Raw genomic sequence first — 72089 nt, 5'->3', positions numbered from 1 at the left:
TCCCACCAAAACATAGCCTCTTCACCAAACGACTGGGTTGCATAACCTACCGCTTGATAAGGACGACACTAGCTAATTCGGATAACCTTGTCCATTGTGGTTATCCACTGGAGAGTAGCGATTGCATCTCCTAAACCAGTCAGCTTCGGTGGGTCGCAGCCTTTGAACGACTTGTAGTTACACCCACCTCGGCCCCTCTTCCTTTCATCAACCTTCACAAACCGAACTTCACTCGAGTCACCTCTCTCACCCCCGCCACCCTTCTTACCACTCTCCCCTAACTTCTCAGCAGTCCTTGCATGCCTTTTAGCAGACTTACTAGGATGTATATTCTTCACTGCAACAGCTACAACTTGAGCAATGGCGGCTTGAACAACAAGATCCATTTGATACCCCTCATTGTTACTTTGATCTCGAATAGTTTCGCTTCCTTCCTATCTTAATTTAGAAACTGGTTCTTCAGAAGGTTCCCGAACAATACGTGGCCTGTCAAGACGTCCAGTACGACCTCCTTGACCAATAACATTTCTTGCTCCAGCCATTCGTATTCTATAAGGAAACACAAACGTCATCACTCATGGAACTATTTAGTACAATGATAGTAAGGCTAGCAGGTAATAATAATGGCCAATTGTGATTAGCTTATCACGTTACTCTTTGTGTCCTATACACTTCCCTTTGTGAGTCCACTTGTTCTAGGTTCTACTTTAAAACGGTTAAGCAGTCAATCAAACAATTCTCAAACAATCAAATACTCATATCTCTAGAAATTAACCTAACTTCTTTACACGTTCTTACATTACACATGAAATAAATCATGTATTTTACTTTTACTTAGCTTGCTTCAGCGACATATGGCTTACTTGAACTGGCATCTCCTTTCTTTTCTTCTTTAAGTCTCATTCTCTGTTCGAGTCAAAGCATATATAATGCTTATTTCTCTCGAACTTATGCTATAATACCAACTTGTAAGGCCCCAATCTCGGTGGCCTACTTGGACGTTGAATTTACTCATAAAGACAGCTCTAAAGATCAGAGTGAATTAAAACTTTTCGCGGAATATAATAAGTCAACCATATATTACATAACCTTTCAAATCTTGTCTTAACATCATTCAAATTTGTCTTTAAAAAGAGAAACATAATTAAATATGACAACATAACGTTCTTCTCAAGATGCCATTATCTTTGGTCCAATGCCATGTGTCTTCGCTCAAGCCAACTGTCTTAGCCTATTCACCTGCGTGCATACTAAAAGTCAGTTACGTTGTGTGAGTTCTAGTTAATCAGGCAACATACAATACGTTCATATACTTACTTATACGTATTCGAAGATACATATTACTTACTTAACATGTTTATCTTTCTTTCATACATACATCAGTATATACCTCCATTCTTACTTTCTTTCATACTTTTATATTTTAATCTTACTTTACATACATACTTATACGTTTTAAAGAGCATTTCGCCCTATTTCCTCGAGTATTATTTGGGCATGGTTCCCTTTCTGCCTTGGATATTATTAGGGTCATGTTCCCTTCTTCCTCAAGTATTATTAGGGCCCGGTTCCCTTCTGCCTTGGATATTATTAGGGTCCGGTTCGCTTCTTCCTCAAGTATTATTAGGGTCCGGTTCCCTTCTTTCCATACAACCATACTATACCTTTCTTTATATTTATTTTTATAAACGTTCATACATACTCTCAATCTTTCCTATAGCATACATATATCATTCATACATCCAATATAAAACAATCACATGTCATACACTTACCACTTAAAGTAAGTGTATTAACTAATCACATCGAGTATGCACATAGCCCCGAAAACATAACAAAGAAATGGGGCTAGAAACTCACCTGAGCTCGGTTCCTTTCATAGTTAATGGTAACTCATTTCCTTAACTGGGCGCGACTAACTTAGACGAATCGGTTTCACAAACACAATCTAGTCTTGGTGTGTATCTTGCTCGTCAAGATGCTCTAACACCCACGAGCTTGGGTCTTTACCTTCGGATCTTGGTCCGAGACAAAGGAGGGTGTTTGTGTGTGTTTTTGAGAGTGTATGGTGGCTAGAAGATAAGAATGAGGGTTTTAGGGAGGTTTAAGGGGTTTATATACCCTTAAGCTCATATACCTAAGACTCATCACCATTCCTTATTCCATATTTTATTGACCAAGCTCACACTCCATATTTTATTTATCTGAACTAGATAATAATACATTATTAAATAAACAAAATTTCTTTTATTAATATCAAAAGTAGGTTGTTACAATATATTTCGTTACTCGTTAGGCTGTTAGGGTCTACGGGCCTTTTTATTTCCGCCCGACTAGTGTATTAAAATTCTTGAAGACGGCCCTGATGGTACGGGTCATGAGCTGAGTCTTGGGCTAGGCTGTACGTATAAGGAGTCATGGACTTCCGACTTCCATAGTAACATTATTTTTAACAGCTAAAATAGGTATATTATTAAGAAGGCTATTAGCAGGTAGTACTTAATGCATTAAAATCCCGTCACTTTCCCAGTCCAATTACATCTACTTTTTAACAAAAGATAAACAAGATTTTTTTTCTCTCTTCCATAACCTTAGATTGTAGAAACCTTGTTGTTGGGAGCCTTCCAAATTAATCATAGAACCGACAGAAATTTTGGGAGGTTCTTTCGTATACAGTGGGCTGACGAGACCTGTCCAATCGGACCTTAAATAATAGGTCTATACTGCGTTATTATTTATTGTTGTAATGAGTCAAATCAATAAGTTATAAGTACTAATCGAGGAACTATTTATGACTTGGAGTGTTAACATGTGGCGACCCAATCATTTTGGAGGCCCAAAGTGTAGGAAAAATCAGATCCTTTATCAAAAGTTAGATAAGTGAAATTACAGAATTTATAAGCTTAATTTGTAGAATTTATAGAGTGATTGTCGTGTTTTGTATATGAAACTACAAAATTTTCAATTTTTATTTTCTAAAAAGAGTTTGAATTATATAGATTTATTGAATTTTAATAATCAATATTAAATAATATTTTAATAGTCCCTATATATTTTCAACTTTTGTTTTAGAAAAGGAGTTTAATTGGGAAAAATTTAGAAAAATATCTTTCTCAGTGGAAACTGAGATTGGGAAAAAATTAGTAACTGAGTGAACAAATAAAATAAAAAGTATATAATAGATTCATAATTCGAACCTGGGTTGGGAAGACTTTAAACACGGAGGCCTCATAGTGAGTTAGTGACCACTAGGCTAATATATAGTTTATGTTTTACTTTCACTTATATGGTTTAAATATGATTTTCAACAAATATATAAATATTAGTTTCTATAGTAAAATATGGTTTTCGTCCATGTGGTTTGTCGAAAACTGCGTTTTTAGTTCAATAGTTTCAAATTTGCGATTTTCGTCCCTGTGGTTTCTTTTCACTTGCAATTAAACCCGACCTCACTAACCCCGTTAAGTCTGGTCGTTAAACCCACCAGCGTGCACCACACGTGAGGGGCATTTTTGTCTTTTTCTCCCCAAATAAAACCCAGCCCCTCACGTGAGAGGGGCTACGAATTAAGGCTGGGGTTCATTTGGGGAGAAAAATGACAAAACTGCATGTCACGTGAGGTGCACGCTGATGGGTTTAACGACCAGACTTAACGGGGTTAGTGGGGTCGGGTTTAATTGCAAGTGAAATGAACCACATGGACGAAAATCGCAAATTTGAAACTATTTGACTAAACCGCATATTTCGACAAACCACAGGGGTGAAAATCGCAGTTTAGTGTTTAAACGGGGGCCTTATTTTTTCTGGAGACCTCAAACCCTAACTTCACCCGATATCACTATAGGGCCACCCCTGGTGTTAACCCCCTATAATATTTTTATAATTTAAAGAGTGATTTATGGTGTTGTGAGCTAAGAGTTTTTATAATTTAAAAAATGAAGTGTTTTTTTTGTATATTTGAAAAGATATTGTTCACCTACTATAATTTTTTAATATTTGTTGAATGTGGTTATAAGTGAATGAGAGAAACAATAATGATAAAGTATAAAAATATTATTTAATCGTAAAAGTGAGAGAAGATATTGTATGTTTTAATGTAATTTTTGGATTGAAAATATATAAAAGAACGGAACGGTTCTTAATCAACACGTAACAATCTTACATCTTAGGCCCATACCACATGATTATTTATTGTTGTCATGAATCAATATGTTTACTCGCTGGTGGAGGAAACATTTATGACTTGCATGGTTTGTTGGTGAAGTTATGATAACAATAATAACGAAATGGTGCTATTCAACGTATCATATTTCATAATGGAACGGTTCTTAATCAACACGTAACAATCTTACATCTTAGGCCCATACCACATGATTATTTATTGTTGCCATGAATCAATATGTTTACTCGCTGGTGGAGGAAACATTTATGACTTGCATGGTTTGTTGGTGAAGTTATGATAACAATAATAACGAAATGGTGCTATTCAACGTATCATATTTCATAAATTTTTACTAAATATAGTCCCGTCTTTAAGTTTTACATTAATACGATTTGTATATTTTTGTTGTTTGTTTTGTTATTTTGTTATCTTTTATTATTATTATTTTTATAAAAGCATTTTTTTTCTATTTTTATTTAACATTTTTTTCCTATTTATCTTTTTATGTATATCTAAAAGCCTTTAAAAAATGGGAAAATTCCTATAATAGCCCATTTAAAGAATGTGTTTACAAATTATCCTCAATAATTCAAGTTTCCAACTTTGTCCCTTTGTTATCTCGTCACCGACGACATGATAGCGAATATCGACGACGCGTTACTGAAACAAACAGGATAACGACACGTGGCCGGAATTTGGCCGGAATAGGTCGTCGACGATGCGTTAGTGGATAACGCATCGCTCCTACCCTACGTTATCAACATAACGCATCGCTGCTACCCTACGTTACGTCAGCAACATAACGCATCGCTTCTACCCTACGTTACGTATAACATAGGGTTGACGATGCGTTATGTTGCTAACGTAGGGTAGCGGCGATGCATTATCCACTAACGCATCGTCGACGACCTATTCCAGCCAAATTTCGGCCACGTGTCGTTATCCTATTTGTTTCAGTAACGCATCGTCGGTGGTCGCTATCATGTCGTCGGCGACGAGATAACAAAAGGACAAAGTTAGAAACTTGAATTATTAAGGATAATTTTGGAAACACATTCTTTAAATGGGCTATTATGGGAATTTTCCCTTAAAAATCATATTTTTTCTTACTTAGAAAAAAGTTTTTTTTTCTTATCTAAAAAACGGTTTTTTTTCTTGTTTTAAAAAAATGTTTGTTTTTCTATACTTGTATTAATCTTTTTGGAGAGCGTTTTTTTAAGTTAAGAGATAGTTTACAATCTTTTATAAAAAACATATTCTATTTTATAAATAAAAGGGTTAACACATACAACTTGATAAACAAATATGGCTCATTTCTCTCGTAAAACTAATCTCATGTATCCAAACCTAACAAAAAAAATCAAATTGTTTTGAATACATTATAAAAAATAAAAAACTAGCTAGAGAAAACATACAAAACTTTTTAATACATATAAAAAAAATAAACAAACTTTTAATAAGATCTTAAAGAAATAAAATAATAAAATAAATAACAAAATTATATAAAAAAAACTGTAAAACAAATATAAAAACATTTTCAATTACAAGTGTTAAGGGGAAATTAAAGTTCAGGAGGGGTGGTTAGCAAGAAAGAGGGGTACGTTTAACCTGACTCATAACAAAACTATATGTCCCATCAAATTTTAATGATTATGTACGATGAGATAGTTAACCAATTAAAACCTCTTTACACATAGCGAATATGTGTTCCCGAGCTCAATTAACGAAGAAAAGGATAACATTTTCATTCATTTCCTTTCTTTTCTATTCTACTTCTTTTCTTTTCCTTTCCTTTTACCCAATTCTTTCTAAAATAGAAAGAAAGAATTTGCACTACAAAAGCCTCCACTTTCTTTTTTTTTCTTTAGATGAAACTAGAGAACACAATTTTTACTTTTTCTTTTCTTATATGATCGAGAAAAGTAACGAAGGAAAAATGATCGGGTCTTGGTATTTAATACGTTGTATGAAAACCCGAGTTGTTACACTAAGCAGCTATAGAGAGAGCTTTTGGATTCTTTCGTGTTTTAATGAGGTAACGACGTAGATGTTAGGGTTTATTCGTGAATCAAGTTTGAACCTCCACAACACACGAGTTCTTCAATTTGTGTTAAATTAAAACGTTATACTTTAAAAAGATAATAAATTTTAAAAAAAATTGACTTTGAAATATTTTTAGACTTAAGCATTATCCTATAACTTTGATTTATATTCAAAGTTAACCCTAAACTAAACGTTAACCCTATTTGTAACCACTATAATAGTTTGGAGACTTAATTGTAAAAATCTGGATATTTTACCAAAACCCGTTTTCCCGTACCCGATGACCAGTTTACGTTTCTTGAACCTTAATACTCTCTCTAAACTTGGAATCAATATATGCGTTTGTTTATACTTGCCCAAATCGGCCAACCGACGTTTTGAATTTTAGGGAAACAAGATTAGAAAATATACGAATTAACTAATAAACGAACCTGCCTCGTATCATATCACGGATATACCCTATAACGATCATAGTAATACAATTAAATATGCAAAAACCTGCTTCTGACGTGACGATCAAAAGCCCTAACACCAATTGCTTTAAATTGCATCCTAACCCACTGTTCATAAGTGTTTTCTTGGCCGTCGGGTTGAACTCGTCGTTGGCCTTCAATCCAATATTGTTTCAGGTAACTGTATGGTGCTTCTGATTCGATTTTAACTCTGTTTCACTAACCCTAACACTAATTGGATAAACAATGACTGGTTTAGTCGAATTGCAGAATCTAGGGTTTATGTATATTTGGGGTTTTAGCGGTAATGGGATATAAATATTTGTTTGCAAGTTTTAATCATCTAACACCCCAGCTCAGCTGTAACACCACGTCCATAGCCCTTTTAATTTAGGCTTAAATATACTAATTTAGAAAGTACAGGGACCAGAACTGAAAATTCTAAAAATATTGTCCCGTCGCGGTACGCGACGGTGGTAACATGTAAACCCATCGCGGTACGCGATGGGTAGGTGAGTCACCGGACACGTGTTGAAACCGTGTCGACACGTGGCACAACACGACAGGCCACGTGTCATCACCGCATTAGACGGTGTAAAAAGGCGGCGTCGCGGTATGCAATTAATTCCAAAGGACCGGGCCCGGTACGCGACGGGGCCCAGAATCACCTATAAAAGGGGGTGACGGGCATGAGCTCCATTCATCCCATTTTCACCTCCACTTTCACACACATAACCTCGTAAGGCATGCCCCGTTGCCGTAGCAAGCCGACGTGTTGTTTTCTCGTAATTCGTGCAAGAAACGAAGTGGGAATTAAGCTAGCAACCATGTAAACAAGTAGATCAAGTCCTGCCTTATCTTGTTAATCAGTCTAAGTATCCAATCTAAGGTATGAGTTATGTTTAAGTTATTTGAATTATAGCTTAGACTATCAATCGAGGCTATAGCCTTTAACCTTGATCGTATTTTACAAACATTCATTCACAATCAAGTTTTCATAAACGTTACTTCATAACGAAGTAATGTTAAACGAAAGATATATTTTGACGGGCATGTAGTAACTCGAATGGGGATATCACTAGTAGTAAGTTTCTTGCCTAAGGAAAAATAATTCGCATAAATCCCAATCAACCGAGGGACCCGTTTACTTACCTGGAGAAACTTACCTACGTGATAGAACCTATTAGGCCAAAGCATGCTATATCAAACGTCACATAAAACAAGTGTTTTCATTCACAAATCAAAGATAAACGATTTCAAGGTTAAGCTTACAATCATAGCTTAACATCATTCAAAACATTCATACAAACCTATTTATGTATAGGTTAAGTATCATTCAATATCAGTCAATCAGTCAAGGTTTACAACATAGCCGGTACAGGTGAATACGTCAACCTTTTCATCAGTCAAAATATGTTATACTCAATAAGACGAACGGGTGTTTGTCTTAATGAGTCAATCAATGTTTATATGAGATAATGAAATCTCTAAAACGTTATAAATACAAAGTAGAGAATAATATCAACTCAGACCGAATACGCATATGTATGGATCCAAACATAACTGTTAAAAGCTCAAATCAATCAACCAATGGCAATGAAGCCACGAGCTTAAACGGTTACGACCAGTTCTCAGATCAGGGCCGTTTGGCTCAGGGAATACCGTTGTGCGTGTAGGGCAGTGGTACATATACCGGAAGTAGAAATGCTTCTGCTGAAATTGTCAAGAAAACTATGTTTGTATTATAATGTCATTCAAAATGTTTTATTGAGTCATACGTGTTCACCAGCATATAGCTGACGTATTTTTCCCAACCATTGCAGGTAATTAAGTATTAATAGCAATAGCAAGGATTGGAGTCGTAATGAAGATAGATGCGCGTATCGGATGGCTCCATTTTTGATAACTAATAATCCTTGTAATATGAACATATATTTTGTAAACTAATACTCGGGTGTTTAATTCCCGAGTAAATTTTCCATGTAAATTAATATTATATTCAAACCTAAAGTCTTCCGCTAAAAACAACCCAATACTCTTATATATTTACAAAACAGGTACCAACTTGTAGTCACACGCCTAGGCCCTAAGTCGGGGTGTGACAGGTTGGTATCAGAGCCATCGGTTTCAGCGAATTAGGTATTAAAATATTTGTACCTAGGCTTTAACCATTATTATCATTATTATTCGTAGGGATAAGATAGGATTGGTAAACCTCCTATCCCTAATCTAACTAAAGTGCAGATGCCTTATACTAACTACTTTGGTCGTAGACACCGAGTAGCCATTCGATCAAAACCGACAATCATTCATGAACTCTCGGATATGGAGAGTAGCAATTATACTAACTTTTTCAATCACAATCAACCAATCAATCCGATGTTACCATATGGGAGCCAACCCGTGTATCTCCCAGGCAGTCAACAATGCCCAATAGAAATCTCTGACAATACCGAGGACAACGTTCCCCAGTATTTCCCCTCCGACATTCCAACATACCATCCTTCCGAGGAACAGGAAGTGCAGAGCAAGATTAAGCAGGAAACTGAATCGGAGTCATCAAGCTGGATGAATTGTCACTCTGACCAAAGGAGATAGCAATTCGGATCACCACCAATGGGTTATCAATACAAGATTCCACCGACCACTACAAAACCAAGTCGGAAACCAAAAATGAGGGTTACAATGCCTCATGAAAGGAAAACTTTTCAAGCATCAACCAAGAATCCTTAAGAATCTGAGGAAGATTCCAAGGAAGAGGAAGATTCCAAGAAAGAAGATGAGGAGAATCAATATCCTTATTTTCCATCTTATAATGGATCAACACCTTCAATCTCCCAACAAGCAAGAGAGATTCGGGATGAAGCAAATCTCGTCGAGGAATTTTATACCAACAATATTCCCGATGAAGAAATGCATGCATACGTTGCTAACCCACATCTCTATCCCCAAGAGAACGCTTATCTCTTTCCAGCCGCATCCGCACCAACGGGATATCCGAACCCGCCAAATTCGGTGATGGACGAGCTGAGAAACGAGAAAGTGGACAAAAAGAGAATGGGGAGAAATATTGCTAAGAAATGCGACAAAATGAAAAATCTTGTTACAAAATGGTTTAAGGATTAGAGATCCTTGTTATGTACGGTTGCTAGTTGTTGTAATCTTTTCTTGTAAAATAAATAAAGTGTGTCTTTTCTAAAATTTTGTTTTATTCATGTAACAGCATGTCTAAAGCAAACAGTAATCAAGAAACTCAAGTTAACAATAAAGGAAAGAAAATCGAAGAAATATTACAAGAAAAAGCGACCGTGGAAAACATACAAGCCATACCACAAAATTATGTGCTTGGTATCCGCGATCTAATAAAAGAGGCTGTAGGTCCAATATATGACATTTTGAAAAACGATCCTAGCCGTACTGCCTCTCAATCTAACAAAAGAAGTAAGAGTGAAACTGTTAATTCGAAAAGAGAATCAAAGAAAGAATCCAAGAAAGAATCGAAAAAGAAAGAAAGTAAGAAGGAGAAAGAACCGAAAAAGAAAGAAGCGAGTGATGAAAGCTCGACTGCTGAAAACGACCTCCGTGAAAAGACAAAGAAACTTAAAATACACGAAGGTTGTGATTTCAAGGTGTTTAAAGTCTATAACCCCAAAGAGTTTCACGGGGATAAAGGTGTGATACATACCCTCCGATGGTTGGAAGAGATGGAATCGATTGTGCTGATAAGCAAGTGTACGGAGAGTGAAAAGGTGCAGTATACCTCCCAGATGTTCAAGGGAGAGGCATTGGAGTGGTGGAATACCCTGATTGGAATCAAGGGTAGAGAGAATTTATACAATCTAGACTGGGCAACATTCAAGGCTATGGTGTTGAAGAAATTCTGTCTGATCAACGAGATGGATCAGATTCAAACCAAGCTGTGGAACCACAAGGTTGTGGGAACCAATCTCAAGGAATATAACACCAAGTTCCTTGAGTACTGTAGAATTGTACCACATTTGGTCACTCCTGAAATTAATAAAGTGTCGCGCTATATCTATGGATTGCCAATAGAAATCCGAGATTTAGTTCGTTCACATATGCCGTCTTCGACGGAATCGGCTATGGAGTTGGCCGGATATCTGATGGACGGGATGTTGAGGAATCGTGATGAGAAGAAGAAGGATGATGGCAAATCGTCAGTAGGTGGAAAGGTAAGGAAACCTGAGAAGAATAGAGAAGGGGAATTCGTGTATAGCCGTCCCGTTTTCAAGTCATGTGGTAGGAGACATTTCGGAAGATGTCTTCGACCAAATAACACCGTGGTATGTAGATTTTGCAAGAAACCGGGACACACAGAAGCAGATTGTAGGAAGAAGACAGGAGTATGTTTTGAGTGTGGCGAGAAGGGGCATTATAGTACTGAGTTCCCAAAGAAGAAGCAAATGGTAGTGACAGTTGGTGCAAGTGGCAGCGGTGTGAAGACCGATGCCAAGAAAGGAAACACTCGTGTCTTTATGCTAGACACCCAGAAGGCAGCAGAAAAACCGGACGTGATCACCGGTACGTTTCCTATAAATAATGTTTATGATAGAGTATTATTTGACTCGGGTGCAAACCAAAGTTTTATAGATTATAAATTTTGTAGTCTATTAAATGAGCCCTTATTTAAATTAGATAAACATTACGAAGTCGAGACAGCTGATGGCAATTTTAGTAGAATAACCAAGGCGTTAGATAATACCACAATTTCTTTAGCCAATCACGTCATACCTGTACAATTGTTACCCTTGACATTGGCAGGTTTTGATGTTGTTCTAGGTATGGACTGGTTATCGTATAATCAAGCCCGTATCTTATGTAACGATAAAGCCATCGACATTCGAACACCCAATAACAAAACTATTCGTATAATCGGTGATAAAGAAGGAGGAAATGTAGGAATCATTTCCAAGATCAAAGCAAGTCATTGCATAGGTAAGGGATGCCTTGCATTCATGGCCTATGTAACCAAAGAACCCGAACCAAAGAAGATGGAGGAAGTGCCAATTGTATCCGAATTTCAAGATGTATTTCCTGATGAGTTACCAGGAGCCCCTCCTGACAGAGAAGTAGAATTTAAGATCGACCTTATGCTAGGAACATCACCGATTGCCAAATCACCTTATCGTCTAGCACCTACGGAAATGAAAGAGTTGAAGAAGCAGTTGGACGAATTATTAGAGAAAGGATTCATACGACCGAGTTCATCACCATGGGGAGCTCCAATTTTGTTCGTAAAGAAGAAGAACGTATCGATGAGGATGTGTATAGACTACCGAGAGCTAAACAAAGTCACGATCAAGAATAAGTATCCACTTCCAAGAATCGACGACTTGTTCGATCAGCTTCAAGGAGCAAGTTGTTTTTCCAAAATTGACCTAAGATCGGGTTATCATCAATTAAAAGTACAAGAGGAGGATATTCCCAAGACAGCGTTCAGAACCCGATACGGACATTATGAGTTCACCGTTATGCCCTTTGGACTCACTAATGCTCCGGCAGCTTTTATGGACATGATGAATTGGATTTTCAAACCATACTTAGACAAGTTTGTTATCGTTTTCTTTGACGACATTCTTGTTTATTCAAAATCCAAAGACAATCATCAAGTTCACCTCAAAATCATACTTGAAACCCTAAGAAATGAGAAATTATACGCCAAGTTCTTCAAGTGTGAATTTTGGTTGTCCGAAGTACAATTTCTTGGTCATGTTATAAATGAAAAGGGTATTCAAGTAGATCCAGCAAAAATCGAGGCCATAACCAAATGGGAGAAACCTAAGACACCGACTCAAGTCCGAAGTTTTCTAGGCTTAGCCGGTTATTACCGAAGATTCATTCAAGACTTCTCTCGAATATCTGTACCATTAACTTCACTCACAAGAAAAGCAATTAAGTTTGAATGGGGACTGAAGCAAGAGGAAGCATTCGAAAAACTAAAACAAAAGTTAACCAATGCACCTATTTTGGCTTTGCCAGAAGGATTGGAAAACTTTATCATTTACTGTGATGCTTCGCACACGGAATGGGAAGTGTTTTGATGCAAGGAAAGAAAGTGATTGCTTATGCTTCAAGACAATTAAAAGTTCATGAAAAGAATTACACCACGCACGACCTTGAATTAGGTGCTATAATTTTCGCGTTGAAATTATGGCGACATTACTTGTATGGTGTAAGGTTCACAGTATACACGGACCACAAAAGTTTGAAGCATAAATTCGATCAAAAGGAATTGAATATGAGACAAAGGCGTTGGATGGAAACACTTAATGATTATGACTGTGAGATCATATATCATGAAGGAAAGGCCAATGTAGTGGCTGGCGCCTTAAGTAGGAAAGAACATGAAAAGCCAATGAGAGTTCGAGCTCTTAGATTAGAACTTAAAATTGATCTAGCGAGCCAAATCAAAGAAGCTCAGAAGTTGGCATTGGAAGAAGGGAACATTAAGGCCGAAAAAGAAAACGGCACAATTGATCAACTAGTCAAAGGAAATGACGAAATTTTTAGACTTGGTACAAGAATTTGGGTACCAATGGTCGGAAACCTAAGAGACAAGATTCTCGAAGAAGCACACAAATCAAAGTACATGATGCATCCGGGCAGTGACAAGATGTATCACAATCTAAAGGATGATTATTGGTGGATCGGGATGAAGAAAGATATTGCCTTATATGTAGCTAAGTGCCTGACGTATTCAACAGTGAAAGCTGAACATCAAAAGCCGTTAGGACTACCGGAAATCCCGATATGGAAATGGGATATGATAACTATGGATTTCATCGTGAAGTTACCGAAAACTTCACGGCAAAATGATGCGATCTGGGTTATTGCAGATAGACTTACTAAGTCTGCCCATTTCATACCAATTCAAGAAACGTTTAGTATGGATAAGTTAGCACATCCATACGTTGAAAATATAGTATCCTTACATGGTGTGCCGCTATCCATCATCTCTGATAGAGATAGTCGTTTCACTTCAAATTTTTGGTCAAGTTTTCAAAAGGCTATGGGGACTCGACAAAACTTAAGTACTGCATACCATCCCCAAACTGATGGCTAAAGTGAACGTACAATTCAAACCATGGAAGATATGCTTCATGCCTGTGTTATCGACTTAGGAGGAAGTTGGGACACTCATCTTGCGTTGATGGAATTCTCGTACAACAACAGTTATCATACAAGTACCCAAGCAGCACCATTTGAAGCTTTGTATGGGTGAAAATGTAGAACACCTGTATGTTGGTCAGAAACAGGTGATGGTCAGTTGTCAGGACCTGAGATTGTTCAAAGAACCACTGATCAAATAATACAAATTCGAGAACGATTGAAAACGGCAAGGGATAGACAAAAGAGTTATGCGGACATACGCCGCAAGCCATTAGAATTCAAAGAAGGCGAAAAAGTATTACTTAAAGTCTCACCTTAGAAAGGTGTCGTCCGATTTGGAAAGAAAGGAAAGTTAAGTCCAAGATTCGTTGGACCATTCAAGATACTCGAAAGAATTGGACCAGTTGCTTATCGGCTAGAATTACCCAATGAAATGAAAGGTATTCAGAACGTGTTTCACGTATCCAATCTACGCAAGTGTTTAGCCGACAAAACCCTTGCAATGCCATTGAAAGATGTCAAGATCAACGAGAAGCTTAAGTTTGTTGAACAACCGATTCAAATAGAAGATAGTATGATTAAGTTTCTCAAACATAAACGACTCAAGCTCGTGAAAGTCAAATGGGATTCAAGACGAGTACCCGAGTATACGTGGGAACTCGAGTCAGAAATGAAGAAGAAGTATCCCAATCTATTCCAATAAATCTCGAGGACGAGATTATACAAAAGGTAGGGAGGATGTAACACCACTTCCCTAGCCCTTTTAATTTAGGCTTAAATATACTAACTTAGAAAGTACATGGACCAGAATTGTAAATTCTGAAAATATTGTCCCATCGCGGTACGCGACGGGGTAACATGTAAACCCATCGCGGTACGCGATGGGGTTGGTGAGTCACCGGACACGTGTTGAAACCGTGTCGACACGTGGCACAACACGATAGGCCACGTGTCATCACCGCATAAGGCGGTGTAAAAAGGCGGCGTCGCGGTACGCGATCAGTCCCAAAGAACCGGGCGCGGTACGCGACGGGGCCCAGAATCACCTATAAAAGGGGGGTGAGCCGTTGCCGTTGCCGTAGCAAGCCGACGTGCTGTTTTCTCGTAATTCGTGCAAGAAACGAAGTGGGAATTAAGCTAGCAACCATATAAACAAGTAGATCAAGTCCTGCCTTATCTTGTTAATCAGTCTAAGTATCCAATCAAATATAGGAGTTATGTTTAAGTTATTTGAATTATAGCTTAGACTATCAATCGAGGCTATGGCCTTTAACCTTGATCGTATTTTACAAACATTCATTCAAAATCAAGTTTTCATAAACGTTACTTCATAACGAAGTAATGTTAAACGAAAGATATATTTTGACGGGCATGTAGTAACTGGAATGGGGATATCACTAGTAGTAAGTTTCTTGCCTAAGGAAAAGTAATTCGCATAAATCCCAATCAACTGAGGGACCCGTTTACTTACCTGGAGAAACTTACCTACGTGATAGAACCTATTAGGCCAAAGCATGCTATATCAAACGTCACATAAAACAAGTGTTTTCATTCACAAATCAAAGATAAACGATTTCAAGGTTAAGCTTACAATCATAGCTTAACATCATTCAAAACATTCATACAAACCTATTTATGTATAAGTTAAGTATCATTCACAATCAGTCAATCAGTCAAGGTTTACAACATCGCCGGTACAGGTGAATACGTCAACCTTTTCATCAGTCAAAATATGTTATACTCAATAAGACGAATACTCGGGTGTAAACTAATACTCGGGTGTTTAATTCCCGTGTAAATTTTCAATGTAAATTAATATTATATTCAAACCTAAAGTCTTCCGCTAAAAACAACCCAATACTCTGATATATTTACAAAACAGGTACCAACTTTTAGTCACACGCCTAGGCCCTAAGTCGGGGTGTGACATCAGCTGGTGGTGTGGGTCTGTTCAAGACTTGTGTGCCTGGACGCGTATTTATTTTTTAGCTACTTTATTCTTTTCATTTATGGATCATTCTTTAAAATTGTAACAATCGTATTTTAAACGTATTAATTATATATATAAAATTAGATTTTTGTTAAATATCCCAAGATACATATTGTATTATAAATACATATTTTAACGTTGATATTAAGTTATTTAATATAGTACAAGTTATATTTTTAATGTTGGGTTTTCGTTAAAGATTCTAAAATATCAAACTTATTATAATTAAATATTTAAATAGTATATTGTAACTCATATTTATTTAAATTAATTATTCATAACTTAGATTATATAATAAGCCAACAATTCTTTTAATGTAAATAATGACTAATAATAGTGCTTTCATAATAACAAGTACCGATGGAATCAATCGTCTAATCAATAACCATTCTAATCACAACCTAACCCAAATAACATCGAAATCTCAAATCTATTATACGCATTATCTCATTTGTTAATAACTCATAATATTAAATTATGTTAAATCATTTATAATTAATTTATATTATCCGATTTATCTAGAAATCCTGGTCGGTGTATACCGAAGGATTCATCCTTCTTACATCATCATTTTTATTTTGTTCATCCGATCAGGTGAGTAATCACTCCCCTTTTTACTTATTTTAAATCCTTTTGGGGACATATGCGTATTTACAGTATTTATCTATTATCTAGTATTCAAAACCACAACTGTTTAATCCTTGTGCGTGTATCAGTTTATGCATAACTTGATATTTGCTTACTTGCTTTATTTGAATACATTTCAGAGAGGGTCCAACATATTCACATTATAGTGTGATCATACGACCGTCGTAGAGGCCGGCGTCCGACGCATTGACAATGGTTTCACCGGCATCTCATTTTTGGTAACCAATGCCCATTCGCATGGCAACGGTTTAGCCCTTTCTTTATGGTTTGGTTGATTGTTTATATGCTATGGTTTAACTGTTTATTCTCACGGGAACAGTTTGCGTATTTCTTTATTTATTATATATTATTACTGTTGTGTCTTAAACTGATGTTTTACTTACTCAACATATGTTGTTGACAAAAATATATTTTATACGCATTTTCAGGTTATCAGCTTGGTTGTTTAGCAAGATGAAGATCACGTAGAGATGCCCTTTTAGGATACAAACTTAATTGATCATTGTTGTAATTTCTTTATACTTGATGTACTTAACTGTAATTATTTTATTTAAATAAATTAAATAGACATTGTCATTTATCAATTTGCATGATAGTACATTGAGAGCTGTGAGCAATCAGATCACGCCCCGGCATTTCTGCCGTAAATTGGGGTCACTTAAACCACTACATTGCGATGGGAACACAACGGTACCTTGGCTGGTATCGGCCCGGTTCGTCTCAGTACTTTCAAACAATATATTTTGTAAATTTTGTGCTATTCGCAAACATGTAAATTTTTTTTGGTAAAGGTAGAAATACTAAAAGTTTATATAAAAAATGTAAAGACGTGAAACTTTGATAGCTAAAATTTTAAAAATAATAACTGTGACTAAATTTAAAAATGTAAAACTTTTTAATTAGGCTTTTAAAGTTTGTGGTAATATTATACTATATATTAAGAGAATTCTAATGCCACAATATTTTTAGTGGATGTCCAATAAGTGGCTGTCATGTGGCAGCCATTGAATTCTTTTATTTTTTTAATATTCCTGATATTACTTTAATATTTATTGATCTGAGACTATAACTTAACACAAAATTGAAGCTGATCTAGTGGTCATACTGTGATGTTTCATTCCACATGCCCAGAGTTCGAACCTTTTGCTAGCCTGTTTAAAGGTCATTTTATTTTTTACCTTTTTAAAATTTTTTTAAAGGTATATGTATTTATATATTCCATACTAATATTTTTAAGATCTATGTATTTATATATTCTCTACTAAATCAAGCAAAACAGAAAAATAAGTTGACGTGGTGGTAAAGTAGTGTTCAGTTTCTATTGTTAGTTTAAAAAAAACAATGCAACTCGCCAAAGGCAACCTCTAGCTATAGTTGGACAATGAGAGTTGTCAAACTTTAATTTAATTTTTGTTGTTTGCCGTTAATTAATTATTTGTTTTCTTATGACTTTAGTTTAATTCAATTTTGTTTTTCTTTGCTTAATTCTTCTTTTTCTTTGGTTTTAGTTTAACTTTTTCACAAACCGAACAAGTGTTGACATATTTTTGGTATACTAGGATTTTATTCATTGATCAGTTTTCTTTTTCGTTTTTCTTTGAAATATAAGTAAGGTATGCTTTTATTTTTTATTATTGTGGCATATATCACAACTTTATTTTTTGGGTGGTTTTTCTTTTTCGATTGCTATACTGAGTTTCGGGTAACGTATCGACATTGTAATTTATTGAGTAAATTTCGTTTGAATTCCCGCCGCAACGCGCGGTGGTAACTTACTTGTTGTAATTATGTTAAGAGTGATCCCTTGGGTGAGTGTAAGACCCCGTCAAATTTCTTAGCGTAACTAACTAAAAGTACAAGTTAATAGGCTAAATTGATTTTATCCAACAAAGTTGGTTAGATGGACCATCTAACAAGCAAGGCCTTCTTCTAAATGTCTGTATAAGGGCTTAGAATGGGTTGGTGATTTTATCATTTGACGAACCATCTAATCTTGCCTATATATTTTGACCCATCTAAAGAGTGAGTCGGCAACGTTAGCCCACTGTCAACGTGGCATGCGACCATTACTCCATATCCAAACGGTTTTGGCCTATAAGAAGCATGAACTTTCATAAACATGCACAATCAATCGTAAACCATATCCATGTCTTTTCACACTTATAATCAAGAAGTTTGTGTTCTTGTATTCTTCAAGTACTAATGCACTTTCAGTCAATCAAGCAATTCAAAAGTTTAAAAGTTCTCAAAACATAAAAGTTATTTAATTTATTATATCATTTTTCCACATTTTAAAATAACCTCCTATAAGAGTATCATGACTTATGTGAGTATAACGTGGTTGAAGAGTATTCTGAATAAGCGGGGCCAAAACCGGTTTGTTGAAAGTAAAAACCGGTTTGTAAAATGTAAACAACTTTATTTAAACAACTATAATTGGTTCAAAATATGGGTCGGGTTAGAATTGGTTTCAAGCTTCGAGGGTACGAATTGATGTAGGAACCTACAGGTTGGGTCAGTTTTGAACCGGTTTGGGTCAAACAGGATGGAAAGTGGTTTTGAGTCGGGTCATAAGCTAGTTTTGGCGGGCCCAATCCGATTTTTTTGCCCGTCTTAGTAATTCGTGTGAGTGTGAAATGTTAAAGCAATAACAATAGGCCCAGCCGTTTTATAAATTTAACTAGTATTAATTAAAACATGATTTTTTGTTCTTTTCATTTCAAATATAACACCGGCCTTGAAATATATCCCTTGTATGTAAAGTTGATGCTTTTATTATTTATTTTTTTAAAGTTGAGTATAACTAGAAATAAATGATTTTTTTTTATGACACTTCGAGGGATTCGTCAGTAATCACTGACGGATGACAATAGGATTTTACGACGATGATTAAACATATTTTTCATGGAAAAGTCCCAAAATAACCCTTTTATATAATCTGATTCCAAATTTGTCTCGTCTAATTTAAGTTTTCAACTTTGTCCCTTTAGTATCTCGTCGCCAACGATATGTTAGGAAACACCGACGACGTGTTACTGAGTGGAAGTTGAAAGGTTAAGTGATAGAAGATGTGTTAGGTTTTGAGTGGAAGCTGAAAGGTTAAATGATAGAAGATGGGGCTAACGCATCGTCTACCATGCGTTAGCATTAGAAACGCATCGTCAACCCTACGTTATCATTAGAAACGCATTGTCAACCCTGTGTTAGCACCAGAGTTGCATCGTCAACCCTATGTTATGTCAACAAGTCGCCGGCCATGAGATCTGAGAAGTCGTCGCCCGACGTTGACATCGTGAACAAGAATTTGCATAGCATATCGTCTACGATGAAATGGGCCGGAGAACACATTGTGAACGACATATTCTTGCCAAATTCCGACAACGTGTCATTATCAGGTTTGTTCAGTAACACGTCGTTGGTGTTCACTAACACGTCGCCGACAACGAGATACCAAAGAGACAAAGTTGGAAACTTGAATTAGGGGAGGGGGAGGCATATTTGAAATCACATTCTATAAATGGGACATTCAGGGAATTTTCCCTAGATATTTTGTAGATCAGACGCATTAACCAACGTTAGACACGTTGTCAGCTTCGAGCATGTGTAACCAGTGATGGACAACTTAACTAGCTTCAGGCACATAACCGACGTCATACGCCTAAGCAACGACATACATCGGGCGGGTAACTGACGGCAAACACGTTAACGATGTTGGGTGGGTAGCCGATTACTAGTGCCAGACGTGTAGCCGAAACCTGATGTGTAACTGTCGTAGGACGCGTAACCATCATAACCTGCAGGCTACATCGAACGTGTATTCAATGTAGGACGTGTTACTAGCATAGCCGACGTCGAACGCGTAACCAGCATAAGTGTCGAACACAAAACCGACATTTGAATCAAATCCGACACCTTACGCGAAATCAAAGTGTGACGCGTAACCGATACCTAATGCATAATATATATGTTTTAGAAGGAAAATATGTAATTAATTTTTTGGTTTAGAGAAATATCTATCTATATAAATGTCTACCAAAAATCATATGTATCGCTTTCTGGTTGCTCCTAACCCCCTATCAAGCAACAGATTGTTTAGTTTGTGATTTGAAGCTTCTTGTGCGTTTGACTCGAATTCGTGGGTATGGGTCTCCATCGACCCGGATAGTCCTTAAATGGGTTATAACTTCTCATTTATATGTGACACCCTTTCATAATCAATCAATAATTTTCGCGGTTCATGGGTTTAATCAAACCCGAATATCCCACAAATGGGTTACAACATCTTTTTTATTTGTGAATAACCCCTTATCGAACATTAATTTTCACCGGTCATGGATGTCACAAAAACCCATATAGCCCTTAAACGAATTATAATATCTCATTTAATTGTGAAATTCTTTCATCATCAAACCCTAATTTAATTTCTCTCCTCTACATATTCTCCGTCGCCGGTCTATCCTCAATCTCTATTACCGGTTAACTTCTGATTACCACCCACCATCGTTAAGCTCCTCTCTCATGCATCAACCACAATCGTCACTTGCATCAACTTCCCAATTTTCACAAGACAAGTATTTGTGTTCATGTTTATTCGTTTAAAAAAATCAACATGTTCGTGTTCATTTATGTCCATTCGTTAAAAATCTAAAAAACCTAAAAATCATAACTAAAAGAGCCCAAACATTAAAACATATAATGAACGTAATAAACTAATATATACGTATTAAATCAAAACAAAACATGTCGGGAAGTAATTGATTTTTAAGCTTGAGAAGTATATAACTAATGAGTTTAGCTAGAGGAAATATTGAGAAAACCATACATATTTTGTCGGAAAGTTGCCGCAAAGAACATAACTTTCCGACAAATATTCCTACAACGTGTATTTTTCTTAATCGTTATTTCATAAGACTGTTCTCTATGGTGGGGGCATCGAAGCCCCTCCACAGTGCCACATCAGCTTCACGTAAGTACCGGAGGCATTGAAGCCCCAACCTATAATGCGCTGCCATGGTTTAAAGCCTCTTGGGCGCCCCTACTATATATATATATACATATATGTATGTATGTATGTATATGTTTGTGAGAGATGAACAGGGGGTCCACCTCCTTTTCTCCTCCACCGTGCCCATCGTCCGAAAGCCACCCCCTCCCGAACCGCGCCCTTGGCGGTGTTTAGCGCCCGCCTCTCCACCGTGCCCATAGCGCGCGTGGAGTCTTATATTTATGCTTGCTGTTATAATACACCAATATTGGAACCATCTTATCTTTGGCGACTCTGTAGCGACAATATTAATTTTTAGATATTAATTAAGTTGGAAAAATTGTGGAAAACTTAAGGTGGTTGTTTTAATGTTTTCTTTTTCTATTTAAAGGTTGTCGCTAACTTTTTGGAAAATATGTTCGTCTCTAATTTGTCGGAGTTTTTTGTGAGAGAAATTCAACTTTTCTAGTAGTGATCTATCTCTTGAGTAAATGACACGAATGGTCTCTTTCCCATTTTAAAATTATAATTTTTACGGATTTGATCCTCAATTGCATTGTTTGTATTCATTAAATCATGGTCCAATAGTTTTAACAATGTTAAGATGTTTAGGACTATGATTCCACACCATGAAACCAAAACAGTATGTTGCAAACCTCCTCAAGCCAAATCGGTCCTAAAAGCCACTTGCGATTGATATGATATGCAACGCGTTGTGACAGTCTCATAATCACATATATCATCCTGTCGTCAGTCAGTTATGCGACCAGTTACCTACAGTTTAATTTGCAAGTCGCTAAGTTACTGACCATTTCTAGAAGCAACTTAGTCACTAATACCAAGTTCTGTATTAACTGAATATATAACATAAAGACATGCCGTTAATTTGTAGCAAACTTTAAAAGTGAAGAAGTTAAAAAAACATATTTGCCATTGTTTTCTTATAAACTAGTCACGTGCCCGCGCGATGCGGCGAAATATGCACGAATGTCAGTATGTTCCTCGCAACAGTACGTTCATATCACGATGATGGTATGTGCGTAACGTGACATCAGACACGTATCGCGTCACACAACGCCTACATGCGAGCAATCGGGTACGCATAAACAAGGTCATCCACGTAACTAATGCCTGAACGCGCGTAACCGTTAACAAAAATCAAGAAGCAAAAATGAAATGTACAGTAATTTCAAGTAGACCACTTTTTAACCCAACCCGTTTTGACGCGAAACCCATTCCAACCCAACATCATTTTAACCCAAAGCTCGTATGGCCTCTTTTGACCTCGAGAACCGAACCAAATTATCCATTTTTTTGTATCGACATGTTCTGACCATAATTTGTTATGACCCATGAGCCGAACATGTCCACCTTTTGTCGGTATTGATTGATAATCATGTAACATGTTAATTTTTATTAAAATTAATAAACTATAGCAATATGATACTCAAATTAAAGATAATAAAATGCTCGTTACTATAGTGTAATTATTTTTAAAAAATATTAACGTATTAAAAAGTTATGGCCGTTTAAAAGTCGTTGGGTAGTTTGTTTAGAATAAGAGGTAAAAGTGTGAGTATTATATAAATTAACAAAAACTAATTAAAGTTAAAGGACTAAAATTGTAATTTATTTTTGACAAAGTTGAAGTTAACAGTTCATTGATATGCTAAAGACAAAAGCGCCTTTAAAATCTTATAATTTGATGCATCATATGTTGTATAAATTGTATTATAGGTTGGACCTCTAAAAATTAAGAGGCATTTGTCATCTTTTTTTAGATAAGTCATATGAGTCATTTTCAAGAGACTTCCATAGATTTTAATTAGTAGTCCAAATTTCTACTCAATTACTCTACAAATTTAAGGGATCCAAATCTAGTATTTGCTACTTGCCTCCACTCTTACATCTACACCAGATCGAAGTCGTTACATAATTAAGAGGAACACATGTGGAGGTTGAAAATAGCACAAGGGGGCAACGATCAGTACTTGTACAGCACAAACAACTTCGTGGGCAGGCAAACATGGGAATTTGATCCTAACTATGGAACTGAGGAAGAGCGTGTGGAGGTTGAACAAGCTCGTCTTCATTTCTGGAACCATCGCCATGAAGTTAAGCCCAGTAGCGATGCCCTTTGGCGCATGCAGTTTATAAGAGAGAAGAAATTCAAGCAGATGATACCGCAGGTGAAGATCGAGGATGGTGAAGAGATCTCGTATGACAAGGTTACCACAACATTAAGGAGGTCTGTGCACCTATTTGCAGCCTTGCAGGCTGATGATGGCCACTGGCCAGCTGAAAATGCTGGTCCAATGTATTTCATGCCTCCCTTGGTAATGTTTAATTATTACACATGGCATAGTTTTTTTTAACACTTAGATGAGTAGATCAGCCTTTTTCTCGTATTAGTGCGTATCATCCTTGCGTAAGGGCGCCCATGCTACTCTTCTCTGTATCGTTTCAATTTTATCGGATGTCTTCGAAATCAGCCAAATCTGATAACGAAAAACTGACTCTAGGTACTTTTTATAAAAATATACAGGTGATATGCATGTATATAACAGGGCATCTTAACAGCGTGTTCCCGGCAGAACACAGAAAAGAAATGCTTCGCTACTTATATTGTCATCAGGTACTAACAAACTATTACAAAGGATGGTTGATTGTTTATAATTAAATATTTATCGTTTATAATAGATAATATTGTTTATAGTATAGATTGGTATAATTGATTTGTTAATATCTCCATCCATAATACTAATCTATACCATAAACATCTCCTAGTATTATGGATGGAGATATTAACAAATCAATTATACCAATCTATACTATAAACAATATTATCTATTAGTTTAATTATCATTTATCTAATTAATAAAAGATCATTGTCTTTTATTTGATAGATGTAATTACCCTTAGGGTCCTAATTTGGTTTCCCATTGGGCGTATGTAAACAGAAAGTATTAGTTAGAGAGAATATGGTTATCACGTTAAAGAATTGATTAACCGATCGACAAACTTAAGCATTTCTTCTTACCTCTTCGTGACCTTGGTCGAACCCAACCCTTTTCTTTGTTGGTAACCAAACTTGAAAAATTTACAATAAAGAAACGAGTTATGACCCCCATTATATATGTATGTGTGTTAATTATGAAGTTTTTGGTAAGACACCGAATACTGTGCTAGCCCTACATGTTCTTAAGCGTATGGTGCAAACATCCAATGCGTATCTTTATGCACTGGTAACTCAAATTGTCAACTGTATCAATTCATTAGTTGTCACGTGATGTTTGGTTCTTTTTTATGTCAACAGTTAAAAGCTGGTAAGCAGTTGGTACAACCCTTTCTCCCATTGTTTATTAATATAGTAATATGTGTTATGAATTTACCGACGAATTGTGCAAGTTGTATGACAACTTTTTCACAATTGTCTAAATTATGGTCACATGAACACTCTGTCGAAGCACGAAATGAATCTTACCTGATCCATGACGATGTTTCCACGGATTTTCGAGATGAACGAACCACGTCTTGATCTTCTTCTCCGGCTGCGCCGATGACCTGCGATGTCCAGACCTACGATCTTGAGACCTGCGATGGCTTTGTGAGGGTGTGGAGGCGACTGCTAAGATATCCTGGGGATTTCTTGTTCACAGACACAAAAAGGGGTGGTGGCTCTTATTGAGCATGACCAACCCCTAATAAGGAGGTGGAGACCTGCTTATATAGGGAGTCTCATGGCCACCATCATGGTACCCTAATGGGCCTAGCCCAGTTAGGGTTACCTCCACAAAACCCCATCGGCCCAATAACAATGTATTAGTCCATATAATAAAATAAGCCCAAACATAATAAATTTAGGGTTGTAGAACCGGGTTTAGTACCATACCCCTACAAGCCCCCCAAGTCCAGTGTTGCTCCTGGGCGCGCAAGCGTCTAGGTGGAGCGCTGGACTTTATAAGGTGTGAGGCGGTTTTTTCCCTTTTCTTTGGCCTTGTCTTTATTGTCTGAGTTTTGGGAAGTTTTCCCCATGATGGTGACAAGCTGTAAAAATAATGAAGCCTGCGCGTGAGGCGGCTTACGAGCTATAATAATAGAGCCTGCGCGAGAGAGGCAACTTACGAGCTAAAAATAATAAAGCCTGCGCGCGAGAGGCGTCTTACGAGCTGAGAATGATATAGCCTGCGCGTGAGGCGCCTTACGAGCTATGAGAATAGTAAAGCCTGCGCGCGAGAGGCGTCTTATGAGCTTTGAGAATAATAATTAAGCTGGCGCGTGAGGCGGCTTACGAGCTGTGAGTAATAAAGCTTGCGCGCGAGAGGCGTCTTATGAGCTGTAAGTAATAAAAGCTTGCACGCGAGAGGCGTCTTATGAGCTATAATAATAATAACAGCTTGCGCGCGAGGCGTCTTATGAGCTGCATGAATAATAAAAGCTTGCGCGTGAGGCGTCTTACGAGCTATAAGAATAATAACAGCTTGCGCGCGAGGCGTCTTATGAGCTGTGTGAATAATAAAAGCTTGCGCGTGAGGCGTCTTACGAGCCATAAGAATATAAAAGCCTGCGCGTGAGGCGACTTACGAGCTAAGAATAGTAATTGAGCTGGCGCGTGAGGCGGCTTACGAGCTGTGAGAATAATAAAGCCTGCGCGCGAAAGGCGTCTTACGAGCTTTGAGAATATAAAAGCCTGCGCGTGAGGCGACTTACGAGCTAAGAATAGTAAAGCCTGCGCGCGAGAGGCGTCTTACGAGCTAAGAATAATAAAGCCTGCGCGCGAGAGGCGTCTTACGAGCTAAGAATAGATAAAAGCCTGCGCGTGAGGCGACTTACGAGCTAAGAATAGTAAAGCCTGCGCGCGAGACGACTTACGGGCTGTAAGAATAACAGCTTGCGCGCGAGGCGTCTTATGAGCTGTGTGAATAATAAAGCCTGCGCGTGAGGCGACTTACGGGCTGTAAGAATAACAGCTTGCGCGCGAGGCGTCTTATGAGCTGTGTGAATAATAAAGCCTGCGCGTGAGGCGACTTACGGGCTGTAAGAATAACAGCTTGCGCGCGAGGCGTCTTATGAGCTGTGTGAATAATAAAGCCTGCGCGTGAGGCGACTTACGGGCTGTAAGAATAATAACAGCTTGCGCGCGAGGCGTCTTATGAGCTGTGTGAATAATAAAGCCTGCGCGTGAGGCGACTTACGGGCTGTAAGAATAATAACAGCTTGCGCGCGAGGCGTCTTATGAGCTGTGTGAATAATAAAGCCTGCGCGTGAGGCGACTTACGGGCTGTAAGAATAATAAAGCCTGCGCGTGAGGCGACTTACGGGCTGTAAGAATAACAGCTTGCGCGCGAGGCGTCTTATGAGCTGTGTGAATAATAAAGCCTGCGCGTGAGGCGACTTACGGGCTAAGAATAATAACTGCTTGCGCGCGAGGCGTCTTATGGGCTGTAAGAATAATAAAGCCTGCGCGTGAGGCGACTTACGGGCTGTAAAAATAACAGCTTGCGCGCGAGGCGTCTTATGAGCTGTGTGAATAATAAAGCCTGCGCGTGAGGTGACTTACGGGCTGTAAGAATAATAACAGCTTGCGCGCGAGGCGTCTTATGAGCTGTGTGAATAATAAAGCCTGCGTGTGAGGCGACTTACGGGCTGTAATAATAATAACAGCTTGCGCGCGAGGCGTCTTAAGAGCTGCATGAATAATAAAAAGCTTGCGCGCGAGGCGTCTTACGAGCTATAAGAATAATAACAGCCTGCGCGCGAGGTGTCTTATGAGCTGTGTGAATAATAAAGCCTGCGCGTGAGGCGACTTACGGGCTAAAAGAAAAGTAACAGCTTGCGCGCGAGGCGTCTTATGAGCTGTAATAGTAGTGGAGCTTGCGCGTGAGGCGGCTTACGAGCTACTTTATGTCCCGCGCCACGTGCAGATGTTGCATGCGCGTGCGCGTAGATTTTGGTTTTGTGTTATGCGCCACGCGCAGGTGTTGCATGCGCGTGCGTGTAGACTGTGACATGTGTGAGCATGTGATGCGTAAGCATGTGTAATATGCGTGAGCATATGTGATGCGTGAGCATATGGTATGAGGATTCCCAACCCTTAAGTTTGGCACGTACCCATATGGGATATTATGAGGATTCCCAACCTTGAAGTTTGGCGCGTAGCCATATGGGATATTAGGAGGATTCCCAACCTTGGCGCATAGCCATATGGGATATTAGGAGGATTCCCAACCTTGAAGTTTGGCGCGTAGCCATATGGGATATTAGGAGGATTCCCAACCTTGAGCTTGGCGCGTAGCCATATGGGATATTATGAGGATTCCCAACCTTGAAGTTTGGCGCGTAGCCATATGGGATATTATGAGGATTCCCAACCTTGAAGTTTGGCGCGTAGCCATATAGGATATTATGAGGATTCCCAACCTTGAAGTTTAGCGCGTAGCCATATGGGATATTAGGAGGATTCCCAACCTTGAAGTTTGGCGCGTAGCCATATGGGATATTAGGAGGATTCCCAACCTTGAAGTTTGGCGCGTGGCCTGATGCGCGCATGCACGGCGATGGAGTGGTGACTCGTGAGTGCGCGTGCATGGCGGAGGTCTCTTGCGCAAAACCCAGATGGTGGTTTCCGCGGTGGCACATGCATGGCTGCGGAGTGAGAATCCGCGGGGGCGCGTACATGGCGGCGGAAATCTGGTAATTTCTGGATCTGCAACTTTAGAGTCAGATCTGCAACTTTAGACCTAAAATCCAGGTCTGTAAATCTAGACCTAGATCTGTAAATCAGATCTGGACAGATCTGAAGCTCGGAGCAGATTTAAAAACCATCACAGATCCGGAGACCTGATCATTCGAATCAGGCCGTTTCTTCTTGCTCAGATCTGGAAGCCTCTTTTTAGATCTATGGATCTTTTTGAGCTTTAATAGAACAAGCCTTGAAGCTTTTTTCTGTAAACTTCCAGATCTGGGTTTTTCCTGGGAGAGATCCGACAGCCGAGATGAAGATCGAAGGGCAGTTCGTTGCCATCCCACGGATGGCGCCAATGTCGAAGCACGAAATGAATCTTACCTGATCCATGACGATGTTTCCAAGGATTTTCGAGATGAACGAACCACGTCTTGATCTTCTTCTCCGGCTGCGCCGATGACCTGCGATGTCCAGACCTACGATCTTGAGACCTGCGATGGCTTTGTGAGGGTGTGGAGGCGACTGCTAAGATATCCTGAGGATTTCTTGTTCACAGACACAAAAAGCGATGGTGGCTCTTATTGAGCATGACCAACCCCTAATAAGGAGGTGGAGACCTGATTATATAGGGAGTCTCATGGCCACCATCATGGTACCCTAATGGGCCTAGCCCAGTTAGGGTTACCTCCACAAAACCCCCTCGGCCCAATAACAATGTATTAGTCCATATAATAAAATAAGCCCAAACATAATAAATTTAGGGTTGTAGAACCGGGTTTAGTACCATACCCCTACACACTCCAAGTAAAGATATAATAATTTGAGTTTGTCGGCAATTTCACATTTACGTAGTATAAATAATACTACAATGTAAATGAAATATCATCCCCAGTACACATTCTCATCTTTTCCTTTTATCCTCTTGTTTCTTTGTTCAAATATTACTTCAATAATATTGTTGTAATTAAGGCTAATATTATAACAATATGCTTTTTTTTTTCTTTTCTAAATATCTTTTCTTTTCTTTTTATTTTTAAATTAACTTATTCTAGTTAAAACTACGGGAATGTTTGGGATTCCTAATTTTTACTTTCTTATAACTTATGACTTATGATAAGTTAAAAAAAAATGTTTAGGTTTCCTTATTATATGAGAGGAAATGTTGATAAATTACACATTTGTAACTTATGACTTCTCCCTATAAGTTACAAAGAGGTGAAAATAAGGATTCCCAAACACCCCTAACTTTTAACTCTAAACATATTTAGTTAGGGTCTTGCTAACCACACCCCACACCGCCTTATATGCCAGGGTTAGTGCTAACCGTGGCATATAAGGATGCTTTTCTAAAAAGACGTTTTTTGTCGTTTTGTGTTAATTTTATATTACTTTTAATTATTGTTGTTTTATTTTGTTGTTTTAATAAAAGTAGATTTTTTTTATTTTCTTTATCAACAATTATAAAAATTATAACGAAACAGTGTTATTATTTGTACAAACTCGTTGTAATGGTGGTGGTTTTTGCGTTTTTTATTACAACGTCGTCGTTGTCCTCGCGACCAAGCCTAATGTTCGATGTGCTTGCTTCATGGTCAGAACGTGGTGGTGGTTTTGTGTTTTCATCGTCATATAATCCTACGATTTAAGCATCGCCCGTTACCACACTAGTGACGCTGCCATTTAGATAAATTTCTACATTTTGTTATTATTTGTACAAATTTGTTGTAATGGTTGTGTGTGTGTGTATCATTTATTTACGTTGCTTCGTTATAATTGTTGTAATTCTTGATAAAGAAAATCAATAAAAAAATATTTTTAATAAGACAACAAAATAAAAAACAATAATCAAAATAAATAAAATTAAATTAAAACTAAAATATACATTAAACATAAAAAGACAAAAAAACACGTCTTTTTAAAAAACATCTATATGCGGCGGTTTGAGCTATACGCGTCGGTTTGGGCGGTTTTCTAACCACACCGGAGGTGTGGTTAGAAAAGCTCTTTAGTTACCTATCTCGCTTGCTTCTTTTTAGCGTTGTTTAGGTTTAAGTCTATCGATATAGTAGGTAACAAATACATCATCGTCAGCACCCTTTGTACAACCCCGCCGCGAAGCGCGGGTTGCCATACTAGTTTATACTAATTTAAACTTGTTCTCTAAGGCACTTATCTACACCAACTCAAACTTCAAACAAATTATATAGATAATGATAATGATAAACAAATTGAAAAGCATCTTGAACTCAATCCTTTCATATTCTTTTGAAGCCGCTACCTAATCAATCCCCTTAGCTAGTCGTTTGATAGCTCCATGACACCTTTATTAATTTAATTGGTGTTGTCTTTTTTACATTTTTGTTTGGACAAAATAGTTGTCTATTTAATGCCATTTTGAACTGACAGAACGAAGATGGTGGTTGGGGATTTCATCTTGAGGGCCATAGCACAATGTTTGGCACAACCCTGAATTACATTTGTATGCGCCTTCTAGGAGAAGGACTTGATGGTGGTTTGAATGGTGCATGCACCAAAGCTCGGCAATGGATTCTAGATCATGGCAGCGCCACAACCATTCCATCTTGGGGCAAAACGTGGCTTTCGGTAAGACATTCAGTTTTTAAAAGAGATTTATTTTTATTTATATTTTTTGTTTGTATTTACGTGGTTCCAAAACTAATTGTGAAACTAGATAATTTGTTCATGGCTGTGTACATGTTTCAGGTACTTGGTGTTCGTGAGTGGATAGGAAGCAACCCGATGCCCCCAGAGTTCTGGATACTCCCTTCGTTCCTTCCCATGCATCCAGGTTAGCTTAGCTCATTGATAATGAATCCTGCACAGAGTTAGCATGTGGCTTGCTTGGTAGCTTGAGTCAAGTTAGAGCCTTCCCTAAGCATTGATTTCAGTGTCCTAGCCTTTTCGTTTCTTTGGTCTCATTTGTAGCCTATGTTTGACACGGGTCAGTTTGTGGTGGTGCCAAATCAATTTTCATGAGATTAACGCTCAGGCTTAGTTGGTGCCTTAGTGATGCCTAAAGAGCTTAGTTGTCCATTTCCCATTGGATATCCCTAGTTTTGAAGAATTAAAAGTGGGTGCCTAGTTTATGAGCTTTTTCGCCCCATTTGCTTATTTTGAAGATTTTCCCTTTAAGTAAATCAGAACATGCAAATGCTCTTTTGTAAACCTGCATGTACGAAGGTTTCTAGATCATCACGATATGTATAAGCAGGTCCGAAACTGTCATATAATTAAGTTAGATGTGCATGCATGTACACACTTGACAAAAAGTTGTACGTTTGCAATGTAAATATACTAAGAAAAAAACTAGTACACGTTCCTAAGGTTACGTGTAATGGCTCACACCCATTTCACATCGGTTAACACCTCAAATTAACACCACACCTATTCGGCTATTCTAACATCACCCCTTCTTTGTGAGTCCATAGTTTTGTCATTGAAAAGAATTAATATCCATTAGTCACCTCCTCCAATGTTTTCAAAAATTTTATACCAATTTTGTTGCTAAGGGCCACCTTCACGCATTTATTTGTAAATGTAAAATTAATCACAAATTTTATATCCGACCATATTCTATGATTGATTAATGACAATACCCATGTACAGTGCTCATAAATTCATCCTTAACAGTCTTCTTTGTCCAATTGTAGCAAAAATGTGGTGTAATTGTAGGCTGGTATACATGCCAATGTCATATCTATATGGGAAAAGGTTTGTGGGTCCAATCACTTCTCTGGTTTTACAACTTCGGGAAGAACTTTATGCGCAACCCTACAATGAAATTAACTGGAAGAGTTCAAGACATTTGTGTGCAAAGGTGAAATATTTTCTTGACTTTATAGATATATATGATTACATTTACAAATTACTTCCCACGCTACATCATAGATTTTATGGTCAGTTTTGGGTCAAAACCGACCTAACCGACCCATGCGCACCCCTACTTGCTAACACAAAGTTTATGTCTCATCAGGAGGACCTTTATTATCCAAGCCCATTATTACAGGATTTAGTGTGGGACAGTCTTTACATTTTCACAGAGCCTCTCCTAACTCGGTGGCCATTTAGCAAGTTGCGCGAGCATGCACTCAAAACTACAATGAAACATATCCATTATGAAGATGAGAATAGCCGATATATCACAATCGGTTCTGTGGAGAAGGTAGTGGAAACGAAAATCACAAGTAAAAAAAAGTTTACTAAAATATTAATTGGTATAATTTTAACTGTGCAGGCACTATGTATGCTTGCATGCTGGGATGAGGATCCAAACGGTGTCTGCTTTAAAAAGCATCTTGCCAGAATCCCAGATTATATGTGGATTGCTGAGGATGGAATGAAAATGCAGGTTATACAAAAATATTCCAGCATTTAGAACATAACACGTCTTCATGATTCGTGATATTAGATTCAATCAATATTCCCTTATTCCCTGATTGCAAAACTTTAATGGGAAATCATTTATACAGAGTTTTGGAAGTCAAGCGTGGGATGCAAGTCTTGCTATTCAGGCTCTGCTGGCTACTGATATTTCCCAAGAGATCGGCCCTACATTAAAGAAAGGACACGACTTCATTAAAGAATCACAGGTTTCAAAATTAATCTGATAATTGATGCTTTTCTTGAATTACTTGTTGATCATTTAAATCCTAGGTAATTTCTATTTTTTTTCGGTTAAACTCTCTTGAAGATGAATCCTAATTGATTCACCTCTAAACCAAAAAAGAATTGACAGATGAAGAATCTATTGAACGAGTTAATCCAAAAATTAATCCCCACGATTTACTATTTCTTAGTGAAAACCATGTCTTATTGAACCAAACAAAAACAATTACAAAGAATTACAACTGAAAATGAATATAATAGTAAAAGACTCACTAATTAGACATTCTCTCTTACTGCTGATAAAGCCACACTAACCAACCATAATGGTTTCTAACACTAAGAAAAATGAAAAGAGAGTACACGATCTTAGTCTGAGTCGTAGCTAACTTGTTCTTACCAACAGTTATAAACTTCATAGATATTAACTTCCAAAAGTGTCAACTCTTTGTAAACATTAGTTCATACTGATATTCAATTTCTACTGACAATTATCGTTGCTATTGGCCAACTTCAGTGTGCAAACATTGCGACTGGTCCTCATTGGTATCAATCCCGATCCATTCTATTAATAGCTAATTAAAAACGTAACTAGTCATCACTTGTTAACATATCTAAACACTTTAGAAACTTCGGACTGGTAATGCCTTTGTTAACGTACCCACAACATTTTAATAACACAAGACCACTGCATCGTTTATCTTAATCCAAGTTCAGTCACAAAACCTTTAAGCATAGAGCTTCTTTCATTACTTCAGTTAAATCTATATACTCAACTTCAATTGTTGATAGAGCACCAATATGTTGTAATGATGCTTCTAACTGACAATACTCCCTAGAATATGAATTGCATAACCAATAATAGACCTTTCATTGCCAAGATCTTAGACAAAGTCGACATCAACATAATCTAGAAGCAGCTCCACATTATAAACATCACCAAATACCAGCTCAACATCACTTGTACCATTTAAGTGCCTCGGAATCCATCTCACAATTTCCGAATGAAACTATCTTTGTTTTGCTAAAAATCTACTTACCAAACTAACGACATAGCATATATAAGACAAGGTAAACACAACGAGGTACAGTTTTAACTACATTTGCATATAGTGCATCAACCATGTTACCATTCCCCAATTTAGCGTGGGATCTAACTTAGCCCAGCTACTCAAGTCCCGTATCAAAAATCAAACACACACTAAATGAATAACTCTCGTTTATATTAATCAGAAAATATAACTCAAAAAACTGATTACAAACTCTCAAACCCTAACTCGGTTTGACTCTTGATGAACCCTAACTGGGTTGCACCAACTCAACCGTCTCTAATGTCTAACCATAACTTGGTTTATATAGACTAACCTAACTTGTTAGCCAAGACATTACCAAGTATAATAATTATTGGGCTGGGCCATACACTTGGGCCAAACAACAATTGAGCCAACAATCACCCCCGCAATTGTTGTAACCGAGTCACGCGACTCACCCCCTAATTTCCTACTCGAAATTGGCGGGTCTTCAACTTTACGCTTGTCATCATTCTCTTGATTCTCCCTAGGCTTTTCATGATCTCTTGAAATGTTCTTTGGGCTCCACTTGGCTTCAAGTAACACTTGCTCCGTTTGATCATTAGACGTCTTCCCTTGGGTTTGAATCACTTTCTTGACCACGTGTTTAGTTTCTTGAACTCTCTTATTTGGACTTTGAATTTTGGAAATTGGATCTTTGATTGGAACCTGACTCGTAACCGGCTTGTCTTCGTTCAGACTATACTTTGAAGATCCCTACCTGCAAAATTTGTCATTCCAATGATAGCTCGTTTACCGGGACTTGTTATCTTGAGGCTAATCTTGACAATTGTTTCTTGGTCCTTGTCACCTTCATCAAAAGCTTACCTGTATCATCTTTAATGGTTAGAAAATCATTTTTCATGCGAATCTTGCATCTACCTTTCGTTGCTTGACCAAGACTTATGATATCGCACTGTAGGCTTGGAATGTAGTAGACATCGGTCAACAAACGTTGCTTCCCCCGTTTTTCCTTCAATTAAGACCGACCCTTTTCCTCGAATATCAATACAAGATTCATCTCCAAACTTCACCTTTCCCGTGACTTGTTCATTCAGTTCACAAAAATACGCTTTATCACCCGCCATGTGATTCGATGCTCCGTTGTCGAGATACCAAACTTCTTTCTCCATCAGTTTAGTTTCGAAACGATTTTGAATCACACCATCTTCATTCAGAAAAACCGTTTTCTGGTCACCATTAATCATAAGTAAACTTGGATCAAAATCATCAATTTTGTTCAAATTAGATTCTTCCTTTTTCTTTATATGTTCCGGACACGTAGACGCAAAGTGACTTAACTCATCACAACGATAACACTGGACCTGTGACACTTCCTTTCTTTTCCATTGACGATCATTCGTTCTTCTTTGACCCGTATACCTTGACCCACGATGTTGACCATCTCGGTTTTCACAACCATCTTGACCCTCATCCTCTCGGTCTTGACCTCCGGTTTCCCAGCCTCTTCCACGCCCCTGTGAACTCGACCAGTCCTTACCTCGGCTACCGGACTGATCATACAACTTACCTTTGTAATTACTTTCCGACCGATTGAAAAGTAACTGACCTTGTAAACTTGAAGCGCGTTCTCTACCTCGTAGACGTTCCTCAAACGCCTTAAGTCTTCCAACATCAAACTATCAAGATCAACACTTTGCTTGATTGAGGCTACAAGTTGAAAATACTTATGTGGAACCGCATCCAATAACTTCTTCACCAAGACATCTTGCTCGAACACATGACCTAGACTTGTTGCCTTTGAAACCATACTTGTTATTTTTCCTGCAAACTGATCAACGGTCTCGTCTTCGGCCATCTTGAGTTTCTCAAATTCTTTTTTCAACATTAGCAGTCGAGCTTTTTGAACTCGCTCGGCCCCAACATACCATGCTTTCAAAGCCGTCCATATATCCCGGGTAGTCTTGTATTGAGCAATCTGAAGAAGAGTATCACCTTCTATTACTTGAAACAAAAACGTTCTTGCCGTTTTATTCTTCTTCGCATCAATAACCGCACCCTCATTCGGTTGACCAACTTCCATAACTTTTGATCATCTAAAATCGCTTCCACCACAATCGCCCATGTGATGTAATTAGTTTCATTCAGCTTTGGAACCTGCAACGATATCACCCCACTCGCTTTGGGTTGGATTATCGGCTCTTCTTTGTCACCTGCCATTGACGTTGTCGAACACCCTTGCTCCACTTCGTTAGAACAAATACAAACCAATTAACCCTGAACAACCTTTCAGAACCAAACACGATTATTAGATAATACACTGGTTACAAATACCTCTTGTAGAACCGAATTATGTGAAAGAATAACTTTCTTTTTTAATGTTTACTTGAATCTCTTGTTAGAAGAAAAGTAAAACGCAATTTATATTCTTCACAGATCCCAAAAAAAACCACAAAAGTCAATTAAATGACATGCAAATTGGATTGAAAAGTAAAACCACTTTTCTTTTGATTTATTTAATCGTAAACTCACACAAACAATTTCCGATCAAATCCGTTTCGCGTCGAACACTCTTAGCCAGCCGATCACCCCTATCAGAAACCTGTTGTTTCAGAGTTGATGGCGCACGAACAACCCACTCGTTGCACGCTGTAATAGTAACCACGATTCAGTAACCCAACTTGGTTCCGATATGCGCCGGTGATAGCTCCTTCTCAAGCCACCGCTCGTCGCCAACCGACTATCGATTTCTTGAACTTGGCTCTAATACTAATTCAAGAACCGTATCGAAAATCAAACACGCACTAAATGAATAACTCTCGTTTATATTAATCAAAAATATAACTCAAAAAACTGATTACAAATACTCAAACCCTAACTCGGTTTGACTCTTGATGAACCCTAACTCGGTTGCACCAACTCCACCGTCTCTAATGTCTAACCATAACTCGGTTTATATAGATTAACCTAACTTGTTAGTTAAGACATTACCAAATATAATAAAACCCTAATTCTTGGGTTGGGCCAAACAACAATTGAGCCAACAGCTACCACCGCACCATAATATTGTCTGCTTTGGTCGGGACGTATCACCATTGCCTTACGGATTTACTTCCTAGGAGGTCACCTATCCTGTTACTACTCACACTTGAGCACGCTTAAACGTGGAATTCTCTTCTCATCCACTACCATTATTCGCCCAAAATGCGTTATGATGGGAAAGGTATCCACCCCTTTATAAAGAAGGTTTCGTTCTCCTTCCCAACCGATGTGGGATGTCACAATCATTAGTAACATCCGGCCCCTTGTATCGCCAATATTGTCAGTTTACCCACAAGTAGCTCATGGATTTGTTTTTTATTGCTCAGGTGAAGACTTACCAGGAGGTCACCCATCCTTCTACTAGTTTCACCTGAGCACGCTTAATTGTGGAGCTCTCCTCTCGTCCACTAGCATTCAGCCCAAAACGCGTTGGTGATTTAAGAGGCGGTGTCATTACTTATGAACCAAGGATCTCTCATGTGCACGTTCGATGTGGGATTTGCTTAGGGTGTTACAATCAATACCCGACACTTTCATCTGACTAAAGAACCATATATGATTTTAAGAGTTATCGACGTACTTGCTTCACCCTTTATTTCCTTCTTTCAAGGCAATCCCTCTTGAATTGCTTCTTAGTATAGTATATGTAACCTTTTATTTAACTTTATCTTTGAGCAAGCATGACTCTTTTCTTTGAAAGATCTTTGTTCTGGCTTAACGATGGTCATCTTTGTATACTTCTCTTATGTCAGCCCTTATCTTAAACCCTTTATAGTTCTTGGAGTTAAGAACCCATTCAGTGGATATAATCTCTTTTCCATACATCAAAGTATCAATAAAACGCTCTTATCATGCAGTGATGTGAAGAAGATAATGACTCTATTTTCTTCATCTAGTATCACTTATATATTCTCAAGATGCAAATTCGATTTATCAAGCCAATCGTGTTGATCTTTGAGAGATTATACAAACTCTTCTTGAGATATAATGTGATGGATAGGCACTTTGTTATATGACTCAGAATCAGGGCACTACGTGCATTCCATAATGCCATTCTTCTCTTTATCAAATAAAGTATCAAGAAGACCAACTTATTTCACTAATGCACTTCAACCGCCATAAACCAAAAGTGTTCTTCTTGAAAATGAATACAACCATAAAAGTCTCCTTAAATCATGCTCTCATCACCGCTTATAAATTAAGTTCTAATTGATAAACGAACATGAACTAAAAGACTAATTGATAGAGACCGATTCGAGATGGTCAATCTCCCAATAGACCCATAGAGTGGGTTAGGCTCCAAGAACAAGAGATAAGAAGAGAAACCGAACTTGAGACAAATTTTCTTATTTTTTTCTTATTGAAACGATTACAATTTATAGGAAAAGAAAACACATAAAATAGGAAAAGATAAACAAAAGGAAACCTAATTATAATACAATAAGGAAACTAAATAAAAGATAAACTTAATTAATAAATTATATTTGAATAATATTTATGATCATATCAATTCCTCGCCCCTTAAAACGTTCTTGCCCTCAAGAACGGAAAGCGTTGTCCATGGTGGTCGCCATTCAAGTCTGACTACCTCAAGCAGGGCGGTCTCAACCGCTCTCCATGGCGGACGCCATACGCGTATTCGCACTTCACAAGCAAGTGTTGTTTTGTTGTGACTGTTACCACAATCCATCATTGTATAAATCTTGTTTCCATTCATCCTTCCTATATTACGTATAGTTTGAGAATAGCCAAGTCCAAAGAAGGTGGAATCAAATAGTGTCATAAAGTGGGGTTTGATGAAAGGTGGTGACTTGGGTTGTTTTGATAACATCGGAAGTAAGCTTGTGGTGGGAAGGGAAGTACTAAATGTAATAGTACATGGAGTAATAGGTTTGTAACTGGAAGATGAACTTGGCACTTTGGAATGGGTAACAGAATTTGGGTCAGTGGTATTATGGGGGGTGGAGGCATGGGTATTATGGTTGGAGTTGTTGGTGCATGATGTATATGTTGGTGGTGGCGGTGCTGGTGTCGGGATTAGGGGTGGAATGGTTAGTTTTTGGTCGGTTATCATCGAGGAGGTGCTTGAAATTTTGTTGAGGGCGGTAGTAAGGTTAGCGGTGATTTGGTTCATGGTGGCAGTGAGGGTGTCAAACTGGAACTTGGCTTGGACGGCGCTTGATTCTTGCTGGATCAATAGTCGATCGATTTTGTTGACCAAGTCCATGATCATGTTTTTACGCGAAGAAGGAGGCATGAGGACGATTGATGAAAGCACCAAATTGATAGAGACCGATTCGAGATTGTCAATATCCCAATAGACCCGTAGAGTGGGTTAGGCTCCAAGAACAAGAGATAAGAAGAGAAACCGAACTTGAGACAAATTTTTTTATTTTTTTCTTATTGAAACGATTACAATTTATAGGAAAAGAAAACACATAAAATAGGAAAAGATAAACAATAAGGAACCCTAATTATAATATAATAAGGAAACTAAATAAAAGATAAACTTAATTAATAAATTATATTTGAATAATATTTATGATCATATCACTAACTCTCGTTTATATTAATTAGAAAACATAACTCAAAAAACTGATTACAATATCTCAAACCTGACTCGATTTGACTCTTGATAAACCCTTACTCAATTGCATCTCGTCGTGACAATCCCTAACTCGGTTTCCCCTATTTATAATGTTAACTATAACCTAGCTAACAAGAAACCTAATAACCCTATCATGGTCATTAAGCAACCCATTAATAAGCCATTTTATTTCTTGGGTTGGTCGGGTCAAACAATAATTGAGCCAAAAAATCAACCCCCCCCCCAAATTGTTGTTTGTTGTACCCGACTCACCCCCTAATTTCCTAGTCGAAATAGTCAGGTCTTCAACTTCACGCGTGTCATCATTTTCTTTATTCCCCTGAGTCCTTTCTTGATCTCTTGCAATGTTCTTTGGGCTCCACTTGGCTTGAAGAAACACTTGCTTCGTTTGATCATTAGACGTCTTCCCTTGGGTTTGAATCTCTTTCTTAACCGCGTTTTTAACTTCTTGAACATCCTTCTTTGGACTTTAAAATTTTAAACTTGGATCTTTGATTAGAATCTGGCTCGTACTCAGTCTGTCTTCTTTCAGTCCAATTCTTTGAAGATCCCAACCTGTAAAATTCTTCATTCTTAAGATAGCTCGTTTACCGAGACACGCTATCTTGAGGCTAATCTTGTATAGTCGGTCCTTGGTCCTTGTCACCTTCTTCAATAGCTTACATGTATCATCATTAATGGTTAGCAAACTGTGTTTCATGTGAATATTGCATCCATCTCCGTTTCTTGACCAAGACTTATGATATTACTTCGTAGGCTTGGGATGTAGTAGACACCGGTCAACAGGAGATGCTCCCCTGCTTTCCCTTCAATTCTGACCGACCTTTTCCCTGAAAAACAATACAGATTCGTCTCCAACCTTTAACTTTCCCATAACTCGTTCATTTAACTCATCAAAATACGCTTTATTACTCATCATGTGATTCGATTCTTCGTTGTCGAGATACCTCGGCTCTGTTTGGAAATGATTTGGAGTCACACTGTCTTCATTCAGAAAAACATATTTCGAACACTTTTTATCATAGATAAAACGGGATCAAAATCTTCAGTTTTGTTCAAATTAGCTTCTTCCTTTTTCGCCTCTTTCTTCTTTCGTTTCGGTCACATAGGCATGAAGTGACTGATTTCATAAAAACGGTATCACTAAACCTGTGATATATCCTTTCTATCCCTTTGATGATCATTCTTTCTTCTTTGACATATATGTATTGACCATCTTGATTCTCATATTCTCGATCTTGACCTCCGGTTTCCCGGCCTCTTCTATTTTCCTATGAACTCGACCAACCTCTACCTCAGCTACTAGACTTATCATACGATTTGCCATTGTAACAAATTTTCGATCAATTGAAAAGTAACCGACTTTGAGAATTTGAGGTTTGTTCTCACCCCCGCAGATGTTCCTCAAATGCCTTAAGTCTTCCAACAACATCTTCAAACATCATACTATCAAGATCAACGCTTTTCTCGATTGAGGCTACAAGTTGGAATTATAAATATGAAACCACATCCAGTAATTTCTTCACCAAAGCATCTTGCTCGAATACTTGATCTAGACCCATTGCCTTTGAAACTGTATGTAATTTTTTCTGCAAACTAGTCTACAGTCTCGTCTTCCTTCATCATGAGTTTCTCAAATTCACTTTTTAGAGTTATCAGCTATGCATTTCGAACTCACTTGGCCCTAACATATCGTGCCTTCAAAGCTGTCCATATATCACGGGCGTTCTTGTATTGAGCAATCTGAAGAAGAATGTCACTAGGGGTGCAAACGAGCCAAGCGGCTCGCGAGCTACTCGAGATCGGCTCGTGGAAAAGTCGAATGAGCCGAGCTTAAACAAGCCAGAGCCCGAGCTCGAGCCTAAAATAAAGCTCGTTTAATAAACAAGCCCGAGCTTCACTTATCGAGCTCAAGCCAGCTCGCGAGCCTCAACGAGCCCGTCATTTATATATATATATATATATATGGGTGAGTTATTGTACAATAATGACTTATCGTACATTACGTACGCGACACTGCTGGTCATCGATTTCAATTTCACGCGGTGGCAATTTGGTAAATAACCCAAACAGTAGTTCGCGATCAAATTCATCGATTTAAAATCGATTCCGATCCAAATTTAGAACTCCTTAATCTATCTCATCCAATTTCTAAACTCTAATCACAACTTACAGTATGAAATCTCAGAAGTCAAAACCCAAATTGAAAAGAACGTCACTGTACATTAAAAATCTTCAAATTGATAAAAAATTGATGATTTAATCGATCGAATTGATGTGTAAGAGGCTTTAGAATCATCAATCGATTATGAAAATACAGATTAACACACTTAATTAAGCTCTAATTAGGGTTCATGTTTAAACGTTCTGCTCAAAGTTTAAACGTTCTGACCAAAATAAACACCAAAATGATGATTTAATCAATCGAATTGATGTGTAGAAGCATTTAGATTCATCAATAAATTATGGAATTGCAGAAATAACGCACTCAATCGAGCTCTGATTAGGGTTCAAAATATTATGTTTAAACGTTCTGAAACAAAACTGAATACCTTTAAACGTTCTGACCAAAAAAGAACATATTTAAACGTTCAAATACATTCAACGAAGTCCTGGGTGTTAAAAAAATGAACATCTTTAAACATTCTAATACGTTCTAAGAAGTTCAGGTTGTTTAATAAAGTTTAGAAGTTCTAAGAAGTTCTGGGTGTTCAAAAAAGTTTAGAAGTTCTAAGAAGTTTTGGGTGTTCAGAACTTCTAAAAACTAACAAAAAAAATTAAACAACTGTAAACATGAAATTGAACACTGAAATCACTTCATATAATCTCATAATCATCAAAACAATCGTCAATCGACCGTTAATTTGATCATTGATTCGATCATATGAACAAAATATGGAGCGTCTGCAACTGGGTTTCTGCAAAACTCAAAATTGATTAATTGAAACTTCAAATTGATGATTAATTGGACCATTTTCAAAGTTTAATTGATCAATTAGTTTAACAATTTCAATTTCAATTGGGCAATTTAATCAACTGACATGTGAGCAACGATCGATGGTTGTGTCGGAAGAAGATGGTGGTCGCGAAGGTGGATGGTGGACGGAGTCGTTGAACGGCGATGGTGAAGGTGGACGGAATCGCGTAAATGGTTATTGAAGATGGACGCTCCAGACACTAGCGTACCTATTGTACGATAAACGATTTTCGTATTCCATCCTTTAATATACACACACACACACATATATTTAATAATTATTAATTGATATATATATATATATATATATATATATATATAATTTTATGAAAAAAATAACTAAATAACATAAATAATTTTATATATAAAGTTATAATGAAAGTAAATACACACACACCTATATATATATTAATAAATATTAATCGAGCCGAGCTCGAGCTTTATAAATAAAGATCAAAACGAGCCGAGCTCGAGCTTTATAAATAAAGATCAAAACAAGCCGAGCTCGAGCCTGGTCAATCTCGGGCTCGGCTCGTTTGCACCCTTAAATGTCACATTCCACTACTTGAAACAAAAACGATCTTGACGTTTTATTCTTCTTTGCAACAATAGCTGCACCTGCATCTGGTTGAACAACTCCCATAGCCCTTAATCATCTAAGATTGCTTCCATCACAATCGTCCATGTAATGTAATTTGTTCAATCAACTTTGGAATTTTCAGTGATATCCCCTGGTCGCTTTGGGTTGGATTATCGGTCTTTCTTCGTCACGTGTGATTGACGTCGATCACCTTGCTCCACTCCGTTGGAACAAACATGAACAAATCAATCAGTCGCAAGCCTCCTTTCATAATCGAATTCGCTTGCTCGTAAAATAAAATAAATCAAATTTTGGTTAAAACTTAACTCGTTTATCCTGATAAAATAAAAACTTGTAATTGAACCGTGTTATTCAACCCAACTATGAATCAACGTTTAATGGTTTAACCCAATCTTTGTTGACTACCAAAAATCAAATTAGACCAAACTATGTTTCCTTTTTACTCTAAGATTCAAATAAAACGTTTGTTGACTTTTGAGTTGCTAAAAACACACAAATCCCTTTTTGTTTTATTTAATTGCAACATGGAAGCAGAAACCTTTTGCTTTGAATTGTATCGCCACCAAGAAATAAAATAGATAAACGGAAGTATGTTATTTCCACCGCAACTCCAATCACAAAAAACCAACTTGTCACAAACAACCTACTCGATGCGTGTCACTAGTAAACACTTGCAATCCAATCCCTGAATCGTAACTTCTAAGCCGTCGATCTATGTTTGTTCGATTATCGATTTCTTGAACTTAACTCTGATATCAATTCAAGTCCCGATCGATAAACAAGTATAAACTAAACGACCAACTCTCGTTTATATTTATCCAAAAATATAACTCAAAAAATTGATTACAATATTTCAAACCTTAACTCGATTAGACTCTTGATAAACCCTAACTCGGTTGCATCTCGTCTTGACAGTCCCTAACTCGGTTACCCCTATTTAAAATGTTAACTCTAACTTAGCTAACAAAAATCTAATATCCCTAGCTTGGTTATTAAGCAACCCATTAATAACCCTTTTTAGTTATTGGGTTAGGCCATATTCTTGAGCCAAACAACAATTGAGCTAACAAGAAAACCTCACTTATTTCTACCGTGGATATAAAAAAAGGTAAGTGAAAATATAAAATGCCATAATGATTTCTAATAGCATAAGAAATGTGAAAAGAGAATATACACTTTTAGTTTTGTTTCTACAGACAATAACCTTTGATTGGTACCAACTCTTTATCAATTTCAACTTGAATATAGTTCCTAGTGATGAGTATAGTTGCTACTACAAACTTTTTACAGTCGATACAACATTGCTACCAATACAGTTGGCTTTATATTGACTTCTAGCAATACATGATCCAACAAATTCGTTCATATATATATATATATATATATATATATATATATATATATATATATATATATATATATATATCTTTAATCTCTGTTGTAGGTTGGGGATAATCCTTCTGGGGATTTTAAGAGCATGTATCGCCATATTTCTAAGGGTTCATGGACTTTCTCAGATCAAGACCATGGATGGCAACTTTCAGACTGTACTGCTGAAGGACTGAAAGTAATTATGTTAATATTAGATAAGGCATATAATCATGCAAAATAGAATTAATGCAACAACTCTATGATAAATTACTTGATTTCCATCTTGCAGTGTTGCCTCCTATTTTCAACGATGCCACCAGAAGCTGTTGGAAATAAGATGCAGACACAACAATTAAGCGATGCAGTCAACATTATACTTTCGTTACAGGCAAGTATAACTTGTTCCATTTCTTCGAATCGATGGCTTCATTAAGAGTAGTGTAAAATGGTCTTACTAGATGGGGAAATTATATTAAAGTTATCGTACATGAATTTCAATTAGGGGAATGTCTTACACTTCGGTCCTACAAGTGTTACTATGTTAGCTTGCTCTAAAGAATGCTAAATTGTGTAGTTCATTTAAGTTAATTCAATGGGTGAAAAGTTAATGTTGACTCTCAAAAGGTCTTTTGTTTTGTCTTTAGGGACTCTCAGGCCCAAATTATATTTTAACAGAAAAAATGGATGAGGTTAGCAGCAGAGACTAAAAGAGAGATAGAATATAAAACTCAGGGTGATTTGTTAAAAGATTCATTGTTGGACTGAAAAGGTTAACAAATGAAACCAAATGAAGCAAAAACATAATTTGCTCTTTGTAGAAAAAACATCATGAGTCCACATATTAATTATCTTGCTCTGTACGTAAAAACTTTTATATCTCGGGATAAATGTCTGGAAATAAATTACAGTTGTAATTCCGTAGCACATTGTTTTCCTAGACGTTTTGTAAAATAATGAGAAAGATATAGGTGCTTAACATTCTAGTTTGTTGCGACTCTTGGCAAGCTAAATTTATACTACTTCTGGTTAATGTAGAGCACAAATGGCGGGCTAGCAGGATGGGAGCCAGCAAGAGCGTCAAAATGGTTGGAGGTAACTTGATCAGAGAAAAACAAAATACTTTGATCGTGTGTTTACGATCATTGCTCACCCCTACTTATTCAACTCCTGTTTCATTTTAGATTCTTAATCCTACCGAGTTTTTGGAGGACATTGTCATTGAGCATGAGTAAGAAACTCACTACGTACAATATGCTAGTTTCATGTTTAATTCCTTTGGTTACCAATCATACTGTACTGTTTCAAGAAACTGAATGTAGTTATTGATCAGGTACGTCGAATGCACATCATCAGGAATTCAAGCTCTTGTTTTATATAAGAAGTTACATCCCACATATAGGAGACAAGATATAGAAACTTTCCTTACAAATGCAGGTCGATACCTGGAGAAAACACAGTTGTCAGATGGCTCATGGTTATTTGATTTCTTCTTTAAAGCTTTAACACTAATGAAATGAATTTACTCTTCTAGCTTATTGTCCTAACATTGAATAAGCTCATGCTCATGTGTATTAGGTATGGAGAATGGGGTATGTGTTTTACATACAGCACCTGGTTTGCTCTTGGAGGGCTGGCAGCAATTGGGAAAACATATGAAAATTGCCAAGCAATCCGTAAAGCTGTCACTTTTCTGCTGAAAATACAGTGGGAGGATGGCGGCTGGGGAGAAAGCTACCGATCTTCTCCTGAAAAGGTAAGTGTATTATGTATATATCTAACAAGTTTTATTAAGTGTTGCCATTAAATTCACTCAAAAATCCTTTTTATTTTTCTGAAGTCACAATTTCTTTTATATGATGTTCCAACTATTTGTTTAAGTTAGCTGAGTTAAATGAAATATATGAGCTTCTTTGTTTAATTAGTAGTGTTGGTTTTTAATTCCAAAAATTTAAGAACTTTAAGAAATTCTAAAATCCAATTATTTTATTTGAGAGTATTTTTATAACTTGCTATATATAAGTTTGTGATGACATATATGTATCACAAGTATACATATAAAAAATTAGATATGTAAATAATCAATTTACATATGTATAAAACTAGTTTCCACAGCTGTAATCATAAAATTATGTATAATATATGACAATGCTACGCCCAAATAGTATTAATATGTATTAAAAGTTAAAAAAATTGTTGTTAAGAGTTCTCAAAGTCCTTATAAATTAATGATATTTTATTTCGGTTAACTTGACATAAAGTAAAAAATAATCAAACAATAATCACAAAATAATAATTAATATTTATACATGTCTCATTTACCTTAACAGCTTAACATTAGATGTTTTAACATTTGAGTGACTTTAGAGTAACAAAAAAAAATTGATTAAATTTAGAGACCTGTTTAGGAAGTTGGTTACTATTTTCTAAAGTTGCTCGGTATATAAAATTATAAAAACATAGACCTCGTACATCTTCTATGGACTGGTAAAACTGTAACCTCTAGAGTATGGCTGAATAGACTTGTTAATTATAAACAGAAATATATACCTCTAGAAGGAGATCGTTCCAACTTAGTACATACGTCATGGGCTATGATGGGATTAATTCATTCTGGACAAGTAAGTTTTCTAGTTGAGTACTATATCTTATCATACTTTTAACTTGATAATGCCTTCATTTATATTTGAGTAAATGCGTGTCGATTTTTAACCCAACAGGCAGAAAGAGACCCAACACCCTTACATGTTGCAGCCAAGTTGTTGATCAATTCTCAAATGGAAAACGGCGAATTTCCCCAACAGGTAAGACTCTTTGCTAAGGACTTCAAATGAATAGACTTTTTTTATTTTTGACAATTAATCCAAACACGTTTTTAAATGATGAAAAAGATATTTAAATGATGTTTGGAGTGCTAAAAGTTTAACAAGGGTTGTGCTTGTTTTCGACATTACTAATTAATAAATGATTATTATTGACTGCAGGAAACTACAGGATGCTTCAAGAAGAACTGTTTGTTGCACTTTGCATTGTACAGGGACATCTTCCCAATGTGGGCTCTAGCTGAATACAAGAAGAAGGTGTTACCACAGCCTACAGTCATCTAGCACGATATATATAACCCTGCTTGCTTGTGTGCGTGTTGTGTCTAAAATATAAGTGTGAATTCGCTGTGTAAAACATATATTTCAGAATTATGTTCATGACTGATGGATGGTCCTTAAGCTATGATATAAAAGCAGGCCTTGTTCTTCTATGTTGCCTATAAACACCCTACTTTATGGGTGTATAATTAAGGATGAATTAACTTATAGCTTTAGTCAATGTGTGGGTTGTGGCTAAATGTAACACCTCAAAATTGAAGTTAATGAAACATTTGAAAACCCGACATCTGTTGTTTTAAAACAAGGTTACGCAAATTAGGTCCTAACTTTTTTTTAACTTACAAACTACAAAGTGTCCTTTAAATCTTACAGTAAGATAAATTTTAAGTATATCATTTAAGAACATAGCTGTCATAGCATATGGTGAATATCACACCTTTACATAAAAACTTAATATACAATAATATAGTGTTCAAATGTACATGGTTTGACAAAAAGATCTGTGGGTTAAGCGAACAACAAAGCGGGCCCATGTTTTAATAAACGATAACCGAAATCAACCGGTTATTGTTTTCTAACAACCAAAGAGTTTGGTTATGGTTTGATTTTAAAACTACAAGTCTATAACCGAACGAAACCAAACCGGCCCATGTTCATTCCTATTTAAGGAAACCAACGTCAACTTTTATGTCAATGTTCTCTGGTTTATTCCCTGGTGGTTTTACTCAGTTTTACATAATCATGTTACATTTAAAAAATAGTGCATGCGATACCAAAAGGTTTTAAAAGTTGCCTCTCAAGTCTGAACTGGTTCTAACTTTTAGGTCTTAACTCTTAAGCTAAATATCACACACATGATTTGGAGTTAAGTATGATTTCATGATGGTTATTACCATTAAGTTTCCATCTATGCTCATGATATCAATTTATGATCCATACTATTTTCCCGCTTTCATTTTCATCTACTAATGGTCATCATCCATTCCTTTTTTAGCTAGCTTGTAAAACTTTCTGAAATTTGCTCCTTAAGCATTTTGACCTCGTGTAAATTTAATTGGATGCCGGTTTAGTTTTGATAGATTTTCTAAACTTATTCAAAAGCATCTTGTACTTGTGATAACACCAATAATCATGCCGCTTCTTATGCCAGGGATACGTTCATCCTCCATAAATTAATTCGTTAAAGGGAGTGTTGCATATGTTTGTTCATGAAGGTAGTGGTTACTTTAATGCCTTAGGATAGTTGCAAGAAACATTTTATTTTTGCTTTAAACCTCCAAATCCGGATACAGAAGAAAGGTTTATGGCCATAAATTCAAAGAAAAAAAACTCAAAAATTAATTTTTCTTTTTCTTCACCGCCGTGGGGGTTCTTTTAGGGCTGTAAACAAACCGATCGAACACGAACAAGACTTTGTTCATGTTCGTTCGTTAAGAAAATATTGTGTTCACGAACGGTTCACAACACTCACCGAAAGAGATTTTATGTTCGTGTTCGTTCATTAAGTAAATTAATGTGTTCACGAACGGTTCACGAACACAAACGAACACAAATAAAATCGGTAGAGGATGAGAATAAGACCGATGTATTCATCAATGTAAATATTGAAAGCCTGTAAATGAATCGAATGAACACAAACAATGGCATATTCGTGTTCGTTCATTTAACTTTATAGCTAATCGAACAAATATTTATGTTCATGTGCGTTTATTTAAAAATGGACATTTGTGTTTGTTTATGTTCGTTTGTTTAAAATCTAAACAAACATAACTAAACAAAGATAAACGAACATAAATAAATATATATGAACCAATGTGAATGAACACAAACAAACATAAACAGACTTAAATCTAAAAACACATAAATGAACACAAATTATCAAATATAAAACCTTTAAGACATATCCAGATAATATTTAATTATTTTCTATTAATACATAAACGAACATAAACGAACGTTCATGAACATACCGTTCGTTCATTTAATTAAACGAACACAAATTTTGCGTTCATGTTCGTTCGTTTATTAAATAAACGAACATAAACGAACTTCCCACCGAACGTTCGGTTCGTTTACAGGCCTAGGTTCTTTATCTAGAAACTAGCATCACCGTGTAGTTTTTCGTTTTTTTTTTTTTTATTCTAGCAGCAGTATGCCATGTCTCTTGTCATCTTTAGGCAAATGGCCACATTTTGCCAACCAAAAAAAACAATATTGGTCCCCTTAGTCACGTTCTTTCGGTGTTAGTTGTATTGTCATCCGTCATCCATGATACAATAAAGCAGCGTGCATAGAATGTTTTACAACTCTACATGTAGGTGTTAGCACCAACAAACTAGTTAGTGATGCATAGATTTCCATATACAAGAAAATTGATGTTATAGCAACAAAGTAGCATGAATTTCTGGTTGAGAAAGGCAGAGGTTTGGCAAGTATTTTGTGTGTTTTCGATAGCAAAAATGAAGGGCGTGCGCTTTTGGCCCATGCAATTTGGCATACAAACACCTATAACGATTTAGGATATGTACTTTTTGACCTATGTGTAATTGTGCACTTGAGTTCAAGTTCATATATGAATTTCAAAAATATCTGATGCCACATGGTGATGCTACTCGGATCTCTTTGACCCATGTGTGACTGCGTGCTCGAGTTCAAGTTAAAAATGATTGTGTGATAGTTACCTATGTCTATAGGATGTGCTTTATTTGAGTATGAGAAATGCAGACAAAGATCTGATGCCATATGAGCCATGATGTTGACCGAGATCTAGTGTCACACGAACCATGTTGTTGACCAAGATCTAATACCATACAGAGCCATGGTGCAATCTCTAGTGGCATAGAAACAATTTTTATGTCAACAATGAAGAAAGACAACAAGTTTAATATATGTTATATTCTTCTCAAAAAGACTAAATGCGTGTCTAAAATTTAAGTGTTTACCTTCAACAATATGGAACAAGTTTGTATATAATGTTCCAATCATAATCAAGGTTTACTGGTATTTGAAGAAAGAAGCCCCATTTGTTCAGTAAGCTTCTGCATTTGAGACCCCGAACACTCAATTTCTGAAGGCTTGCTTTCACTCCCCATGATGACATCATCATCCACCACGCCTGAGTTTTCATCATTCGTGTTTGCCTCCATCTCCGGGCTCTGCTCAAGAAACCGCTCCCATGACGGGTCGTATGCAGTCAGATACTTCTCCATTTCCGTTAATAAATTACTATCCCATTCCACATCAGGATCGGGAGAAAAACTTCCAATATCTAACGCGAATTTTTCCTCATCCAAATTCGGGTCCAGGAGGGTTTGATTCTGTGGTTCGGGGTGCAGGTAATTGTCTACACTAGCGTCTGACACCAATTCTTGCAGCTGTGAGAGATCAGACAGATCAGACACACCGGGCAGATCTTGACCATCGATTATCGGGCTTGTATCTGGTAAATAAGATACACTAGAAGCCGGTGGTGTGACCTCGTGTAGAGTAACACCCGAGCTAAAATTATTTAAACGAGGTGAAGAATTATCTAATTTCATAAGTTGTTTCATCATTGCTTGAGCTGCATCATTCATTCCGGGTTGGTACTTAACAATTCGTCCATCGAGAGAATGTTCGTTTGTAATAACACCGTCTTCTTTATACCTTCGTTTTTTATTGCGTTCGGTTATCAAGCGTGCGCTCTCGTTTTGCTGTTGCACAAACTGAGCCAAGAACCCAGGGCTGTTAACTGCTTTTGCTAAAAATGACATCATTTGTTGTTGTCTTTGTTCCATACCCTGAAGACGTTGCACCATAGACTGCATTTGGTTATCGGTTGTTTGTTGTTGTTGTCTTAGCCTCACGAGTTCTTGCATTAGAATGTTTTTGTCTCGCTTTAATCTCTCGACTTCTTCTTCCAGACCAAATTTTCCAACTTCAACACACGCGCCCACTGAGGAGGTTTGTTGGTGAGGTTGTTGAGGCGGTTGGGTGTGCCCGGAAGCTGATTTTCGACGGACAATATTTTTGAGCAGATGTTTTTGGCCTCTCAGAAATCCCTCGTTTGCGAATTCCCAACGGTCTGGATCGACTTTTCTAAATCCCTGTTTATTAACATCTCAAAATAATCAGAAGAGGATCCAATTAGCACATGTTTTAAAACTGCTAATTAAACAAAAATAAGCATTTAAACCTGACATTAGAAGTGAAAGTTTTATAACTTAAATAACAGATGGCAAGATAACATGAATAAGTTTTACAAAATGAACTAACACTACAAATGCCAATGAGAGTAAAGTATAAGGTTAAATAAAGGAAAACAGGTATAGAAAATAAAGTATCCAATCAACAGTAAACATAATGCAGGACAAAAACATTTTGAGTACAAATAAAGAAAACTAAATTGAGGAAATGTTGTACAAGCGCCCAATTAGCTCAAATCCATGTACCATTAACTGATGTTTTGAGAAGCGAAGTACAGAACACAAAGAGTCAAAAGTTTTATTAGACACACATTAATGAAACAGAGATTGTTTCAGAACACTATATACAGTTATACACAAAACTAGAGTACATCAGTACAATACCCCCAGTCCCGACACATTGACTCAAAAAATCAGCATAAGTTGTCACTATATCCAAGTTTTAGCTTCTATCCACCTGATTTTCTCTACGGCTCTGGAATAGATGCAATCATCATAATATCATGTGTTTGAAATCAGGGTCCGCTGACCTTTTTCACAAAATCATTAACTATTACCTATCTCATAATCTTCTTTTCCAAACTTATTCATAATCTCCTACTATGAACACATTTCTGCAGCAAGTGACCGGAGTACTTCATTACATAAAACTTCTCATTTAACGAAGGGTGTCAGCCTAACAAAAGTATGTGTAAGATCTAGTTTTATTTAAAAAAGGGTGTGATCCTAGCAAAAGTATATGCAAAATCTAGTTGTGGTCTTATACAAATTGCTTCTTACTGGCATCTGTAATGCTTTAGAGCTGCTAAATGAATCAGTTATATATAAATTGTTTCTTACCGATATGATTCCAACTATAAAAAAGGTGTTCTAAAAGGACGGAGTTCAGTTGCCAAGTATGATGAGAAAATGACAACCTCAGTTATTTCCCAATCCATAGGCAAAGCAGCCAACAAGTGGTAAGACAAAAATCCACCATGGATACCAGACAGTCTGCCAACAAGAAAGATCAATTTTGAATCAAGAACTGTGGTTTACATTTCACAGGTTCTCTTTCCTATAACCTACCTCATCATAATGAATAGCATGATGTGTATTTTGCTTAACTAAAACAATAAGCATCATCGTCACATAGGGGAAATCATTCTGGATTTCTATTTTAATTTCGACAATCAGAAATAACATTGAAGGTCAAAGTCAAACATTTTGCCTACAAAAGCTCTGCAAATGAAGATAAACACCTATGCAGTTAATGCAGAAAAATTATCAGATATTGGTCAAGGACCGCTATTTGAGATATTGTTATCGTGATGAGATATCGGTAATTTTAATATCATGCAGAATTTATATATATACCACTAGCATATTAACCTTTTTGCAACTTACAAAACACTAACAATTGTAGCATGTAGGAACTGATTAAGATTTAAAAAACACTAACATTAAACACTAAAAATTGACAATTAAGACTTAAAAAGACTGATATAGTGTCCAATATCGGGAACCATATTTTACCAAGGGACCGATAACCGATAAAAACTTACTAAACTTCAAATTCACAAACATATCAAATCAATCATATCATATCAATCACTAACTTAATATTCAATTAGCAAGGAGACCAGAAGAGTACATAAGTATTTAGCTGGCGAACAAAGCTTGAGAAATTATTATGCTTGAAGTACTTCGGCAGCAGATCTCTAGCAAACTCCGGCGGGTCCCACACCACAAAACTATTATTCGAGCTGGTCCACGAAACTACTTTATCAGTGGCTGGATCATCCACTATATCATAAGTTTTCACCAAAAACGGCGGCGGAGCATTCACGGTGGAAACCGGAAGCGGCGCCAGCGGCGGAACGGCGGCAGTGTCTGCAGCGGCGGCATTATTAGGTTCCATGACGGTTGATGATGTGATTGAATTAGGGTTTTGAGAACACCATTAGTTAAATTAAAGGGGATTTAAAAACCAAATGGGATTTAAGTGGAAGTATGGAGAAAGCTTTGGAAGAAGAAATGGTGATTAGATATTATTATTATTATTATGACGAAAGGAAAGGGGGTTTTGTGATTGTTTGTTTATAATATCTTTTTGTTTATGGTATAAATAGTAAGTACTGTTGGTGATTGGAAATTGAGGCACCTATTTTAAGAAGGAAAACTGAAATAACTAAATTTCATGAATAATAACATTTAATTGTTGATTTAAAATATCAGGGAATGTTGGTTTAGAAATAATATTGTGTTGAGAATTACGAGCATTGTATAAAAGTTTGTAGGCTTTGTTTGGATGTGATACATAACACAGTTTAGTTATAGTGTATCTTATTCTTCTGTTTTATTTTCAGTGCAATTAGTTCAAGTGAGGGAGGTTTTGGTTTTATTAAATTGAAGGCTTACATCGAGGATTAAGATGTAATTCTGCTATAGAATAAAAGGAAAACAAGTTTAAGGTAATACTGTGGGTAGTGGCTCGCGAACACCACTGCACCCATCAAGTGGTCAGGGGCGCGGACGGCCCCCGTGGTCCGGACCACGGGGCTTGGTCAAGCTTTTGAGCAAGGGTTGACTGGGGGCGCGGTCAATGAACTGGGGGTGGGCAACCAAGCCCCACTACACCCTATGGGGCTTGGTTGAGAGGCTTTATCATGTGCCATGTCATCGCCTACGTGTCGGGTTTTGATTGGATCACTTGGGGCTCAACCAAGCCCCATTACCCTTAGCCTAAGAATTTTATGATTTGGGTCTTCACTTTATAATGGGGTATTGTACGTGTCTTGAGTAAAACCCAAGTGAAACATGAAACTAGGGGTGTTCTTCGGGTTACAGGTTTTCGGGTTTCGAAGTTTTAAATCTTGACTTGATGTAATACCCCAGCTTAAGCGGAAACGCCCGAGTGTTACGTACATATTGTTCAAAACACATGTGACAATATTAAGTGACAATATTATCATTAATTCATTCAAGATTCAAATACATAAGTTGAACAATAACAAAAAACCTTTCAATAAAAGGATAAACGGAATTCAACTTGTCCATTATTTGAAATATCCTAAGTCTAGTGACTTAATCATGACATCATCCTCTAATAATGGTACCCGTAGCATATGTACAAAATAATGTCAACTAACTAAATAGTTGGTGAGTTCACACAGTTTGATATAAATACATAAAAACAATATGGTGCTAGACTATCGCTATCTAGTGAAAAACAATTAAAACAAGTTCCTAATTACCTAAGCAAGCTAGGGTGTCGAACCACGATGAGTATGTGGTTAGTGTAACGTGTAACAAATTTATAATGTTATGAAGTAATAAATTGTAGTGTTGATCACACAAGCAAATAGTTTGGTTTTAATACTGATTAAGCAATTTAACAAATTCAAGAAATTAACAAAAACAAATCACACCCGGGGTTCAAGTATGCAAACAAACAGTAATATCATGCAACCTAATAGATTAACTATCATTGATTAATACAAACTAATTAACGAGCCAAACCTTAGGCATCAACACGTTCCCTACCAGTGTGACTCAACTATGGGAAATTGTATGCTTCTTTGTATTCAACTAATCAGTACAATCCTATGAGCAATTATTATAGCAACCAACAAACTAATCGTTTTGATCAACGTAAACCTAAACCGACTGAATGCACAGCAATACTAAACATTAATACTCATAGATTAATCAACAATAATTACAAAGTGTATGTTCTTAGTACATGAGAAAACTGAAAATAATACAAACTTTACATCCCGGGTATGATTCGAAAGGATTAGCAGAGCCTTGACATCACGGGATCTTCAATTCTAATGATATGGAACATGTGTATTATCTCGAGATGAATCGATATGATATAAGTGACCTCCCTTTGCTCTAGAAACTGCCTGGAATGAGTTAGATACGAATAAGGTCGTCCAAAACGTATTTTAATCAAAAACCCTAACATTCCTGTATTTCCCTCCCATCGCGGTACGCGATGGGGTCTTCTTGGGTCCATCGCGTATCGCGATGGACCATGGTCAAAGCAAAGATTAAATTAATACCATCGAGATACACGATGGGTCTTCAATCCCTCCCATCACGTACCGCGATGAGAGTCTTCACCAGCAACAATTAGTATCTTGCATTGTTTTGCGTGTTGGATGTCCCGGGCCTTCATCACGTGCCTCAATAGGTCCAAATAAACTTCTTTAACACATGTGACCTGAAATGCAATATACACATATGAAGTATCGAAGTTCACACAATAAATGAATATAACTAGTAAATAAACGAACTTAAATAAATACAAATTAACCCACCATCACATCCCCACACTTATCTTTTGCTTGCTTTCAAGCAAACTCTAAATAAACATTAACCTCCATCATAGGTATGCCAATTATCGCAATTAATAATAGTAAGGTTTAAGGTCATACCCAGTTTCCCATGCTGGCACTTTCTAGATTGACAACCCACAAATATAATTAAATGATGTTATAAAAACAATAGAGCCGCTCAGACGAGTATACTTTGTTTCCTGTTAAGGCATGCATGTTCATACCCCTCACACTATTGTAACATCCTACTTTTGATTATACTAAATAAATGAAAATTCGTTTATCTAATAAAGTGTCGTGTGTCGGTTTAGATAAATTAACTATAGGATGATGAGTTAGGACTTTTAAAGATGGAATAAGAGATGGAATGGGCCTTAGGTACATGGGCTTAAGGGAGTATAAATACCCCTTACACCCTAAACCTTTCCATTTTCATCCATCTCTACACCATAGCCTACACCTTAGAAAACACACACAAACACTATCCTATAACCCGAACCAAGATCCGAAGGCGAAAACCCGCGCTTGTTGGTGCTGGAACGTCGTGACAAGCCAAACTGACATCAAGACTTGACCGTGTTCGTAGTTCGACTCGTTTAAGGTACGTTTATAATTAGAAATCATTTATTTAGGTTCGGATTTGTTTGGGAAATCTTAGATCTGTATGAGAATGATAAAAACGAACCAACACAATAAATCTTATTGAAATTGGTTAATATTTGATGGGTTAATCGATTGATAAACGAGCCGTACCTATATATGCATAAATCGCACCCTGTAAAACCTAATATTTGGATGGTTGATGGATTGGGGTTTGTTGGCGCTGAGAATACGAATCCAATGGTACCAAATTTGTGTTGTTTTTTAAGTATTGAAGGTTAATTACAGATTTAGGGGGTTTGTTGACCGTTTACTGTTCTTGACGATTTTGACTTTGACCTCAGAGTCAAAGTTGGATAAGATCGATGCAATTCATTATGTCCAGATAACGAATTAGTTCACCCATTCGTTCTGTCAAGATAACGAATTGGCTCACCCATTCGTTATGTAGAGATAAAGAATCAGTTCACCAATTCGTCATGCAAAATAACGAATTAGGCTAGCGAACTAGGGTAACGAACCAGATAACGAACCTGGTGATTCGTTACTTGCCAATTCGTTATGATAACGAATCAGGTGATTCGTTACTCACCATTCGCTATGTTAAGATAACAAACTAATCTAACGAATCAGATCATGTAAGATGACGAATCAAGTGATTCGTGACTCACCAATTAGCTAAGTTTTGACAACGAATTAGACCACGAACCAGGCTTAATTCGTATAACGAATGAGCTAGAGAATAAAATAATAATTTAGAATCCTAATGGAAAATGTGTTAAGATAGTTAATGAATATAAAAAAAAATTTCAAGCTGACCTGGCAGCTTAACCCCAGCCAGGGGCTCTGCCCCTTGAACCCTGCTAGGGGCTGCCGCCCCTAGAACCACGCTGCCAGGGGCGCTGCCCCCAGACCCCTGTTCGTCGAGGGTTATGATTAGACTAGAAACGCGACGTGGGTAGTGATAGTTAATTGATACGTATAATTGTTATACAGTTAGTCGCGCTCAGCTAAAAAAAAGGAATAACTGTAAACGGCGAACATAACCACATTTAGGTGAGTCTCTAGCCCCTTTCATTGTTATGTTTTCAGGGCTGTGTGCATACTCGATGTGATAGTTAATACACTTACCTTAAATGGTAAGTGTATTCCATGTATGATTTATGTGATAGATATTATGTTATGTATGTGAATGAAAGCTTGTCGGTACATGAACGATCTTCGGATATTGCATGTATTGACAAGGGACGTATGTATATGAAAGATGAATGTGTATGATATATATATGTACAACATATGAATATGTATGAATGATTAAAGAAAGTATATGTATGTTACGGGTATGTAAAGACAGTATGTACGAAGATGAAGAGGTAAGGGATCAGACCCTAATAATATCTGAGATAGTTAGGCACCGAGGAGAGTTTCTTTAACTCCGCCTAGTTACTAAGAATTGATCAATTGTGGTCTACCTAAGCCAGAATCGCATCTAGTCGGTCAACTTGGGCATATTTTGACTTAAAAAATAAAACATAATTCATAGTTCTATAATATTAAAAAAAGAATATCAACTTTTTAAGTTAATGATTATCAAATTTTATAATAAATTATTATTTGAAAATGCATTTATCTTAATTTATATTGATTTTCTCTTATTTTGTTACAAATATTAGTATACTTATGATATTTGACATATATATAATATCCGAAAATTAATTATCTTTATAATTACAGTTTCCGAGTACGCTCCAAGTACTCCCCGAGTACTCCGAGTACACCCAACCCCCTAGTCGTCCGCCTAGCAACTTTTGCAACCTTTACCCAAAGTTATTATTAGCCAGATAGCTATAATCAAAGGAACATCAACCAACAGGGCTTTAATAGACAATACCAGAATTATCCACCGTCTACACCTAACTATCAGGGATATTATGAGTCAGATGAGTATGAAAGTGATGGGCCCGAGACTCCAACGTTTGTGAGATATAAAAAGGAGGAAAACTATTACTACTAAGAAAAATCCCAACCGTTATACGAGGAATTCCCTCAATACTATAATCATGGTGGTATATGTCAAGGTAATTATCAACAAGATCAAAATTATTCCTCTGGTAACAAAGAGAAGTCGATTAAGGATGTGATGGAATTCTTGAAGCAAATAAAGACAGAAATAGAGACTCAGAATATAAATCAAGAGGTTCAAAATAAGGCTTTGAATCAGAGGTTGCAGCTTCAAGAAAAGTCTAGTGTTGCCCAAGATGAACTGATGAGTCAACTATTTGAAGATGTGGCCCAAATTAAACGAGATATGGAGAAGTTGGCTACTTGTATCGTGGTGAATGATGAAGTAATAAATGAGGCTATTGATCTTTCAGATAATGAATTTGAGGAGGTGGCTATGAAGAATAATACCACACCAATTCCTTTAGTTACAGACAAGCCAATGAATGCATCAGTTGTGGTTGCTGATGAGGATGTTGAAGGATACGACCCATACCTTTTGGAGTATATTGTTGAATGTGTGGACCGAGTTGAATACAAAGTACCTTTTAAGGAATCAGACACTGAAATAGTCCCAAGTTTTTCTGATAATCCCCGGTTACATATTCCTCAAATTCATAAAGATGGGTATGCTGGTTTGAACTAGAAGAAGAGGAATGTGGAGTTAAAGAATATTGGGCAAAATCGTAAGAAATGGGCCCATACTGGTTCTACTGACGTGTCAACCACAAGGAAGAAGATTTAGACATAACACCTCAACTACCGAGCATACACTGGAAACTCGATGGGAAAATGCTCGGTTCGGCCCCGATCAATATTTGATGTTTTGAAGATAAGAAAGTGTGTGTGGGCTCGACTTGTTCTCTACCGAGCATATGTTGGAAATTATGAAGGTAAATGATAGAGCCAAGTTCGAGATTGGCTAATCTCTTAAAATAAAAGAGCAATAATTGTAAAGAGACTTTTTTGATCAATTTTCATGTTCTCCATTAAACACAAAACATGCCTTTCTAAAGGCTTACAAGTACGTAGATCATGCAAGAAATAGGAAGATAGGTTTAGTGGTATAACTACCCACTAATACTTAGGAATTAGAAAATAACATAAATAATTAACTAAATTAACCACTGCAACTAAACGTGGGATTGATCAGCGGAAAATGGGGAGAACATGGATATGATATTTGGGTGGATCATGGGGGATCCGTATCAGTTCCCGCCCCATTTAAACGAATCGTGTCCTCACGACCCACAAGTGGTGTAGCCAAATCAGCCCATGGTGGTTCGGTTGGCGGTTCAAACAACAAGAATTGTGGTGTTTTGCAGCGGTGTCCGGGGTTAAACTTTTCATCACAATGGAAACAAATGCCGGCGGCTTTCTTGGCTTGCATTTCGGCTTGAGTTAGACGCTTCAAGGAAAGGGAAGCGGGCTGCACATGGGTTCGAGTGGAACTTGGCAGCACGGTTTGAGCAATGATCCCGGCATTAAGTTTGTCTTCGATCAAAGAAGCGAGCCCATATGCTTGTGGCAGGGTGGTAGGCTTAAGGATGGTCAACTCGGTTTGAATGTCCTGTTTAAGAGCATAAACAAAGAATTTTTTTAAGGCCTCTTGAGATAACCAGTTAACATGATTGCTAATCCTCTTAAACTTGGTTTTGTATGCCTTCACAGTGGACATTTGAATTAGCTTAAAAAGAGTAGCTTCATGGTTCTCATATGTAGACGGTCCGAAACGGAGTTCCAACGCACAAGAAAATTTCGGCCGCGTTCCCAAAAATCAGTTGGCTGACAAGTGTTTGTACCAACTAAGCGCCTCACCGGTGAAGTAGAAGACAGCAAGGGAGAGGAGTTGGTTCATTGGAATGTTGTAGTAGGTGAAGTAGTTGTCGGCTTGAAAGAGCCAATATAATGGGTTAGACCCATCAAAGATAGGAAGCAGAATTTTTGGAGGACGGGGCTAGTTGTTACCGGGCGGTGGCAGATGGTGACCAGATGGTGGAGGAGGTAACCGGTGACCAGGTGGTGGAGGAGGCGACGACGGTGGAGGTGGCGGTGTTGAACTGCTAGGGTCGGGTGATTTGGGATTGGTTTGTTGGAGGGTGGGTATGAGGTGATTGGTTTGCTCATATTGAGCAGTGAGTTGTTTCACGATCACATCCAGGTGGGATTTGTGATCAATAGCAAGTTGTTGTTGGCTAGAAACGACGTGGACGGTATTTGCGGTGGTCGCAACAGTAAGTTGCTTCATGTTTTCAGTTAAGGCGGCGAGGAGTTCATCGGTGGTAGGCGGTTCACGGCGAGGAGACATGATTGGAGGAAGAGGTCTTAATGAAAGCACCAATTGATAGAGCCAAGTTCGAGATTGGCTAATCTCCTATTATAAAAAAACAATAATTGTAAAGAGACTTTTTTGATCAATTTTCATGTTCTCCATTAAACACAAAACATGCCTTTTTAAAGGCTTACAAGTACGTAGATCATGCAAGAAAATAGGAAGATAGGTTTAGTGGTATAACTACCCACTACTACTTAGGAATTAGAAAATAAAACAAATAATTAACTAAATTAACCACTACAACTAAATGTGGGAATGATCAGCAGAAAATGGGGAGAACATGGATATGATATTTGGGTGGATCATGGGGGCTTCGTATCAGTAATGTGCATTCACACCGACCCGTTGTTTATCAGACATGTTGAACATCATGGAGGAAGTAGAGCCGATGTATGTTAACTACCGAGCATTTATAGGGAATTCAGCAGGTAAATGCTCCATTCGACCACCATAACCACCAAATCAGGTAACAGTCCGGCTGAAGACCTTAACAAAAACTTATCGCTGACCGGGAGGCTACCCGGATTTTATTTTTTGGTTTGTATTTTTTTTCTAGTTTTGTATATTTTTAATATCTTGTCTCGAGTGTTTAGTGTATTGCAAAGATCGAGTGTGGGGAAAAAGCAAAGCAGAGTGTTTCTCGGGTGTGTTGGTAAACAAAATATCAAGTAAACAGAGTGTCAGATATGTATTACAAGTTTACATGTTGAAAATATGGCTAAGTAATTCAAGAAAATGAAAAATTTTATAAGTGTTAGGACCATCACATTAAGCCCAGTTTTAAAATTTATAATCAGTCAATTTTAACCTCGTCCTCAATAATATATTTTTGATTGCTAAATTTTAAACATTGAGGACAATGTTAACCTCAAGTGTGGGGATGGGGGGGGGGGGGGAAATTAAAATATTTTGCTTTAGAGTGCCTTGATTGTGCGTAAAAGCTGGAATTGTAAATAATTAATTGCTATTATTAATAGCAAGTACATGTCTTTGGTCTACAGTCCGTTTTTAAGCTTCTCGAAAGTCTTCCCATTCAAGTGTTTTTCAAAAAGGAAAATTAAAATGAACCGTTTAGATGGGGATAACAAGTCATGGGGACGGGTACACATGTTTCATGTCGGCAGCCTAATTCCTCCGGTACATGTGTGAGATTTTCCTTACATATAATACACATATAATATATAGTATATACACATGTCATATGAGTGCCATTATAGAAAGTAACCAGTATGTCCATGATATCTAGAACTTGGTTGTCTCTTGCATTTCGAGATCTTAATACCACCACCGTATGGAGAAATAGGACTTTAGAAAATCCATTTTATATTGGCCTTACACAAAAAATAAAAAAATAAAATAATACTCCCTACCCTACATTATCCCTTAGGAGCCAAGTTTGTGCACTTTCCCTTTCGTTTGTTTAACCACATTACAATCCGTGTTTGCCTTGGCCTTTATTATTTTTAACCTTGTGGATGAAACCCGGTACATTAAGAGTTGTATTAAAGTTATTTGTCGAGCATAGTACACAATGTATGTATGTATGTATTAAGTCAGTAATTTGCTTATGTGATGTTAGTGTTATTTGTCTTAAAAAAGAGAGAGAGAAAAAAAGAAAGAAAAAAGTTGGAAAATCAAAGAAAAACTCAAAAAGAGTCAATGTTTGAGTCAGTATCGTTTGTAAATAATCAGTGAGTTGCTTGTTTGTTTGAATAAATTGGGTTTCATCCACCATAAGCTACTAAATAAATCCGCTTCCACACCCTAACCTAAGCCACAACAAAACCCTTAGTTCTATTCTTTATGCAACCGTTAGGTAATGGGTGGAGATATGACTTGCTTCCAAGCTTATTACATTGTGTTCATATATGGTATAGAGGGCAGAGAGATACTAGCACATTTTTTGTAGGTCCATATATTAAACCGAGAGGAGAGATGTTATATTATGATGGGTGTGTTCATGTGTGTCCTACCCCGAAACAAAGTATACTCGTTTGGGCGGTTCCATAGTTTTAAATTGTAACATAAAATTATTTGGTGGGTTATTAACATTGACAGTGTCAGTTCTTGGGAATTGGGTATGACCTTATACCTTACTAGTATTAATCATGATAATTGATGAATCAACGATCGAGGTGTATGTGATGCATGAGAGTTTTCTTGAGGGCAAGCAAAAGATAAGTGTGGGGATGTGATGGTCGGATATAAATCATTTGTATTTATGTGTTATTTCATGTATTTTAATTGTTTAAATATAGCGAACACAATTACTTTGTGTTCTTTTATGATCGCAGGTGTTAGGAGCTTAAACGAACTAATTCAGAGCCATTCATATAAAGATTAAGCAAGCCTCGAGAAAATAAAAGCATAGGGAACATATATGGATGGTTAAAAAGTATTCGGGAATGGTTTGGATAAGAAAACCGAAGCCGAAGCGAAAACTGAACAAGATGGGTTACCAGGAAAGTGTCTTTTGGTAAAACGGGCATATCTCGGCCTAGAAAATGAGTTGCGGAACACATAATATATGAATTTCGTGTTTCTCAACAAGATAAAGCTGATTATGGTGTCAGATACCCTTTCACGCCGCGCGAAGGGGTTCTATAGAGGATGTTAGCGCCGCGCGAAAGTCCTTATAAACAGGAAAGTTAAACCTAACTTTAATATATTGAGTTTTCAGCCCCCATTCGAGATATCCTACATTACAGCAACCAAGGACAAGCCCTAGGACGATTTTCCACTATCCCGAAGCCTCCGGTTCGGCCGTTCAACGCATGTTTTCGTCCTCTCATCAGATATGCGAATCCTTCGTGATGTCGATGTCAAGCTAAACCATTGTATTCACTTTAGGCTAGGGTTTTGTGTAAACTAACTTTGATCAGATTCTATGTTTTGAATGCTTATGAACTTGATTGAATGCCTTTAATCTTGTTTTCCATTATGAATTGATTGTTTAAACAGTTTATGATTTTGATTATCAAAATTTGCATCACTTTTCTGGTTGTGTTCATGACATGTAGGGTTAGCTCTTATGTCATTGAATCAGTAATTGTTAGTCATTGCTTAAAATTGGTTTTCATACATTAAAATGCTAATTGGGTAAATCGGAGTTCTGTTGTGTCAACAATTTGGTTAGGTATCCTTTGTCCTCACAACCCAACTGTTAGGTTTTGTAATTACTGCGCAGTTAATCTATATGAATCTGTGATTAGTCGGTCATCATATTACCTAAACCTGAAGTGAATCATTTTCCCATAATTGTTTACAACCTTTAAGTTATAATCGTGTGTTTTTATATATCAACTTTTCTAAACTGCTTGGTGTCGTCTGTCCACCTTAGTTAATTAATTAGTAATTATGAACTTTACTTACACTTTCCACTGTTTCCCTGTGGAGACGACCTTACTTACCCATACTAGTTATAGGTATTTAGATCTTATAAATACTTGTTTTTTATTAGAGCACGACAACTACGTCAAAAACCCTAACATTACCGTATTTACCTCCCATCGCGGTACGCGATGGGGTCTTCTTGGGTCCATAGCATGTCACGATGGACCATGGTCAAAGCAAAGATTAATTTAATCCCATCGTGTACCACAATGAGAGTCTTCACCAACAACAATTAGTATCTTGCACTGTTTTGTGTGCTGGACGTCCCAGGCCTTCATCCCGTGCCTCAATAGGTCCAAATAAACTGCTTTAACACCTGTGACCTGAAATGCAATATACACGTATGAAGTATCGAAGTTCACACAATAAACGAATAAAACTAATACATAAACGAACTTACATATATACAAATTAACCCACCATCGCCATACAATTCCATGAGACAAGTGTAATAATCATGCAAGTAAGGTTATTTCTAGTTGGTAACAACCAACGTACTCAGATAATGAGATCATTTTCTACTCATAACAAAATGGTCTCGTCTGCAAGGGGGGTATGATCATACTTATTGGGGCTACCACGTGCAATTAAGATCGAGCAAGTAATCAGGTAAACACACAAGTCCATGTAATGAATTGTAGTTTGTAAATGAAATCGTAAATACTTGAGTTTATAAGATACATAAGCAACCCCAAAAGTAAAGAAAAAGAGTAAAAAGGGGGTGCGAGAAACTCAGCTTTGAAATAGATGATAAACTTGAAGTAAAAAAACCGAAAGCGCGTTAAATAAAACCGAGTGATCGAATATGACAGGCTAAAATAAGAAATACGAGAATTACTAACTAATGAGATTATAAAGTTAAATTTGATTTTTAGAAGTTAGGCATTATGCATTTTATGGTAATTGATATCGCAATGTAACATCCTGCTTTCGATAATAATAATAATAAAGGAAATTTCGTTTGTTATTAACGTGTCGTGTATCAGTTTAGCTAAATAAACTATAAGAATGTGGGATTGGACATTAAAATATGGAATAAGGATTGGTAATGGGCCTTAGGTCCATGGGCTTAAGGGAGTATAAATACCCCTTAAACCCTAATTCTTTCAATTTTTATCCATCTCTACACCATAGCCTACACCTTCACAAACACACACCCTCCTTTATCCTGAACCAAGATCCGAAGGTGAGAACACGAGATTGATAGTGTTGGAGCATCTTAACGAGCCAAACCTACATCAAAACTAGATCGTGTTCGTAAAACCAACTAGTTTAAGGTACGTTCATTAACGAAAAGTTGTTCGGCTCGTTTAGTGTTACTAGATCTGTATATAAATGGTAAAAACGAAGCAAACACAACGATTCTCAATGAAATTCGTTAATGTTTGATAGGTTAATTGTTAACCTAAATAACCGGGTATATAAATGGATCTATCGCACCATTAAAAGCAAACTGATTAACGGTTTAGTTGATTGGGTTTGTAGGCGACATGTATACGAGTAGATTGATACCAATTTTGTGTTATTTTATCAAGATTAACGGTTAATCGCATATCTGATGCGTGTTGACCAATTGTGTTCATGATGATTTTGACTTTGACCTCTGAGTCAAAGTTTTGGATAAAATTGATGCTCATTCGTCTAGTTGAACGAATGGCTAATCATTCGTTTGATAACCATAACGAATAAGGTATATTCGTATGTTCCGGTAACGAATGAGCCTTCCATTCATCCTAAAAGAGTCACGAATGATCTTACTCATTCGTTATCAATTCATTCGTTATGACCATACAGCGAATCAACCCATGCGTTAGAGATACACTCGCGTGCTTCCGTAACGAATGAGACTCTCATTCGTCTCAAAGATATCACGAATGTTATTCATTCACTACTCATTCGTTCTTCTCGCTAAGGCACGAATCAGACCATTCGTTATAACGAATGAAGTCATTCGTCATAACGAATGAGATAACGAATGAGGCTTAACCAGAGACCATTCGTTATAGCGAACGGGTGAGCGAATAAAATAATAATTTAAGAATTTTGATGAAATTTGTGTTAAGGCAGTTAAGGAAAATAAAATTTTTCCAAGCTGACCTGGTAGCTCGACCCCATCCAGGGGCTCTGAGCCCCTTGGACCCCGCTAGGGGCTGCCGCCCATAGAACCCTGCTGTCAGGGGCGCTGCCCCCGGACCCCCGTTCGTTGAGGGTTATAATAAACTAGAAATACGATATGGGTAGTGATAGTTAATTGATACGTATAATTGTTATACAGTTAGACGTGCCCAGTTAAAGAAAGGAGTTGATAATAACTCTGAGAGGAACCGATTTCAGGTGAGTTTCTAGCCCCAATTCCTTGTTATGTTTTCGGGGCTGTGTGCATACTCAATGTGATTAGTTAATACACTTACCGTAAGTGGTAAGTGTATTCCTTATATGATTTATGTGATGGTGATTGAAATTGTGAATGAATTCTTGTCGGTACGTGAATGAACTTTGGATATTGCACGTATCGCTAGGAAAAGTGAGTTTATAAATATAATGCACGAAGGATACATGAATGATTAAGAGTATGCATGAAAGCATATAATAAATTGTATGTTTAAAGAAGTGAATGTATGGTTGTATGGAAAGAAGGGACCAGACCCTACCAATATCTGAGATAGAAGGACCAGACCCTAATAATATCAAAGACAGAAGGGACCAGACCCTACAAATATCTGAGATAGAAGGGACCAGACCCTAAAAATATCTGAGATGGTAAAGTTAGTTATGTATATAGTATGAAAGTGTGAATGAATGCACGTATGGATAAATGTATATAGGTAAAGTATATAATATGCATCTTCGTATGCATATATGAAAGTAAGTATATGTATTGTATGTTACCTGATTAACTAGAAATCACTCAGCGTAGCTGAATTTTAGTATGCACGCATATAAATAGACTGAGACAGATGGCCTGGGGAGGACACATGGCAAGATCTGAAGAGGCTGGCATCTGAAGATTGGTCATGATGATTTGATATTATATTTTATGTTATGTTTTAAAAATACAAGTTATGAATGTTTGTAATGAATGGTTAACCCTTATTATTATTCCGTGATAGTTTTAATTAACTCTAATATATAGAATTGTTTTTATGAGCAAATCCAACGCCAATGTATGGCACCGGGAACGGGGCTTTACAATTTGGTACCAGAGCATAAGTTTGAGAGAATTAAACATCCTACATGCTTAGACTCGAACAGAGAATGGGACTTAAGTAAGAAAAGAAAGAAGATGCCAGTTCAAGAAAGCATGTGTCGCTCAATCATGCTAAGTAAAAGTAAAGTACATGATTAATTTCGCGAGTAATGGATGGATGTGTAAGAAACTTAGCTTAATTGCTTGAGATAGGAGTATCTGATTATGTGAAATGTTTGATTGTCTGACTATTAAAAATAGAATCCAGCACAAGTGGACTCACAAAGGGAATTGTATAGGAAATGGAGAGTAACATGATCAGCTAGTCACAACTGGCCACTGTTATTACCTGTTAGCCTTACTATCCTAGTACTAAATAGTTCCTTGAGTGACAACGTTTGTGTTTCCTTATAGAATACGAATGGCTGGAGCTAGGAAAGTTGTTGGACTGGGAGGATGCACTGGACGTCGTGGTAGGCCACGCATTGTCCGAAAACCTTCAGAGCCAGGTACTGACGCGAGAGAGGAAAGGAGTGAAACTCTGCGAGGACCAAGCAACAATGAAGGGTATCAACTGGATCCTGCTATTCAAGCCGCCATTGCTCAAGCTGTAGCTGTTGCAGTGAAGAACATGCAACCTGAAAAGTCTGCTGAAAGCCACACAAGGACCGTTGAGAGGGCGGGGGACAAGACTGAACATCAGTACGGTGTATCATCTTCAAACAGATGGAAAATCTTAAAAGACTATCCAAACCCTTGAAGATATGCTACGTGCTTGTGCTTTTCACTTTGGAGGAGATTGGGCTAATCATCTGCATATGGCAGAGTTCTCCTATAACAACAGCTACCATTCGAGTATTGGTATGCCGCCGTTTGAGATGTTTTATGGTAGACTTTGTAGGACCCCGATATGTTGGGGAGAGATTGGTCAGAAAGAGATTGTAAGTTTGGAAGTTGTGCAAGAAACCTTGTCAAGGTTCAATCAGTATAAGGCAAGAATGAAAGCTGCTCAAGACCGACAGAATTCATATGCTGATAAGCGACGACGACCGATCGAGTTTAACGTTGGTGATAATGTGATGCTCAATGTCTCGCCTTGGAAGGGAATTATTCGTTTCAGGAAGATAGGAAAGTGCGCAAGGTACATTGGACCGTTTAAGATTGTAGATCATGTGGGTGAGGTAGCTCACAAGCTAGATTTACCCGAGTAGCTAAAAGGAATTCATCCTACCTTTTATGTTTCTCATTTAAGAAAATGCCTAGCTAAAGACACGTCACACGTGCCATTAGTAGACATTGAGGTTGATGAACAGTTAAACTATATCGAACAGCCTGTAGAGATCATTGACCGCAAGGAAAAGCAACTCCGTCACAAAGTCATACCTTTGGTGAAAGTGATATGGAAGCATCGTAAAGGATCGGATGCCACTTGGGAAGTTGAAGATGGGATGCGCAAGTTTTACCCAGGATTGTTTATGTAATAGTTAGGTTTCGGGGAAGAAACCTCTTTAATGAGGGAATGCTTGTAACATCCTGCTTTCGATAATATTAATAAAGGAAATTTCGTTTGTTATTAATGTGTCGGGTGTCAATTTAGCTAAATAAAATATAAGAAAGTGGGCTTGGACATTAAAAGATGGAATAAGGATTGGTAATCAGCCTTAGGTCCATGGGCTTAAGGGAGTATAAATGCCCTTTGAACCCTAATTTTTTCCATTTGTATCCATCTCTACACCATAGACTACACCCTCAAAAACACACACCCTCCTTTATCCCGAACCAAGATTCGAAGGTGAGAACCCGAGTTTGATAGTGTTGGAGAATCGTAACGAGCCAAACCTACATCAAGACTAGACCGTGTTCGTAAAGCCGACTCGTTTAAGGTATGTTCATTAACGAAAACTTGTTCAGCTCGATCAGTGTTACTAGATCTGTACATAAATGGTAAAAACGAAGCAAATGCAACGATTCTCAATGAAATTCTTTAATGTTTGGTAGGTAAATTTTGTTAACCTAAAGAACCGGGTATATAAATGGATCTATCGCACCATTAGAAATGAACTGATTAACGGTTAGTTGATTGGGGTTTGTAGGCGACATGTATACGAGTATATTGATACCAATTTTGTGTTATTTCATCAAGATTTAAGGGTTAATCGCAGATCTGATGCGTGTTGACCAATTGTGTTCTTGACGATTTTGACTTTGACCTCTGAGTCAAAGTTTTGGATAAAGCTGATGCTCATTCGTCATGTTAAACGAATGGCTAATCATTCGTGAGACAGCCATAATGAATAAGGTACATTCGTATGTTCCAGTAACGAATGAGCCTTCCATTCGTCCTAAAGGAGTCACGAAAGATCTTACTCATTCGTTATCAATTCATTTGTTATGATTAGACAGCGAATCAACCCATTCGTTAGAGATACACTCGCGTGCTTCCGTAACGAATGAGCCTCTTGTTCGACTCAAGGATATCACGAATGGTCTTATTCATTCGCTACTCATTCGTTCTTCTCATTAAGGCACGAATCAGATCATTTGTCATAACGAATGAGATAGTGAATGAGGCTTAACCAGAGACCATTCGTTATAACGAAGGGGATAGCGAGTAAAATAAAAACTTAAGAGTTCTAATTAAATTTGTGTTAAGGCAGTTAATGAAAATAAAATTTTTCCAAGCTGACCTGGTAGCTCGACCCCATCCAGGGGCTCTGCCCCTTGGACCCCACTAGGGGTGTCGCCCCTAGAACACCGCTTCCAGGGGCGCTGTCCTCGGACCCCGTTCGTTGAGGGTTATAATAAACTAGAAATACGATATGGGTAGTGATAGTTAATTGATACGTGTAATTGTTATACAGTTAGCCGTGCCCAGTTAAAGAAAGGAGTTACCATTAACTCTGAGAGGAACCGAGTTCAGGTGAGTTTCTTGCCGCAATTCCTTGTTATGTTTTCGGGGATGTGTGCATACTCAATGTTATAAACTCACTTTTCCTGGCAATACATGCAATATCCGAAGATCGTTCACGTACCGACAAGCATTCATTCACAATTTCAATAACTATCACATAAATCGCATTTCTTTATGTTTATATCACATACTTTACTCTAACAAGTTGTTTAAGACCTATCAATGCACCAATGCAATTTAGCACTTAGTCTTTTAAGCTTATTTCTTTCTGGATATGGGACCAGATGATCAATGTACTATCATTTTCTCTTTTTGCTTCAAAAACTCAAATTTGAGGAGCATAAAAATAAAAGTTCAATCGCCTCAGTCACTTTCAGTCCATAGATTAATGGCTATCCTATCATTCCACAAGTAGAAAACAGGACCAAAACATGCAAGCATGTTCCACAAACTTAAATAACTGACATAATTTTCAGCGAGAGAGTAAAGTAAAACACATAACAATCGCCCCCAATTACTTTCCATTGTCAGGTAAATGGCTATCCCGAACATTTACAAGTAAATATCAGGATAAAAAATATACAAGTATATGCCCTTCAAATATGAGTAATTAACATAATTTTCAGCGATCGTATGCAAAAATCTTTTTAGTTTTAGATTTTTCACTTAACATACATAAAACACAATCTTTTTGGGTTTTTTTCGGATTTTCTGTACATACAGAAACACAATATTTTTGGTTTTTCAAAATTTTTAATGTTTTTGGATTTTCAAAGTGTTTTAAACAAGAAAACACAATATTTTTGACTTTTTCAAGTTTTTCAATGTTTTTGGATTTTATCTATACAAACTAAAAGCACAATATTTTTGTATTTCTATTTCCTCCCCCCCCCCCCCCAAAAAAAATCCAAAATCAAAATAAAATAAAAGAAATATAAACCAAAAATAAATATAATTATCCTTGTTTCAGGATATCAGCAAGGGTTTTTAATCCATTTATACCAAGCAAAAAATTAAATCGAGTTTTGTCAAATGCTTTGGTAAATAAATCGGCTTTTTGAAAATCGGTGTGTACTTTCTCAAGATCGATTAATTTCTTTTCAAAACAATCCCGTATGAAATGATATCGAATTTCGATATGTTTCGTTTTAGAGTGTTGTACGGGATTTTTGGTGATGCTAATGGCAGCAGAGTTATCATATAAAATTAGAGTAGTAAGAAACTTCAAACCGTAGTCGCGCAGATGTTGTTGGATCCATAAGACCTGTGGACAAAATTTCTTCAATATCATCTCTTTAAATGTTTTTCATTCTAGGTTATTCAAATTCTCTCTACCCTTGACCTCAATGAGGGTATTCCACCATTCCAACGCCATCCTTTGAACATTTGGGAGGTATACTGCACTTTTTCCCTTTCAGTACACTTACTAATCAGTACAATAGATTTCATCTCCTCTAACCACCGGAGGGTAACAATTGCTCCCTTGTCACCATGAAATTATTTTGTATTGTAGACTTTGAAAACTTTGAAGTCACGACCTTCTTGTATTTTTAACTCCTTGGTTTTATCACGAAGGTCATTTTCGAAGGTTGAGCTTTGATCACTCTCTTCTTTCTTTTTCTTAGGTTCTTTTTCTTTCGTTTCTATTTCTTTTTTGGTGTCTTTCCTTGAATTTACAGTTTCACTCCTACTTCGACTAACTCT

At 37.1% G+C, this 72089-nt stretch overlaps 3 protein-coding genes and 1 non-coding gene across 4 annotated transcripts; 2 read left to right on the top strand and 2 right to left on the bottom strand.

Moving 5' to 3' along the window:
• The first annotated feature begins 6693 nt into the window (after positions 1-6693).
• On the top strand, positions 6694-12719 carry LOC143561985 (uncharacterized). The gene is made up of 3 exons (XM_077049923.1): positions 6694-6834; positions 10029-11199; positions 11440-12719. The coding sequence occupies exons 1-3, from the start codon at positions 6694-6696 to the stop codon at positions 12717-12719; spliced, it is 2592 nt and encodes an 863-aa protein (XP_076906038.1).
• Positions 12720-23337: 10618 nt separating this feature from the next.
• LOC143563227 (shionone synthase-like) lies at positions 23338-47554 on the top strand. The gene is made up of 17 exons (XM_077050824.1): positions 23338-23746; positions 23956-24045; positions 30502-30699; positions 30820-30904; positions 31767-31933; positions 32090-32278; positions 32351-32464; positions 32586-32705; positions 44422-44544; positions 44638-44736; positions 45384-45440; positions 45530-45576; positions 45679-45822; positions 45924-46101; positions 46886-46966; positions 47066-47149; positions 47330-47554. The coding sequence occupies exons 1-17, from the start codon at positions 23360-23362 to the stop codon at positions 47450-47452; spliced, it is 2286 nt and encodes a 761-aa protein (XP_076906939.1). The 5' UTR covers positions 23338-23359; the 3' UTR covers positions 47453-47554.
• On the bottom strand, positions 23798-23904 carry LOC143563493 (U6 spliceosomal RNA). The gene has a single exon (XR_013140679.1). It is a non-coding gene; the product is annotated as a U6 spliceosomal RNA (small nuclear RNA).
• Positions 47555-50322: 2768 nt separating the features above from the next.
• Positions 50323-53572, bottom strand: LOC143563210 (heat shock factor protein HSF8-like). Its single transcript, XM_077050805.1, has 2 exons — positions 53267-53572; positions 50323-51534 (listed from the first exon to the last, which is right to left on the bottom strand). The coding sequence occupies exons 1-2, from the start codon at positions 53531-53533 to the stop codon at positions 50437-50439; spliced, it is 1365 nt and encodes a 454-aa protein (XP_076906920.1). The 5' UTR covers positions 53534-53572; the 3' UTR covers positions 50323-50436.
• Positions 53573-72089: the final 18517 nt, after the last annotated feature.

This window comes from Bidens hawaiensis, unplaced genomic scaffold (genome assembly GCF_021521415.1).
Source record: "Bidens hawaiensis isolate Kalapana, Puna unplaced genomic scaffold, B.hawaiensis_p1.1 tig00001179_1, whole genome shotgun sequence".
NCBI lineage: Eukaryota > Viridiplantae > Streptophyta > Magnoliopsida > Asterales > Asteraceae > Bidens > Bidens hawaiensis.
This window is presented reverse-complemented; position numbering and strand designations above follow the sequence as displayed.

Coding starts and splice junctions, on each gene's coding strand:
- LOC143561985 (XM_077049923.1), top strand. CDS start 6,694: ATGCAAAAACCTGCTTCTGACGTGACGATCAAAAGCCCTAACACCAAT. Junction 6,835..10,028: donor TCAATCCAATATTGTTTCAG/GTAACTGTATGG, acceptor CTAATAAAAGAG/GCTGTAGGTCCAATATATGA. Junction 11,200..11,439: donor AAAACCGGACGTGATCACCG/GTACGTTTCCTA, acceptor TGACATTGGCAG/GTTTTGATGTTGTTCTAGGT.
- LOC143563227 (XM_077050824.1), top strand. CDS start 23,360: ATGTGGAGGTTGAAAATAGCACAAGGGGGCAACGATCAGTACTTGTAC. Junction 32,706..44,421: donor ACTTCATTAAAGAATCACAG/GTTTCAAAATTA, acceptor TCTCTGTTGTAG/GTTGGGGATAATCCTTCTGG. Junction 45,577..45,678: donor GACATTGTCATTGAGCATGA/GTAAGAAACTCA, acceptor GTTATTGATCAG/GTACGTCGAATGCACATCAT.
- LOC143563210 (XM_077050805.1), bottom strand. CDS start 53,533: ATGGAACCTAATAATGCCGCCGCTGCAGACACTGCCGCCGTTCCGCCG. Junction 51,535..53,266: donor TTCGCCAGCTAAATACTTAT/GTACTCTTCTGG, acceptor GTTAATAAACAG/GGATTTAGAAAAGTCGATCC.